At 53.2% G+C, this 69,582-nt stretch overlaps 2 protein-coding genes across 3 annotated transcripts; both read left to right on the forward strand.

Moving 5' to 3' along the window:
- The first annotated feature begins 15,168 nt into the window (after nt 1-15,168).
- LOC119090350 (aldehyde dehydrogenase family 3 member B1) lies at nt 15,169-45,448 on the forward strand. 2 transcript variants are annotated; one of them, XM_037213146.1, is made up of 11 exons: nt 15,169-15,302; nt 15,881-15,942; nt 34,555-34,698; nt 35,353-35,448; nt 36,108-36,493; nt 36,824-37,054; nt 37,523-37,723; nt 38,682-38,797; nt 43,053-43,188; nt 44,143-44,293; nt 44,790-45,448. In XM_037213146.1, exons 1-11 carry the CDS (start codon nt 15,251-15,253, stop codon nt 44,829-44,831), a joined length of 1,617 nt encoding a protein of 538 aa, XP_037069041.1. In that variant the 5' UTR covers nt 15,169-15,250; the 3' UTR covers nt 44,832-45,448. The 2 variants fall into 2 exon arrangements, with proteins under 2 accessions (XP_037069041.1, XP_037069042.1); XM_037213147.1 differs by lacking the exons at nt 15,169-15,302; nt 15,881-15,942 and adding an exon at nt 21,232-21,342.
- Nucleotides 45,449-47,325: 1,877 nt separating this feature from the next.
- Nucleotides 47,326-55,273, forward strand: LOC119090351 (protein unc-119 homolog B). The gene is made up of 7 exons (XM_037213148.1): nt 47,326-47,547; nt 49,127-49,231; nt 49,990-50,070; nt 50,322-50,432; nt 51,143-51,254; nt 52,393-52,565; nt 53,553-55,273. The coding sequence occupies exons 2-7, from the start codon at nt 49,144-49,146 to the stop codon at nt 53,657-53,659; spliced, it is 672 nt and encodes a 223-aa protein (XP_037069043.1). The 5' UTR covers nt 47,326-47,547; nt 49,127-49,143; the 3' UTR covers nt 53,660-55,273.
- Nucleotides 55,274-69,582: the final 14,309 nt, after the last annotated feature.

Here is a 69,582-nt window from a genome sequence, read left to right on the forward strand (position 1 = left end):
CGACGGTCGCATCGAGCGCGTGCGGGAAAGAACCGTCGATATCCTGGTGCAGCTTTGGGCCACACCTGACTTCTGTGAATGGCTGAATGCAATGTGTCTTTTTTGCGTCCGGCAGCACCTGCACACAGGAAAACCGACTCAGTATAGTTTCCTGCGGTTTGATAGGGATTCACGAGAGTTGCGTCTGGTTAGGCATTCAGATCACACACTCTTATGCTGGGTATCCAAACATTAGATAGTATCAGCGGTAGGAAACTGAAATCGCAAAGCCATCACCGATCACACTTTTGATCTTACTTTTTACATACTTTTACCTGGCTTCTTTGTCACAACCTAACAGCTTGCAGTGACTGCAGGTGTGTAATTTTTAACGTAAGTTTGTTTCGATTCACGACCTATTTGATGGTTCTGAAATTCACGATCTAAACTGGTTAATGCGGCTCATAGCATATATCAGGGGATTAAATATCATGCCACGACCCAATCTGAGAAATGTCCAGCCCTAGACCGGCCTTAATCCTGGCAGAGTTGACTCCCGTCCTATACGATATGTAAAGGTAGGTGACAACACTTCCCTGTGTAAATCTGACATGAGCCCGATGGGAGGTCAGGTAAGTAAATAATTTCAAAAAAGGTTAGCTACACTTTTCCTAGTGTTACCCGTAAGTCCCCGGTTTCGAAGGTAGCCGCTTAGATTACAATTTGCTATAGGAAATAATCTATACGCGCTTTCATAGGCTGTCTGTCCTTAGAAAAAACGACGTTAATAAACAACTGACTCCATTTAGTTACCGACACCTGTGTTGATTGCTGTGAATCTATGTTTTTTTCCACATAAGATGACGTTAGCCAATGTACGTGTGTCATACGCAACTTCATTTGCATACCAATGACTGCGTGTTGTAACGCGTGAATTATATGTGAAGGTGTAGCGGCGGATGCAGAGGTCGGGGACAGTGAACCCGTGCTCTCCCTTACCAAAAAGTATATATATATATATATATATATATATATATATATATATATATATATATGTGTGTGTGTGTGTGTGTGTGTGTGTGTTTGTATATATATATATATATATATATATATATATATATATATACATATATATATGTATATACAACACGAGATGAGGTAAGTACACTTGAAGCGCACCTGATTTCACGTTGCTCATTACAGCACATTTAGAGGAGTATCCCACATTCATGCTCGTTTGCACTTATTGTTGCATCAGACGCCTACCATTTTATCAGTAATACCGGTTTTGTCGAAATATTTCCGCATAGTTCAGAATTTTTATTCGAAGTAGCCAACCCTGCCGGAGAAACTTAATTTGGCTCCCTGCTCATCACTATCAAAGCAAGATATTGCATTGCCTTGCTTTTTCCAACGTGTGGATTCTGTGATGTTTGCAGCACACTAATGTGTCAAAATGTTTGCGCAGTGAATGCTACGAAAGACTGAAACGCTCCGTAAAAAGATATGCAAACATTAAGCTTTTATCTCGCGAATTCAATGAAACGGTATGTTATGGCTTCGATTCCTCCTCTATGACGTTAACCGCAGTGGCTCCTTTCGATGTTCACTTTAGCTTTGGCTGTGGGAGTATCACATGATCCATGCGACGCACTGGTTCAGACTTCAACCAGTGCGCTCCTCGGTAACGGCCTTTGCTCGCTGGATCAATCACAAACTTTCCCGCATTCACACCAGTAAAGATGCGCTAGGGGTTGTCATGACGACGGTGGTCGCGACTGAATGGAAAAAGTGAAGTGTTGTTACAGAGCGTCGGCAGTGTCATTAGGAGCTGAAAATAATTAAAACTGATGTCCCTATTATGTATTAACGGTGCTACGGTGGCACCACCCAGAGTCATAATTAGACCACCTAGTCCTAAGGTTTCACTTACGTATGTTTCTGAATTATGTCCCGCAGGTGGGACGCTCCGTTATGACGTGACATCATGTGATGTCAAGACGAAATACACATTATGATGTACCTACGCAGAGGGGTGTACTTCTGTATTCAGTTGGGGTATCTTTTTCCACCTAGGCGTCTTCCGCATGCACTAGCAACCAGTTTAGTCCATGTAGCCTAAAACTACATTTATTATATATATATATATATATATATATATATATATATATATATATATGTAGAAAGAGAGAGAGAGAGAGAGAGAGAGAGAGAGAGAGAGAGAGAGAGAGAGAGAGAGAGAGAGAGAGAGAGAGAGAGAGAGAGAGAGAGGGAGAGAGAGAGAGAGAGCTTTACCCCCTCCTTCCAACTTTGAGAAGAAGGTGGACTACACCCGGGGTGAAATCCGTTTGTTGGCTTCTTTTTTTTTGGGGGGGGGGTCGGTTGTCATCTTTCATTGCCCACTGCTCAGCTCCCCTCTCCCCTCCCCCCTCCAATCGAGCCTCTTACGTACCATGGTAAAATGCATTGCGAGGGCCTGTAGCTGCTGTTCCCTAGAGGACCCAGTGAGACCTACCGTCGTGGGCCTCTTGAAGTCCAGAAGTCGAAAACCTGGCGTGCGGCTGCATACGCTTATAGTGTTTAAATTTTACTCAAACTCACAAAGCTCAGAGTTTTCCGAAGCACCGAATTTACGTGGTTGGAAAAGACGAGCTGCATCCAGACTCATAGTCTATAGCATTATTATTATTATTATTATTTCTATTATTATCATTATATGTATATATATATATATATATATATATATATATATATATATATATATATTATAGTTATTAGCCTTAGCCGTAGAAAGACCAGGAGAATGGAGATACAGATGTGGTTCTTCAACCTTTCTTTTTTATTTAGACCTTTGCTATGCGTTTCGATAAAGGCATGTGGCCGAAATATCAACGCATCTACATTTCCATACTCCTGGTTTCTCTACGAAGATTAAGGCTATAACTGCGGTCTTATCTATGTGCATAATGTTCCTCGCAAATACACTTAATAGCTTACTGAAACCAGACCCTTTCTTTGCTTATGTCTCGATGTCATCCGGGATGGGGCCTAGCTCCATCAGCAGATGACGTATAATCAAGCATGGAGCGGGGAGAGATAACAGAGCTGTGGCCCCACAAACAGCGACAGAACAATTGTCAGCGTTATTAGGCTTCTATTTCCAGTAATAGACACACGTAACAAAAGTCCACTTTGAGACATTAAGACTTATAACGGGCGGTTGCCGGCTACTAGCTCCCCCCCCCCCCCCTCCCTCCTCCCTGCCGCTGGTCGCCGTCACTGTCACGCCAGTCAAGGGAGAAGCGCCGCATTATACGGCCACGCCAAATTTAAAACAGCTGCTCAAAGACGCCTGAAATCACTCGGCTCAATCAAAGGCGTCTGTCGTATCGGAACTCCTGAATCCAAGCGCCAATGAGTGTCGCGCGGCGTTAGCATAAAGGCGTCTCAGTTCCATGAATGGGCTGCTATCAGTAATGGGATTCAATACTTTCGTCGGAGAAGTCGTTCCCAGCGCCTGAACAATGCGGCCCTTCTGGAGATCATCAGCGTCAGCCAGTTCCGGAGATCATGCCGGAATGGATTAGCTTATTAGTCTCGCCCCTCGCACCATGTCGTGTGCGTCTCTTATTCGTTGACTTTCCATTTGAAAGCATATCTGAAGTGAGCTTTCTATTAGCGAGGAGATTCAGAGAGCTTCAAGACCCACAGGCCAGCTTGGCTGCTGCTGGTTCCAGGACTCGCGGGGCAGCTAGGCTGCTGCTGGTTCCAGGGCTCGCAAGGCAGTTACGTTGCTGCTGGTTCCAGGACTCGCAGGGTAGTTACGTTGCTGCTGGTCCCGGGACTCGCAGGGCAGCTAGGCTGCTGCTGGTTCCAGGACTCGCAGGGCAGTTACGTTGCTGCTGGTCCCAACACTCGCAGGGCAGTTACGTTGCTGCTGGTCCGAGGACTCGCAGGGCAGCTAGGCTGCTGTTCGTTGTGCGTGTAGACGTTGCTGTGTTGAGTGAGTATCGGTGAGAGTAATCGAGCGAGGAGCTGTCAAAAATCATTTATTTTCGAAACTTGAAGCTATATCTTTGACTCGCGAGTCATGACAACAATAGCACCGTTTCCATGGTCGCTCGCTCCAAATCCCCGCCAAAGACATTTTAGTTAATATCTGCCGCGATAGCCCTCCCCCAAACCTAGTTCTGAACCCAAGCAAATCTTCATTATTCAGTCCGTAAGCTGAACGACCAGCGATGCCAAAGCCCACGGCTCATTCCAGAAGACAGACATTTGCTCACGGCTGGGACCGACCAGGCGCAGCAAGTCCGTGCAGAACTGCCCGTCCACGGCCTTCGTTACACCCCCAGCTGGCGTGTCCGGCGTTACAGGTACGTAGCGGCGAGCGCTATGGCCATCGATCGGCTAGCTAGGGCACTTTCGCGCCGGAGGGTCGAACAGAAGGCACGCCGTCGCGCCGCGGCAGCGGCGAGATGACGGAGCGCGCGGCGCCGACTCAGCGTAACTCGAGCGGCGTCGACTCGGGGCGACTCGAGCCGCGAGTCCGGGCTGTCCCGCGCGGGCCGACGCCGCACCCGGGCCGCGACGGTGCGGCTAGCCGCGAATGGCGGCCACCTCGCATCGCGGGGTGCCAGGTCGCTTCGCACGCCTGGCGCTGGCGCCGCTGCTTCCCGCCGCGCCGGAGCCAGAGCGCTGCGGGGTCCTGTACGGCGGGGCTCTCGCCTCGCGCGACCTTTGGCGCCGCCTGCCCAGCTGGTGGAGGATCAGGTCCGAAATAGCCGGCGGCCGGTGGCGCGGGCGGTCGATGCCTTGGATGTGCTGACAGTGGCTGTGGCCCGTACAGACTGCATTGAGACGGCCTTTGTTGTCTGTGCTTTACCTACGCACATAGGCTGACGGACACGCTTTCAATGTCAAGTTATGTCAGCAAACTCATCAAGTTATTGAGTTTGGTGTGTTACTCAAGGGCACCTGGATCTCATTAAAAATGTTTCGCAGTGCTATTCCAATTACAATAATCACGAATTTGCAATCTAGTTATTCAAAGGTTGAACCGCGTGACTTGAAGGTTCCAAATGCATATAAAAAGCGCAATATGCACAGCAATACACTAAAAAACTGCCGAAAAAGGCAATGATTTTAAATGTTGTTTGAACCAAGCCAACACCTGCGAAAATTGCCAACCCTTCTTAGGACACTTTCGGCCGAGAAAAAATAATTTAAAGGATAATTATCTCTCCGATAATCACCCAGGAGATTCCCCATTTATCTTTCCTCCTCCTTCTTCCTTAATCTTTCAGATCCAGCTGAATGTCGAACTTGGTGGAACGCTAGAACTAAATAGCTGGCAACTCGGAAGCATTACAATGTGATCCTAGATAATACGCGTCAAAATGAAGTGTAAATCTGGGAATATTGCCAACTTGGAATGATTTATTCAGTGTTTATAGATAAAACGGACTAATAGCCTTGTTCCTCGTAGAAAAAAAAAACAGGAGAATGGAGATATAGAGGCGTTTACATTTTGGCAACACGCATTTATCGAAACGGATCGCAGAAGTGAATATTCAGTGTCTAATTTGAGGTCAAACAGAGGTAGATGCTTCCAATGAAACCCAAACTTTAGCGCCATCATAATCATGCCATGGGATGTCCCGTATCAAATTCTACTTTGAATCAGGAAAACCCCAACTTCAGTGATCTTCAAGGCTCAATTCACGGTGAAAGGATGGAAAGGCTAGGGCTACAAAAGCTAGCTAGCTTAGCTTAGCAAAGCTAGCTGTCATGCTTTTAAGCTTAGCTAGCTCAGAAGCATCACACTAGTTTTTCATACCAGCATTATGAGAACTGCTGAAAGCTAGGATAAACAGGAGTGAAACTTATCATTTGCCGTCAGGTCTATCAACATAGAGGATCGATGATAACAGGGCGGTCCGACTGTTCAATGAATTTAAACTGTCTATCTGCAATTTACGTTAGTATTGGGTGCGCTTTACGCCTTGACCGCACGCTAGCGCACACAATTCACACTTGAGCAAAACCGGGAAATGAGGCGCTGTTTAATGTCTTTTCGACATGTGATCGTTCGATGGCCACGATCATGCTAATCGGCATGGTTTTTCGATGTGATGTGCTGGTTGTGAGCATTGTTATTGCAGTTAATATTTAACGGGCGGAACACTTAAATGTTAATTCCAAACAGACAGGTCATGGAATGGCTTTAAGGCTTTCAAATCTCACTGAGCCCTGAATTTTGTATTTTCCACCTTCATCGGACGGGGCGGGGCTGCGCGACACCCAAACCTCCAAATTGGGGTCACCCGACAGGGGTGCAGATCTGGAAATACATTTAGGAAATACATTTAGACATAACAGGCTATTCGTCTGAAAAACTGGATCACGCAGCAAATTCCTGGGCACGAGCCGACTAAGTGTGACGAATCATGAACGATGGACATCGAAATGAATTAAAAATGAGAACGACCACTATAAACAGCACTCGGCATCGCCTTAGGCAACAAGGTGGCACCTCCCGTTCCAACAATCTTCATGCACAAATTGAATAAGCTTTCATTAACAACGCGAGCCTATGAAATTCATCAGATACCGTAATTCGATTCATAACAGCATCAAGTGTGCATCAGAAGACGCCCATACGTCTGAGTAGCTTACATTCCTGGGAACACTCGTGACGGTACATACAAACTTCAAAATTTCAACAAAATTCTTCACCAAACCGAGTCATTTCGCGATCATCATCCATGACACATCCCCCAATCCATTTCGACAAAAAGACCGCAGTCCGTCCAGAATTTCCACGTGCCATGAGCATATCCTAAAATGTTGCTGCAAATGATCGCTCATGTTGAAAAATCCAAAACCTGTTTGAAGCAAACGGCTACTCCAGATAACTTATACCGCCGCCTTCATCAAGCGACCACGCAAACAGCGGCTGGGAAAACAGCGCCGAAAAAAACAACAGCGGTAGGAAGACCAACGTCATCAATCGGAACATCAACGTCAAACATCAGCAGGAGCACCATTAACACTAACGAGGTCAAGATCTGGACAGTTATCTTAGGTTACCTTATGTGGATGAAACTTTGTGTGTGAAGACAAAATAAGCTATGCGAAAGTATTATCCTAATGGTCGTATAGCATGGAGAAACCAGAATACCTTGAAACACAATCTAGTTCGGTCGACTTTCTCACAACCTGCATGTCCATCTGGGGGGCGAATGTGTGATGCGTGCATGTAGGGTTTGAGAGGTAAATGCCTGACGCCTGGTGATGCGTTGTGTAACATGTTCGATTTGAGACCGTATGGCTGGATGTTTATTGCATGTTGGCGAGTTAAAAAGACCCATTCGGCTACGGCTACACGAGCATGTCTGTGACGAAAATACAGCTCCTGAAGCTCCCACTGGGGATCGCTTTCTTTCTGCACACCGAAGCTCTGAAATGAGGCGCAGTGTGTGCCCTTTGGCTATTACCATTTTGCCAAAAACGACTACATTAAGACTTCATTGTTCCTGGAGAATAATGTAGTCTTAATATGTACAAAGCCAGCGTATTTTATCGCGTGTGATTTATTGTCATTTGTTCGGTGAAAATGTGGGAAATGTGTGTTATTCGACCCCGTGTGGGCTGGCGCAAACAAAAGTGCTGTCAACACTGGCTAGCATCTGTTGTCCCTTCTATGTGTGACTTTTTATTTTGTGATCAAGGGGTGTGATCAAATTTATTTTTCTTTAAAAAATGCAACTTACCTTACTAATATCACGTGTGTAGTTATGGTAAGGAAGTCATCTTAATTCACTTTAATGCTTATCATGCCGTACATCTCACCAGTATTGTTCCATACTCTGTCAAAATTTGAGTTTCCTTGGTCATGGCCTTTGGGTCAAATAAGGTCAAACAAGGTTAAACTCCAGACTGGTGTCCTGAGTGCCCCCAGACTTTCTTATACCACCGCCATGAGGCTAGATACCTATTCTAAGCAAAAGGTCAATGGTGCTCATTTAAGGTCAGTTACCTTGTATGAACTTAAGAAAACCATGCGACTAAAGTCATCCAATACTCTTTTGATTTTTTACATTTTGGTGTCAAGGAATGCGCTAGGTGGTATGTTCCAAAAAACCAGAATGTTCACGTAGGCCATTTTAGGGCAGCGACCTGTTCCAACTCTTAAGAAGCCTATGAAAGATGTGTGATGCGGTTACTTTCATTAATAAATTCAAAATGAGCACTAGAAACTGCTCCTTGCAGTAAGCTCTCGAGAAAAAGGACAGACTGCTTTTGAACTTGGTCTGACCTTCATAACTGACCGCAGGTCAATAAAATTTGTTTATCTAAGCGATGTGTTGCCTGAAAAAACATCTCAGATGCATGGCTTCGCCCAACACTACTGTGGTGCATCAGATTGAACGGTTCCCTGGAAATTGCCTTCGCTGAAATCATAACCTGACTTTGACCTATCACAGGTCAGCGACCTCACAAGGTATAATTTGTTTTTGGGTACGAAAAGATCCGCTTTGAATTATCCATAGGTATAAAAATGTTGGCGCGGTTACGCCACGCAATTCGGAAATCATTACGGAAAAACCATTGGGGGGAATTGATCCCTACATGAGCGCGTGCTAAACCACAGCTAACGTTGTATGTCATCGGAGTTCCGTCAATGAGGAAATCAGGCTTTAGACATAAAGCTATCCTCAGGACTTCACTCTAAATGCTCATACCTCAGCTACCATCGTTACCCACCATAGTCGGCCATGAAGCACGGACATCTGCGGTTGCTGAAGAGTTACCGAAAGAAGATCCCTTTAAGTCACTCATCACCTGTGTCAGCAAGCTGGCAAGCCATGTAACTCAGCCATGGCGTGTCGAATGGTATATTTTTCCTGCGATCGTTGCAGGACAGGCGGTAAGACGAAATTATCAGCAGCCTAACGTACCGCTTCCATTGATGCCACGGGTGACGATCTGGATTATTTTGTGAAGACCGTGCCGTCCCCCTCCCCCTGGTCACCATAGGTCTTCCGAAAATTGGCACATAGACTCCAATTCGATTCAACGGGCCCATGCTGGAATTGAGTTGGGGGCCCATCATTCGGTTCTGGAGGTCATGACTGGCGTAGGACCTTTCCAGTGTCTTAATGTCAACGATCATCATAAGCTCTCATGTTTCCTTTCCATTGTTAGAAGGCCCCGACCAACGCGAGGTGTCATCTGTCATTCGCGGACCTGTCCCTGTCCCTGTTGAACAAATCTTCCCCTGACCGACCCGAGGCCCTTCGTTGGCATAGAATACCTTGTTAGGCGCTGCGGGCCCCTGAGCGATACAGGAGCCCCGTATTGTTGCAGGTCCCGGACCAATGTAAATCGGGGACCCGGTCGTGTCCCTGCTTGGGAAATGGACCCCAGAGCTCAGACCGACACGGAGCCTCCTGTTCGGTGTTGGTAATATCTGGCTGAAACAAAGAAATGCTCTGTCTAAGGGGTCCCCAATCTGTGCAAGAAGCTATCTAACTGACATTTGAGATCACGGCCCGTGGGGCCGTCAACTACGGGCCTCCTTTATGTGACCGGCAACAAGCCCCTTGGGCCGTTCAGTCTTCCAACCGGGCTCCTGACGTTTCTTTCGAGAGACCTGTCGGCCTTTCTTCGGGCCCCCTCAAACACGACTTCTGGCCAACTCGGGCCACTTGCCGCCACACCACCCCTGTTAGGCACCGTGGCCCCTGGCCGACACACGAGCCCCTTATTGTGTCAGAAACTGTGCACATTGCAAATCGCTGGCCTCGACCTCGTTTCTACTTCAGAAATCGGTCTCGAGGGCTGAGACGGACATGGTGCGATTATTTGGATCCGTGTCGAGGCCTTATATAGTAGGAATAAAGGGCCCAATAAGAGGGCCCTAACAGAAGCCCTCTGGCTGACATTTCAGGGGACGGTACTACAGGTAGGGGCGGGTCCCGAGTCTATCGGGCCCTTGATATTTGGTCTCTTCGGACCTCCTGAAACAAAGCCCGTGACCGACCTGGGACCACTAGCCGAGACATGGCCCCCTGTATGCACTGTGGGCCCCTGACCGACACAGCGGCCCCAACCACTGTTTCAGGGAGTCACGCCAATGCAAATCGTGGCCCCCGGTCTTGCTCCTGCTTGGGAAATGGGCCCCAGGGTTCAGACTGACAGGCAGTCAGCTGTTCGGTATTCGTAGTTTCTGACCAACTAAGACACCCACATTGTCTTAGGGGGGAGGGAGTCCTCCAACGGTCCAAGAGGACCTCTAACTGATTTTTCAGGTCACGTCTCTACGGACCGCGATTCTTTGTATGGCCTTGCAACTAGGCCTTCAGGCCCTTATGCCCTACAGCGGGGCCTTTGATAGCCGGTTCCGTTGGGCCACCCGGGTCCCTCTTCGGGCCTCATTAAACACTACCCTTGGTCGGCTCGAGCCCCTCATAAGCAAAGCAGGACCCTCTATTAGACGCTGTAGGCTTTTGACAGGAACAGAGGCCCCGACCATCGTATAAATCACTGGTCCCGGTTTTGTAGCTGATTGGGAAGTGAACCCTCAAGCCCATACCGATACTGAGCGGACTGTGCGGTACTGGTGGTGCCTGACCGTAATGTCGACCCATATCGACTCGGGGTGTCCCTGATCGGCGCAACGGGCTTTCTCACTGTCATTGTCTGACATCCAATTTGCGAGGCGTTTGTCATTTGAGGGTCCGTTCCCGCATGCCGGGGTCATTAAATAAGACTCCGACCAACTCTTCGTGCCCTGAAACCCCGCAACTGAGCCCTTGATCGCCGGACACAGAGGGCCCTCCAGGAACTCCGGGCTCCTCGAACACCTGTCTCTGGCTGACTTGGGGCCACTTGCCAGCACAGGGCACCCGTTAGGTGCTCTGGGGCCCTGATGGACGCTGGGGCCTGACCAATGTATATCGCTGTCTTCGACTTTGTTCCTTCTTGGGAAATGTGCCCGCAGGCCCATGCCGTCATGGAGCCGGCTTCACGTTATTGGTGGCGTCTGACCGATATATAGGCCCTTATCGACTCAGGGGCCCCTGATCAGCAGGCAATACCCTCTGGCTGGCATTGGAGTGCCTGTCCCTACCAGCCGGGCCCCAGAATTCGACATCCGGTCGACCTTTTGAGCCTCTCGGGCGCTTACATCGGACCTTTAATCGTAGACTCGGAACCTAAGCAGGGGGGAGGGGATACCTGTCCCTGCCCCCCCCCCCCCCACCGTGGAGCAATCCCTTTAAATCGTATTCCTCGCTGTTGCCAGGTGCGCGTGCGCGTGTTCTGGCAAGGCGATTAAAAGCGTAAAATCTCACACAGAACACTAAATTAACACGATTATGACAATGCCTTAGTAATAACGAAGCGAACACACTCCGTATAAATCCTCCCAATAGGAAGGTCCCCGCAATGTGCACGCCAGAGCCCCCGATCGCCACTTCACGGTCACGGTTGGGAGGGGTGACGACCAGAGGCTCACCAACATAATCGTCACGTTCAACCGACCAGATCTATCCTCAAACATCCGTGTTGGCTACGCCATCGTCAAAGTTCGAGTGTAGCTTTCCGACCTCATGCGCTGTTTCCAGTGCCAGCGTATCGGTGGCACGAAACCGCACAGCCGAAACAGACCTGTCTTGCGGCGAGTGCGCGTCGGCTGAGCATGGAGGGTTGTCGAGCCCTTAACTGCCGCTGTCCCCGGCGATCATTTACAAAAATCGACGCTCCTGAGTGATGACTTCTGAGTCGCACGTAAGATTCTATCTTACGACAACCTGAGTAAATAAATAATCGCGGATGAAAAGCACACTTCTTTAACAAGCGGTGCGCGGAGAACTGCAAGAAAAACCTGTCTGTTGACGCCTTAATGCCGTATGGCTTAAGGACAAACATAATTCAAATAGCATTAACTTTAATTTTTCGAGAGGGCCAATGCAAGGTCTCTTTTTCCCTCGACGGACCTCACGTCACTTCCGAGGGGGTAAATTTCCCCCGAGCGCGGAAATTTATTTCCGGCCTGAGGCCATGCAACGATTACGTTTAGCTGGCTTATGCTGTCCGGCGCCAAGCAGGGGAGGGAGTATTTTGAAGTGACATTACGTTAATCTGACTCATTTTTGTCCGCCATGATTACAGCAAGTAAAGCAGACCGCAGCAATACATTTATTTCATCACGACACAACCCGCATTCAGTATGTTTGAACGACAAGTGAGCCTCCCCACCGGCCCTTCCACCAGACTTCTAGGATGTCGTGAGTCCTGGGTGTGGTGTCCGTGTCAGTGATGGCCTTGGCTCAGCTGACTTGTGGGCGACCTGTGCGATGGATGGATGCCGGGCCGCTTCATAGCAGCAACGAGGAGATCAGTCCCGGGGTCCGCTGCCCGGCACGACCTTGTAGTGTCGTGTGATGTTATTGAGTCATGGAAGGTCCTAACTAAGAAAAACCAGGACTCTTAGCCAAGAGAAAACAACCCGCAATATTTGCCAAATTATGCAGGCAAAACCCTTTATTCAAAAATACATAATCCTGCACTGTGTAAAAACTTAAAGAGGAGAACGAGCAAATCAGGATAAGAATCGCCGACGAGAGAATGAAGGATGAACAGAAGCCGATAAGCGTTGGTGTAATTGATGAGCGGTTGTCTTGATCGTTGATATACCGGACACACGAGGAGGAAGTGATTTATTGTGAATGGGATGTCGCAGCGATGACACAGCGGAGGACGAGTGCGCTCGCAAAGGTGGTAGTGGGTGATTTTGGTGTGACTGATACGGAGTCTGGCAAGCAACACTCCCTTGAGGCGATTATCTTGATTAATTGTCGGCCAGTGCTGAGTTATGGATTTGGTTGGATGCAGGTGGCGATGAGCGCGTTGATCCCACTCGGACTGCAGAAAGAGACAAAAATGGAAATTGATGACTGTAAGAATATCAGAAACGGGACAAATAGCATTAACCTTGCAGCAGCTTTATTTTGTCCCGTGTGCGCCGAGATGCAGCGAACGCGCTGCGTTGTGTGGGCTGATCATTGTTGGTATTTCGGTTGGTGTGTGCATTTTACTGAGCCATAAAATATAGGTAGGTTGACGTGCCTTATGGGTGATAAGTTATGATTTCTTGAAAACAGCCTTTTAAGCTGTTTCCAGGTAGGTGGGTATTCATGAACGTCGTCACACTCAGCATAAATTCCGGTTAGTTGTTTTTGGAGGTGTGTGTTTGGATTATCTTTAAAAAAATGAGCGCGCACACCCAGACTTGTGCTTCACATGAGAGTAATTCTGTCTTAAACACCTCTTACCATCGCCTCACCTGGGCACTTACGGGTATAGTGCCAATTTTTTTGCATGCACAGCATATATTTTAAAAGTAATTTTGTGAGCCTTTAGCAAACCCTGCTATAAAACATATTATGCAGATCATGCCTGGTGACTGGCATCTTGCATAGTAGCAACAGTGTGATAAAAACTTTATTAATGCTGTAAATCTGACAGCTCTGAGTTCAGTGCAGGGCTGCCACTTATTTCAGCATGCAATGAGCCAGTGTTTCAAGGAATTGTAATGTTTTAAAGGTAAAACCAATGAAAAATAACCTTAAATTTGTTATGCATATTCATTTTAAAATTCAGCACAGATTGGTTTGCACTGAACTTGGTGCAATGAGGCATGAAGTCCAGTATGCACATGTTATGTAGACTTCCTTTGCAGTGGATGGATTTTTGTAGATTGGCCTTTAAACATTGAGCAATATCTTCACATTCTAGGCTCAGACCTAGGAAATATGATGGTACCTGTGATAAATACTAAGAACATGGACTGTACACTTTGCTACTCACTGTGTCTAACATCCATCAAACAATGACTCAATATTTGTGAAGTTGGTTCAGTTTTTGCTATAAGTCTGACATGAAATTTTGTAACTTTTTATCAAGTCAAAAAGAAAATACTTTTGGGTGTTTGAAAGCAAACTTTCCAGTGTCTCCAAACATGTTTGGTACCCAAATTTCTGACCCCTTCTGTTAGTGGTGAAATACAAAATGAGGCAGCATGTAGTAAGGAACAGAAGTTTGTTAGCATCCTGTGCATTCAATGCAATAGATACTTGGGTATTTGGTGGTGTGTGCCTGGATGGATGCAACTTTCCTCTTCTGCTGCAATGACTGATGAGAAGATCATAATCATGCCTCTGGCGTGATAGCAGGTATTATTTTTATACCCCGTCCTATACATGCTGGAGTGACTGATTCAGTGAATAAGAAATACGTATTTTCTGTGTTGCAAAGAACTAGACCTACCAAAAATGTTTTTTTTCTGAGTTAGAGAGGTGAATCAAAAATGGCCCCTAAGTTAGGTAAATGAAAGTTGTGGCATATTATTTGTGTTCATTTGGTGTCTTCAGGAAGAGTTCAAGATTGTTATAGTATGATTGTTTCTGGCATGTTGTGGCTAAGAAAGCATTATATGATTAACATCTTCTGTGCATTTGAGAACAAATAAATAAACTTTGATAGGTTTAGTTATTTACAACTGGTGGGTAAGGATACATGCATGTGAATACAAATGAAGGTGTATGAGAGCTTACACTTAAACATGCATTGCCTGATTTTGCTGTTTTTTAACATTAGATTCATTGATTTAGGGTAAGTGAATCCCTTGAAATGATTGTTTCAATGCTTTTTGCTCTTATTAACAATGCAGTTTAGGTTATCTGGTTCCATTAATTCTAAAAAATAGCATAATACCCAGTTCATACCTACCAAGCATAGCAATTTGTGCTAGTCACCAGGTGCTGGTCTGCCTGTATGTATAGTTCCCCAAAATTTCATTTTGTGGGTGCTTAAGAATACAGATAACTCAACCTAGAAGAGGTGATAATTTAAATTGATGCTTAGCAGCTACATTATGCTAGAAAATCACTAGTGGATTTTCTGTCAGTGGGCATGGAAGAAAACATCAAAATGCTATATAACATACCATCCTGCCAGGGGCCGGGAAGTTTGCAATTACGTGAGGAGAAATTAAGATGTTTCTGTCTTGGGTATGGAGCCACTTAATACTGCCTGTCACCATCTCCTCCCAGACATGTGTGTTGGCTCAGCCTCACCAGCACCACAACCCTGCTGCAGGTGCAGGATCACCACTGACTCGGACCAGTCCGACTTCAGCCTGCAGCCGACCCGCGGCCTCCGCCGCGCCGCCGCCGCCGCCACGGCCCGCGTGACGCCCGCCATGACGTCGGAGACGGACCCCCTGGTGACCGAGCCCACCGGCGACGGGCCTGGTGAGTGAGCCGCGCCATCCTGACTTCGGCGCGGGCCCACTCGCTGTGGCTGATGCTCCTGAAGGAAGGGGTGCGCGCGTTGGTGCTGGTGGGTGTAGTGCCGTGGTGATCAGGACTGTGCTGGTTTGTGTGGTCCTCTGGTGGTCAAGATGGTGCTGGTGGGTGTAGTGCTCTGGTGATCAGGGTGGTGCTGGTGGATGTGGGTGTGGTGCTCTGGTGATCTGGATGGTGCTGGTGTGTATGGTGCTCTGGTGTTCGGGATGGTGCTGGCAGGTGATGAACTGTGGTGACTGGCAGAGTCCCATTGCCCAGCTCTGCCACTGAATTTCGTACTGTCATACCTCATATGACATTTATTGGAATGGTTGTCACCACCATTGCTGCCTGATGACTTTGCTTCGCCTTATGAGGGTGCTGTGCCCCATACCGTGGGGCATAATGCCCTTCGACGCCGTTCGTCCAGGATCATAATGCTCCCAGCGTGGGCTAAGCGCTGTCTGGTTTAGCTGCGTCGTGTGTCAGCTATGCCCTCTGCAACACCGCCATATCACCTCTGACCCGTGATCTGTGGCCTCTAGGTGAGAGACCTGGCACTGGCAGCAGCTCCGGCGGCTCATCCAAGATGGTCCCGATCCCAGTGGTAAGTCTTCTGACCAATCACGTCGTAGGTACGTGCCGCAGCTTCGCAAACGGGCAGGCTCCGTTCCGATTCCGTGTTGGTGGTCCACGGTTGTGGTGGCGTCAATGTCAGCGGATACCCGACCGGGTGATCAGCCGCTGGCTTATCGCGAGCAGACCCTTGCGTTAGGATGTCATTCACCCGCGCTCGGGAGCTTATACTGGTCACTTCAGTACAGCTGCTGCGGTCAGCTCTTGCGACGCGTGCACCCCTGGAGTACTGGGCCAAAGATGCGGAAAGCCGTCGGTGGCGACCACTGGCGGAGACAGGTTGACGTCGACGACCGGACACTGATGTAGAGGTGGTTGGGATGCCGCCTCGGTTGCGAGCGCTGGCGCGACCTCTTGCTGCTGTGTGGTGGAAGGCGCGGTTGGAGGCGGTGGGGAGGGAACAAGCTGACCGTCTCAACAGCCGACGGCTGCCCCCCCCCCCCCCCGCACTCGGCTGGGCAAAAGCGCACGAATCACCGGCCGATGGTCATATCGCCTGTTCTGTTGTGCGCCGCATGTGTGCCCGGTGCGCGGTTGTCTATACGGCAGCGTATCCTGCCGGTTATGGCGGTGTGGCGTTCCGGCGGTGTGGCGGTGCGGCGGTCCGGCGGTGTGGCGGCCCGGCAGTGCAGTGGTCCGGCGGCGGCCGGGCTCGAGCTGTCGATGCGGTGGCGGTCACGGCCGGCCGAGCGAGCTCGAGGCGGGTGGGCCGGCGCCGTCCCGGGCGGAGGCGGTGCGGCGGTCCGGCGGCGGCAGGGCTCGAGCTGTCGATGCGGTGACGGTCACGGCTGGCCGAGCGAGTTCGAGGCGGGTCGGCCGGCGCCGTCCAGCGGGCGCGCCGTCCCGGGCGGGGGCGACAGGCCGGTCCAGCCGCGGCCTGGAAATCCCGCTCACCGCGTCGGGTTTAGGCCCGTACCGGTGTTGTTTTGGAAACGCTGTGACGTAAGACCGGGCTGGGGCTGGACCGCTGTCGTTTTCTCGCGCTTGCTGAGGCGGGTTCATGAATGACCACGGTTGAAGGTGTGGGAATACGCGCTCGGATGAGCGTAGACTCGGCATTCGTGTCGAAACCACATGAAGGATTGCTGTCATTAATGACGTCCTGCCGGTGTTGTACGGCAGGAGGTCTTCTGTATCACTATCATAAGCCTGCATGGTGTTGCAAAATCCGGATACTGTCCCCGTAGCTTTTCCTTATCCACATCGTTTCGAACGGGATGACCAGGCTCACTTTACATGGGTGCCATCTAGGTATAACAAATAATGTACAGCCATGTAAATATTTGAGTGTCCCAACTAAACGCAATGTGAGCAGACATGACAGTGATAGTATCCGTAACCCGGAAGTATGTTTCAATTCTTCATTCCCATTGGGTAGTTTAATTATTTTTATGCTAGGTCCCTTAGAACTGAGACCCTTGACCCCAGCCCTAAGTGTAGTAGAATTTCCGTGCCCCGTTGTGCCCCACAGGAGCGACGAAGGGATCAAGGGGGCTGAGGTGGCCGTCTTTCGGGACCGAGGTGGCCGTCTTGGCGTCCACCACATTCACCTTTTCCGTGTTTTTACTAGCCTGTGGACGCCTTGTGGCATTGCTGCACACGGGTCGCGGGTCGACTCCGGGCTAAATATTTGGTGCCACAATACAGGCAAAAGGCCATAATTTTCCTCAGACGGGAGGTGCGAAGCCAATGTTTCCCGAACCCTTGCGAGTTTGGACCAAATTCCTACGTAATCCGTTTGGCTCCTGTGCGGGGGCGGCGACACCTTGGGGGGGGGGGGGGGGAAGGGGCATGAGCGACTCGTCACTCTGAAGTGACTTCTGTCTGCTCTTTTGTTTCTTGTTTTGGGAGAGATACCTAGATGTAAGTCTTTGGCTTATGCATCAATCCTTGGTTTATGCTTATTATAACGTTTATCACATGTTGAAATCAAATAATTCAAAAGCAAACAGGTCATGCTGCCAAACGTTGAGGACTTTCCTTCACAACCTTAGAGACTCAAAATCGTCAAACGCATACACACGTTCCGGCAAAGCGGGTTAAAAGTGCAAAATTTCGCACAGAAGGCCACTTCCTTACTTCCTGTACTTCCCACGACGACGGGCACTGGGGGTTCTCCCAAGTTGCGTGCCAGTGTCCATTGTTGCATGATTTTTTTCAGTCCCCACCCTTAGCGCTATTCGCAACTTTTCAGAAAGTTGGAGACCCAGCCCCTCTCCACCTGGCCCCCCTGTTCCCTGATTCCCGCGCTTCTTTCATCAGTGCGTTTTTTTGGAACGTATGTTCTCCATATTGCTCGTAAAATTCCGTGGAAAGACAGCACCAAACACGCTATGTGTGAGCCCCTTCAGTTTGAAGCTCCTCACACTGCAAACATCAGAATGCGCGTTCGCCTCTTCGATTGTCCAACGCTTTTCTCGCACCTCTCAGCTGTTATTCTGCTGGGTTGGAACTTTGCATCTCTTGTGGCCAGCTGTGCCCCCCCCCCCCCCCGCCCCCATGTTGAGGTGACCGCCCCAGATTTTGTGCCGGGTCTTCGTGGATTTAGCCCAGATTATCGAATTTGTTCTTTGAAACCATAACAGCTGAAAACGTTGAAAAATGAACTTACCTTTCAGACAAATTACCTTTACTAGCATCTCTGAAGGTGTCGTCGGCCCTTCCCTAGTTTGATGGGATTGGCCGGTAACAGTCTAGTTGGCCGACCTCTGTTTTGGCTTTGGCCAGGCTGGACGCTGTGCTGGCTGTGGTAAGACTATCGTGCACCGGTGCGCTAGTGCGATCGCCCGCTACAAAGGGTGTTGCTCAACTATTTTTTATCAGAAATAATTTTATACGACGTGTCCCGTAGGTACTTAATACGACTCCTTCACACAATGTCATTCATATATTAGGTCAGTCTACAAATATTGGCAGGTTTTTCACAAGGTGCTTTAAGCTTGGATAGGGTTTAAGTATTCACTAGCCGGCTCTAAACTATGTGGCCGATTAGGTACCGAGTACAAGGTTGGATCATTATTTGCGACCATCACACTTCCATAACAAAGCACTGTGTGGTTTCTAGAAAGTACCGTTTCGTTTCAAATCAGTTGTGTAATTGTAAGCTTGTTTGCAAAATATTGGCTCTTTTATTGTCTGGAATATTGGAAAAGGGCTGGCTGAAACGTATCAGACAATGCACTTCCCATTCTTATGACGCTGCTCGTTTTAGTTATATGAGGTTATTTGCACACCAAATGTTCAGCACTAACTGGAAATCTTGCTTACCTTGCACGCACAGCCTTTTTCTAGTTAAATACTGGAGTCTCTTTGTACTAAACTTTGTTCTGCCCGGTTTCTAATGCCGTCGGTGAAAACAGCTCAAAAGTCGCACCTCTAACCCGTAACATCTGACAACGGCTCTCAGCAGGTTCTATCGTCGTGATGACGGCCGTTGTCATGGCGACTGGGACAACGGCAGTTGTCGCGGACTCAAGATACACTCCGGGGCAACCAAGAAAGGAAGAAGTGTAGTGCTGTTCCAAAGCGTTGCCAGGTTAATTTTAACTCCAAAATAATAAAAATTCATGACTCCAATTCATGACATGACTCCATCATGAGAAACAACGGATTCTTTTATCCAACCAAATGATCCTCAGGTTTCACCAGTATGCTTCTGAAATAAGGCAAAAAGGTCGGACACTCAATTAAGTAGGCATGTGGAAAACAAGCGTCACCTTTACCGTGGACGTTTTACCATCTGTTTTCTCGGCCATTTCCACGTGGTGGAGGACGCGGCCATAATAGTGCTGCGTGGTTCATTTCGCCTGAGACGAAGCCGTGGCCGACTGGGATAAGCCGGGTGACTTGGTACCTCATCGTCTGAAAAACGTCCGCACGCAAACAATGCGGCCGCACTGTACGCAAAACTTGACTTTCTTGATAAGACCACGCCAAGTTTCGAATACTCCATCGCGTGGAGTGATGCAATGAGCTCACGTCAATGAAGCGCCGCGCGTCGCTCGCGAACAATGAGGACCCGTCATGCTGTGACTGGCGTATTCGGCTGTGTCCTCGAGCGCCGGGCAGGCACCGTTGGCGGCCCCCGTGACGGGCGGTTCTCTTGACGCTGCGCCGCGTCGTGGGGCGCTGTGACACGACCCTGAGCGGTGAGCCCGGCTGGTCAGGCCAGCGTGGCTGTCGCCGGCCGGTGTGTGCCGCCGATGGGCGCAGACCGGCAGTGCGGGGCTTTGTGCAGGCCTGACCCAGGCGGAGCTGAGCTGAGCTGAGCTGGCGGACCTGACGGGACACGACCTGATCTGATCTGACCCGACTTGGAATGGCCTGACAGGGCCGCCTCCTCTCTTTTGGGCCGCCCATCCCAGCCTGGACCGGAGCGAACGGGGAACACTCCTCAGCGCCGGACGGCGGGCAGGTCTGGAAGGTCCGGTGCTTGTCTCAGGAGCCGGAGTGGCCTGTCTGACCCGTACCAGACCCGTGTCTGCTGTGTGCGGCGGCGCGGCTCCGTCGGCGACCCCGGCCGGCCGGCGGCCACGAACTGGCGGGAACCCGTCCGACCGCACGAGCCGTCCAGTTGCGCGGCTCCATGTCGCTCGCACGATGAGGAAGGGAGAACGCGGCGCCGGCGACGCTGAGTCGACGACACGCCGACGCGACGGCAGTGTTGCGCATGGGTTTGCGTAGGAGCGGACTGGGCGGGTAGTGGGCTAGTCCCGGAGGTCACGGACGGGGTCTGTAGCGGTGCTCCAGTCGAGATCGCGCACTACCGCCCGCTTGCCAGCCGTTCGATCAGATGCGCTGTTTGATATTCCTGTGGCGCCATCCGAGTCGATTTGCGGCGTATGAGATGTGCCGCTCGAGGTATTATCCGGAAATCTGCAGCATGTTGGAGAGCGGCGTAGCCAGATCGGCTGTGCGCAGCAGCTGTGGATCATTACCTATCGCAATCATACAGCATTCCTTCGGTCGATAACTTCCTGTCGATACCCCGCACCACACGGCGAACTGCGCCGCCCGCCCACCTCGCGCTCGCGCTGCGCCGTGCCTTTGTCTCCTCTCGTTAGACCAGGTCTGGCTGTCCTCCCCCTGCCCATGGCGTGTTGGTGCAGTTGGTGCGTGCGTCGACACCGTGCGGCTCCCGCCGGCGGGGCAGGGGGGGGGGGGTGGTTCGACCTTGGCAGCTGACGTCATCCGGTGCGAAGGGCGGGCCCGGCCGGGGTCCGTACGGTCCGGCCGCGGCGGCGGGCGAGTCGGGCTGGGAGACGCGCCGCGGACGGTAGCGGTGTGGGGAGTGAGCCGCGTGAGGCCGCTGAACTGCCGGAGCCGCGTGCCGCACCGCACCATGACCGCCCCGACGTACGACATACCCGCGGTAAGCCGGCGAAGACGAGGCGCCGGCCCTCTGCCGGGCGATGCTGTGGAGCTGTCGGCGGCTTTGTGAGGGGCGCGTTTTTGTGCGGCGCCGTGGAGCGGTGGTAAACCCCGCGAATGCTGGGAGAGCCTCGCTCGTCTCTGCCGTCGCCTCCGCTGTGGCGCAGCACACACAGCCGGTCGGCCGGCGGGCGCAGGGGCGTTCGCAGGGCCGGGGCGCCGCCATGGGGAGCGGAGGGATGCTCCTGCGTGGCGCAGGGGAGGACTGAAGTTTTGATTGGCGGTGGAGTGGGGTGCTTTATTAGATGTGATGTTAGATCGCATTTAAGTCCTGGCATGACATAATTAGGCCAACCTTGATGGGTGACTGTGAAATATCCGTTATCCGTTATGTTTAATATCCGTTGTTTTTTGTTATCAAGCAAATGGTCGAGACGACCAAATGCGACCCCACCAGCTGCCACTACCGCTTCGTTATTCAACACTCACCGACGGATTGGCGGCTGTGGTCGGCATCCTGGCATGCATAGATCACTTACATGAATGATGCCACGCAGTTCCAACCATGTGATTGGACACTACGTGGTAGATGCTTTACACTTTGCTTGTTGTGGCCGTTGACTGTGCTTAACTTGTACTTTTTGGGCACGATTCGGATGACCTACAAAACGACTTGATATATATATATATATATATATATATATATATATATATATATATATATATATATATGTATATATATCACACACACACACACACATATATATATATATATATATATATATATAATATATATATATATATATATATATATATATATATATATATATATATGATACAACGTAGTTTACACAACCGTAGTTCGGGCTCATAATGACCGCTGCTGCCGATGCGCCTCTAAGCCCTAATAGCAACATCTTCGATAAACGACATGTGCTTAAACAAGCTTCATCGCTACACGCGCAGGCGGAGCGAGCTCTGCGATTCGCGGTACTCCCCGTCCTCTTTGAACGGCGCAGGTGAGGAGCGTGCGCCGGCGATTCGCGGTACTCCCCGTCCTCTTTGAACGGCGCAAATGAGGAGCGTGCGCCGGCGCCGTGACGCGCCGGCCGCCGCCGGCGTGGGGCGGCCTCGGTCGCTCGTTACGGCTGTCTGCCGCGCGAGGACATCGCTGTTTGGCGGCAGCCGCGTGGCTGCGATCGGGGAGAAGTCGGGGAATCCGGGACCTGCTGGGATCGTAGCAAAGCTTGCACGAAAGAAAAGGATTTTAGGCTTTAACACGGGGCTTTGGTGGGTACCGCCAGTCAGAAGATTTTGGGTCAGGCGAGCAGGCGTGCCGAACGGTGAGCGGCAGAAGACAGTGAGGTCCGGTGTCTGTCGCGCGGTGATGGAGCACACAGCGCGGCTGGGTGGTGGGGTCGAGGGAGCAGGCTACGACGAGACGGCTATCACAATCTCTTAATCTCAAAAGGCACACTCGAATTGCCAGTGACACTGCGATGTGGTCCGTGACCTCCCACGTTATCTGGGTGCTGACAGCGGCAGTCGTTGGGTGCACCTCGGAGTCAAGGCAACCCCGGTCACTCAAAGTCCATCCTCTTTTTGAACTTATACATATATATATATATATATATATATATATATATGTGTGTGTGTATTCAATTTATATATATATATATATATATATATATATATATATAACTTGTACCGTTGAAATAGTATCCTTGAGGAGCGCGTTGGAATGTGATGTACTGTCAGCGCTCACCGTTGGAATATTTCAGAAGCGTTTTGGGGACAGCTTATCTGTTCTACTAACGCCATGTTAGATAAGTCCGCGGACTGTTCGCAGTGGGTGTGTCCCCATGTCCAGTCCTCTTGCTCGCCAGCGTCGGTGTTCGAAGAGACAGCGCTTGGTCGTGCAGAGCCGGTCCGGGCCGCCAGGGCCTGGGGTCATTTGCTGCAGAGCTGCTGTTAGCATGCGGCATGTCGGGCAGACGGGTACAGCACACTATCCCTGGTCATTTTTCCACTTTGATCAAGGCTTCCAGCTCCAAACGCTGTCTGTGAAACTCGGCAAGCAACTTCTGTGACCTTTTCCACCATCATGAACAGCTGACACTGCGAAATCATGAACCGCCAATACGGTGTGTAGTGTGGCGCCGATCCATGTCTCCCGACACGGCCGGTGCGCGGCGTGAGCACGGCGGCTGCGGTCGGCGCCTTCCAGCCCGCGCCGCCCAGCCTGCACCGAGAGACGCCCCTCGGTGGACTCAGCCGCCACCGTGCGCGCGTCTCAGCAGCTGCGGTCTGCGCCTCCCAGCCTGCACCGTCCAGCCCGTCCGGAGAGGCCCCCTCGGTAGACGCGGCTGTCGCTGCGTGCACGTCTCATCAGCTGCGGTCTGCGCCTCCCAGCCTGCCCCGCCCAGCCTGCCCTGGGAGGCCCCCTTGGTAGACGCGGCTGTCGCTGCGCGCGCGTCTCAGCAGCTGCGGTCTGCGCCTCCCAGCCTGCCCCGCCCAGCCTGCCGTGGGAGGCCCCCTCGGTAGACGCGGCTGTCGCTGCGCGCGCGTCTCAGCGGCTGCGGTCTACGCCTCCCAGCCTGCCCCGCCCAGCCTGCCGTGGGAGGCCCACTCGGTAGACGCGGCAGTCGCTGCGCGCGCCTCTCAGCGGCTGAGCCGTCGTCATGGCCGCCCGGCGTTCTGCGTAAACAACGTGGGCCAGGGACGCAAGACGGCCGTCGTCCGTAAAAATACCCTGTCTCGCAGGCCGTCCGCCAAACAGCTCGCGCTCCGTCAACTTGCGGCCAACATGGGGCGGGGGTTTATCTGAGGTGTCTTGACGTCTTCGGCAGGGTTAAAGGGAATGCTCCACAATTGAAGATATTGAAGCAGTCATCAGATGTGATAAAATAAACTCTATAACTCTGGGTATAGTTTTAAGTGATGAAGCTGCTCTAGACGACACAATTTCTTTGTGTAGTAAATATGCTCCTCAATACGTCATCGTAGCGTGCACAGCATTGATTGAGAGTCAGTGGAAGACCGTTATGTCTAAAAATCCTTTTCACAAACGCCAAATATGAACGACTTCAACAACTATATTTTCTTGGCCTTGATCACCGCATGGCCAACCTTAGTGACCTTGAAATAGTCTTCGTAATCTGCACATCTTCGTCGGCGTGTGGCTCAGAAACTAGAAGAGGTTAGGTCTGAAAAATGACAGGGCTGTGAACTGCACAGCCCTGTCGTGTTTTGATGAAAATATGGCTATTTTAGTTAAGTTCCATACAAATGTGGAACATTCCCTTTAAGCACAGCACAATGCATGCAACAATCATGGTCAAGGAAAATAAAATTGTGGAGTCGTTTATATTTGTCATTCGGAAGTACGATTTCCGGACGTAACGGTCTTGAATTGGTTCCCAATCAAGGTGGTGCAGGGTACGATGACGCAATCAGGCAAGGCCGTATTGAGGAGCATATTTATTTAGCAGAGTAATTGTGTTTTCTAGAGCAGCCTTTTCTATTTTGAAGTATATCAATAGTTGCAAGTGAACTTTTTCATCGCCTTGATGCTTGCTTTTACTTATTCAAATATGGGAAATATAATATCCCTTTAAGCCCATGGTTCATTTCGCCTGTGACAAAAGCTCCATGCATGATGCCTACAACGCAGAATTCCTGGTATGGGCGGTTCGTGCACGTCAGGACCTTGAGTCGGCCTACTGAAAGGAGACGGCTGGCCGGTCGGTTTAGGCTCAAGGCGGAATGTCATTACAACATTACTTGTCTTAAATGGATGAGACGCCTTCAAAACAGACGAAACCGTACGGCCAGATCTCAAGAGATCGATTTCGTGATTTTCTATCTCTTTACCTGGTAGGATTTATCCTGCAGGTATGCACTCTGCATAGAAATGCCGTTTGTACGCTCTGTATAGAGGGTGTGGAAGGTATAACACCCTCTGTATAGAAACAATGAAGGATATTTTTCGCGAGATCAGCGTAGTCAATTCATGGCGACAGCTGATACCATTATGGCGAAGCGGCGCTGTACGGCACGCTGCTAGTCGAGATGCCAACCTTGCCAGCGACGCCTTGTAAGCGGACGCTGAAGCTGAAGCGGACGCTGAAGCGGACGCTTCTCGATGCGAGTGGCTAAGGCTGATTCTCTTGTTTTTCTATGGGTTGTGATTTTTTGTGAGCGTGTTATTGTCATTTACCATGTTTTATCGTACCCCGTGACACTGGCGTGGTATTGCCTCTTATACAGTGAGCTAGAATCGCATTTGAACTAGGGTGGGAGTTAAAAATTCCATTGCAAAAAGATCGTGGGGGAGTAAAAAAATAAATTCATAAAAGATGGAAGTTATGTGCTAGTGACTGATGCTTCAGCAAACAAAGGCGTCTATTTAAAGTTGGCATGGACGTAGTATCATCAACCTGACAGAACTGTTTTGTTTTTAAACATATTAGGCCATTACAGTGAAACAGAGTGCATTAAAGCATAGTGATGTCATGACAGTGTAACAAGCATAAAAATTACGTAACATTTATAATTTGATGCTGCACTTTGCACTTCCCTTCCACAGCATTTTTTAATGCAAAACAAAACAAAGGAATTCAACAACAAAATGATAACAAAAAATCCAACAAGCATGAAGCACAAAAAAACAAAAACAAAAACAACAACCTTGGACTCCTACACATCAGCCCATTACCAAATCAAACACAACAGACGTACCTATGGCTCCTGTTAAGATGGGATCAGGGAAAAGAAACATTTTGTCACTGCTTCTGACAAAATACCAATGCTTATTTCCATGAAAGTAGCCCAACTATGCCTAACCTAAAGAGGCCTCACTTCATGTCATCCTGTCTAATCCGTTTGTATCAAAGCAGCAGTTGTAAGTTACTGATTCTTGCACAATTCCTATTGCCACTTGCCATGCACTTACCTAACTTAACCTAACTTAGCGTAGCCCATAAGTTGAACATGATCTCAACTCACGTATCTGTTGACAGTAGCACTTGTGATAGAAACACGATAAAGCTCATTTTGGCTGATTTCAACTTGCATTTTTGTTAAGTTCATTTGCGTATTCTTGTTAACATCAGACAAAGTTGACAACATACAAATCAAAACGCTTTAATTCTTTTTGGACAACTTATTCTGATTGCCATGGTTAACCTCTGTCAAGGGCAATAATGGGTATGCTACATGAAACAGTCCCTTCCCCAAAAGTAACAACTTTTAGATGGCCATGCCAGTTTTGCTGCTTGCCTTTTCAGCCACAGCAAAGGCATCTATTTAGGCGTGTTTATTCCCATTTAATGACAAAGTTTGAGATGTTTGATTCACATTTTAAATGGGATGGCTTGACTATTTGGTACATACTGATATTTACCTCATATTATAATCGCTATGCAGCTCAGAGTATGCCTATATTAAAAATATAATGCATATATACAGTACAGCCCTTTGCCAGTCAGCAAACCATGACAACTATGGAAAACATCTGGTTGAAGCAACCATGAGGGACCACTTCAAGAAATTTGGGGCAAATGATCGATATAGGACAAAATAAGCCCATTGCGTGCCTTGTAGCATCGTAATTTGCCCTATGGCAAAACTCGATGGATTAAAACAGAAAATGGCTAACTCTGGTTGCAAATCATGTGCTGAAAGCAGATAAGGTGAGCACTTGGTCCACAGAAGACCTACTGGCTCTTTCAGGGCACACTTCTTCCTGCTCCTCAAAAGAAAAAGTCAGTACCTTTCGCATGGTTTGCTGACAGACAGTCATCCCACTTCCCCCCCCCCCCCTCCCAACATTAAAAATAAATAATGTCCGCCAACCTACGAGATTAAAATGCGAAACAAGTAAGAGGTGTGCCTGATAAACATTTCCAGAGGGCAGGATTTCGCCATCAAGTACTTATGTATTAGCTGTGTCAAGTCTGTCCCAAAGCTCTCTATGACAGCATAGGGATAGCCTCGTCAGGTAGCCTGGTGAGTTAGACGCTCAAAAGGTTTAGATTTATCGGTATTATACTCCGCTTTACAAAACAGCTAACCGACGGTTTTAACAGGGTAAAATGGCGTTAAAGATAAGTTCCGTGCTTCGAATTGTCTCCTTCATTCCCTGTGAATTGTCCACTCTTGGGTGCATATTAAAACATGTTTGGGCTTCTGGCGAATTGATCCAATTTACGTATAAAATACGTGCAAGGTTGCAGCTGGAGCTTGTTACAGAGAAATTGGTCAGCGTTTTAAGCAACAGCTGGTACCTTTAAAGGCGATTGGAAAGGAAGGAAGAATAAAGTGGTATCACAGTCTTAGGTACCAAGAAAAACGAAAGTAGTTAAATAGGTATAAAGACTGATACTTTTTGGAAAAGTTTTGTAATCAACTGATTTGACTTAAAATATGTTAACACATATTTTAAGTGCTCAAATGGTGATATTCGTCTTGTAAATTTCATTTAGAAGACACTTCTTGAATTTTGCACTCCTGCGTTTCGGGAGTGATGCAATTTAGTGGTCAAGTTTCTTAGGGTAAAGAAATACGTTGAGTTAAACTCTCTTCCAGGCCTTGCTGTGTTTGCACCAGGCTCTGCTTTCGTGGTGTGGTGGTGAGACCAAAACATTGGGGATGCGTTAAAACCTTGTATTTGGCACACAGCTGCCGATTGTGATATATGTTGTAAACAAGCCAAACTTGATGCGTGCAAGCGGCTGGAGTCGCTGGGGTTCTTAGGCTTGAGGTGCCTGGCGCCCTTGTTCTGTGCATCCACAGGCATAATTAAGATGTAGGTGAGGCAGGACATGGCCATAGGTGTCCAGGTTCTGTCGAGCCTGTTTATGCGTGGTGGTTTCAAGTGAGCTCGGTTTTGGATGACATCTGAAAACCTCAGAAACGGAAATATGGGTTTGGCATGTGCGATTAGACGATATTAGGCAGGAGTGAAAAATTCACATAAAATATGAGGAAAAGGAGTGAAAAATTCCTCCCTGTAGGGTGTTGCTTTACACCCAAAGTTAGCGATTCCAGGACACTGCACTTATAAGTGGGCGTGGCGAAAGGTGTGGTGTATGGTGTACAAGATGGAAAGATAATGCATAGATTTATAGCGCAGACGAACGCAGAACAGCAGACGCTGGCCAATCTGAACGGCCGGACTTGAGCTCCCAACAGCAGGCACTGGCGAGTCTGGACGGCCAGGGTTAAGGTCCCAACAGCAGACGCTGACGAGTCTGAAGAACCGGGCTTGAGCTCCCAACAGCAGGCACTGGCGAGTCTGGACGGCCAGGGTTAAGGTCCCAACAGCAGAGCTGACCAATCTGACCGATCGCCACAGTCGCTGGCGATGTCACTTCCTGCAGCGCTCTCGCCGAGTTAGCGCACGTGCGGCCGACGACGCCCCCTCCCCCCTCCCGCCCGACACGGCCGCACCGCTGAATGTTCACGAATGCGCCCGCTGTGCGCCCCGGCCGTCCAACGCCGGCAGCGCGGCGGCCGACCAAGGAGCCCGGCCCCCGGCCAGAGCGACGAGCCGGTGTGATACAGCGGTTGCGATTCGGCGTCACTCGAGGACGCCCGCTCCGAGGCTCTGATTACGCGGTGCACGCTTTCGTGCCCAGTCAAGTGTCGCTGATATTGACACGTGAGGTGCTCGATGCCCGCACGGCGACACCAGCGGTCTGCGCCGGCACCATCGTTCTTTTTTGCCTTGGTACATTCAGCAAGTATTTGGCCTCGTCAGCGCACACGCAAGGTCAAGCGGAGCATTGCTGGTGGCTTGAGGTTCCGGCTCGTGGTCGGTCCTCGCCGCCCGGGTCATACCGTTGCGACATGTAGCCCCCCCCCCCCTGACATCGGGTAGGGTTTGCACTCAGCTCTGCTAGACGTCGCGCCGCTCGAGAGCAGCACAGTGAGCGCTGATGTGCCCATGATTTGCCGCGTGGTCATGATGACGATGGTGATGTCACGTGATGGCTGGTAAGGGTGCAGTTCGGCAGGAGGCCGCTGGCCCAAGCACTTAGTCGTGAGTGTACCCTGTGCATGACATGGGACATGAAAGTTTCATGACTGACTGAAATCTGACACTTGCCTATCCCCGCTTAAAACGAATAGCAGAATCGTGGTAAGCGCACTGTTACCTGTTCCATGGCATCGCTCACCATGCACCGAGGGGTGCCGCGTGGGGTCCCGGGGCACTGGCCCGGCTCGTCGCCGGACGCCGTCCAGCCCGTCGGCGTGGCCCGCGTGGCCTCCCCATCGGCCGACACGGAGCGGCGGGCATCGGCGCGCGGCCGCCGGCCCGCGTCCGCTGCCCTGCGGCTATGAAGCGGCCGGCCCGGCTGCCACGCGAGTTATGTGCGGCTGGTGTGCCGTTCGGTCCGGTGGGGACGGGTGGGAGCGATGGGCCGCTCCTCGGGCTTCCTCGTCTCCTCCGGCCGGGCGGGCTCACCTGACGAGCCAGGCGGGGCGCGCGGCCGCCCGGCGCTGGTCAGTGGGGCAGCGCGCTCCGCCGTCGGCCGGCTGAGCATGCTCGGAGAACATGTTTCGATGTTTTAAAGGGAATGAATGCCTCAATTTGAAGATATTGAAGCAGGCTTCAGGTATGATCAAGTAGACTCATTTATAACTGTTGTCTTTTTTAATTTCTACGTTTAGTAAATATGTTCTTCAATACGTCATTATTTGATTGCGTCATGGATCGTTTGCATTACGTTGATGTACTGCCAAACCGGCCGTGCGAAATTGCCACTGACTTGCAGTATAAACATCGTTACGTGCGTGTGTTTTGGGCTCTTTCTCGTGGCGTTCTTGCATATTTATCCGTTACTTTAAGAAATGTACTAGCATTCACATACTGGGTTATGGCGTTTTTCTTTACTTATTCGATGACAAGTCTTTTTCCGAAATAACTAGCAAGTGAAGAAACCACGTCCAAGTTTACGCGGTTCGTGTTTAAGGTTTGCGCAGGCTGTTCTACATGGTTTGCGAGATAAGTCACATTCATTTCACGTGGTAATCGGGCGCGCGGACCCAGGTCCAATCAGCTGGGCAATAATGTTCTTCCTGGGTTGTGACGTGGCAGGCATTGCATAGCGTTGCTATGGCGCTATGCATGCTTGAATTGCCCTGAAAAAGACTGCATGAGCAAGTATGGACATATTCGCGGGCATTTTGCGGGGAAACTGAGACGTTTTAGGTCTTGAGAAGGGCGGGGTTGTGAATTACACCGAGTGATGTTCAGAATGGCTATTTCAGTTCAAAGCCTCGTTCGAATGTGGAACACTCCCTTTAAAGGGGGCTCACTTAGCGGCGCGTGGTAGGGATGCCGGATGACCTGCACGCCACGGGCATGTGGTGCGACCCCATCGTTTTAGGAATGGACAAGAATCGCAGTCCCCGTTCCGTGCCGGAAGTGGTATTAGGTCTCTTCGGAATGGTATGCGGGGGAGAAAGATACTCGCGTTCTGCAAAATAGTGCAGATAATGATGAAGGCAACGGTTTTTCGTAATAGGTATGGGCCGCAGTATAAGCTGGCACGATGCACACACGCACATGCCATATATATATATATATATATATATATATATATATATATATATATATATTTGGGTGTGTATGTATATGAAACAATCATTCATGGCATGTCATCGGACGAAAAAGGGATTGTGGTGACAGTGGGGAACCGTATGATCTTGAGAAGCAAGTCTTCCAGCGATTTGCTTGTGTTGAGACACTAAACTCACATGACGTGCTCGGTCCCAGCACTTTTAACTGATTGTGAGCTCAAACGCCTTGAGATTTGCTTAAAACCTGTTTTTATCTAGGTTGGTGGTTGCAGATTTGTTTAACGGGTTCTGAGCGTGGGTGCCAAGGCTGGTGAAAGAGAGAGCCGTCCGGGCTTTAAAAGGTTACATGATGAACACAGACACGTTTGGGAAGGAGTTGGACAGAGCGCGTCAGGTCCCTGATGCGGCCTGAGGCTTTTGATTTCTCCTGAAAGACCACGAAAACTTCGAGAAGGGCCGTATTCAGCTGACTGTTTCGGATAAGCATGGTAGCGGTGTCGGATAAGCACGGTGTTTCGGATAAGCGCGGGCGCAGCAGTACGGCTAGCATTCACGTTGCCCTGTCCACCAGCGGCATTAACGTCAGGGGGTACAGAGGCCGGTCCAGATGGCGTGCCCACAAACCAATCAACAACACCATCTCCGTGTGCACCCAGGGGTTTGATACTCAAGGTCCGGAACGGGACGCTGCGAGAGATCGGCAAGCCCCGGCGCGGCAGCACGCCAATCTCGGAGCGGGCCGGATAGTGGACGCGGTGGAAGACGGTTGTGGACCAGACAGTGGACGCGGTGGAAGGACGATTGCGGACCGGACAGTGGGCATGGTGGAAGACAATTGTGGACCGGACAGTGGACGCGGTGGAAGACGATTGTGGACCGGACAGTGGACGCGGTGGAAGACGATTGTGGACCGGACAGTGGACGCGGTGGAAGACGATCGTGGACCGGACAGTGGGCATGGTGGAAGACGACTGTGGACCGGACAGTGGACGCAGTGGAAGACGATTGTGGACCGGACAGTGGACATGGTGGAAGACGCACGGCGGCCGCTGACGGGCGACGACGCCGGAGAGCCGGCGCCGCACGCGTGGGGATGGCGTTTAGTGTGGCGGGCGCATCTTTCGGAACATCACTATGGTGTTCAAAAGGGAGGAAAATTTACCCAGAAGTACTGCATCTTGATTTCATAGTTCTTGTGTTGAACCGACGACCTTCAACATGCCAGAAAATAGTTGTCAAACGATGGGATTGTGCTGAATAACAATTACATTGACGACACTCATGCAATGCTTATTTAGCACCGCAACGTCGCTTTCCCAGTACCTCCTGTTATATTGGAAGGCCGTGAATTCAGCGCAAGGGTTTTGGTCGTAAAATGTTGAAAAACCAGTGGCTGTAGGACTCTCTTCCATGCATCATCTGGAAGTACTGCGCAGACGGATGCTGTTGAAATTGTCCCTGAACGCGTCTGAGACGTGAGCGGGCCCTTTCAATGCTTTCCAGCCCGGCTTCGGCAGCGGTCTGCCATACCGATGGCGATGAAAGCTGGCGGGCCGGGTCTCGCTGACCTGTTTCTGTTGGAGCGCTTGTCTCCTGCGTCGCATCGTGCGCAGCCAGTACAGCTGATGTTTGACAGGCACTGCCTTGCTTTTTAGACCGCAATTCCAGGAGAATGTGTGACCGGTGCCAACGGCGCTGTCTTTTCGCGGCGAAGCAATTAGGTGCCGCTTGTTGCAGCTAATTTGATGTTCTGCAATCAAAGTTATGGCAGAATTGTCAGCACCAGATTTGTTTTCCGCCGCGTTTTCCTCCGGTTTTTACCCTTCGTTTAAGACTTTCGCTAGACATTTTGCTTTATATTTTTTGTTTTGTCATCGTTTTGACATGGCGGCCGCTCCTGCTGGACGCTGACGTTCGGGCCCAAGCGCTGCGCACACACGTCTGCCGTCCGCCAGCGCGTGGGGCTCGGTCGCCCGCGTCGCCTGCGCTATTGACGGCGTCGGCGCAAGCTCACGTTCGCGTCGCCCCGGCGTCTCTCGGATCCGGGGCATCGATAACGGCTGTCGATGGCCGGCCCTGCCTCCGAGGTCATGAGCCGTACTGCCCTTTGCCCCCGGCCGGCGACCGCCTCGAGAAGACGTGTCCCGACGTCGGGGCGCGGACAACAGGTGACGCGTGTTAGCTAGCCTGAGCTGGGCTCGGCATGTGTGATGGGCGGTCAGGGCCTGTGGCCGTCTCGGCCCAGTCAACTACCAGGCGTATCCGCTGTAAAGGACGGCGTCCGTCTCGTTTGGCCTAAGCCTTTCCAGCAGGGCTCCCTTTCCGCTCGCCGCCGGGAGGGTGCGTGTGGCTTCCACCCCATGGGCGCCACTGCACGTACGTGGTGCTGCCACTGCACGTACTTCTGCCGGACGAACTGAATGGATCTGGGGTCTGAGTTCAGTCAGTCGACAGACTGCTGGTTGTAAGGACCGGGGGACTAAGTTTAGACTGTCGACAGGTGGTGCTGGTTATAGGGATCTGGGGGGACTGAGTTCAGTCGACAGATTGTGCTGGTTGACTGCCGTAACGGAGGGCAGGCGGCTTCCATTCGGGTCCTGGCGTACGCTCGCGGCTTGTGGAGCCTGCTATGGCCACGGGGAACTTCGCCGTAATCTTCTGCGTGAAGCGTAATCAATCTGTTCTGTGACGCATGCGGGAGATTTTGTGGGATAGGTTCAGTTGGCGCCGCGCGTATGGGTAGGCTTCGCGGCATTGGACAGGCTTCTGGTGGGCCGCGACTGTGCAGGGTTTTACAGTCGACTCAGCGCAGTTTTAAGTCACGTGTTAACCTTACCTTGCCTTTTTTGTGGACGCACATAAAATGCAAGGTTCATGATTACAATTTGGTGTACTCGTTTGCTCGATTTGGTTTACTATCGCTTCGCGTGGGTCAGGCCCGTGCCACAGCGGCGTCTCTGTGCCACTCCGTGTGTGTCAGCTCCGTGTCACAGCGGCGTCCCTGTGTCACTCCGTGTGTGTCAGCTCCGTGCCACAGCGGCGTCCCTGTGCCACTCCGTGTGTGTCAGCTCCGTGCCACAGCGGCGTCCCTGTGCCACTCCGTGGTGTCAGCTCCGTGTCACAGCGGCGTCCCCTGTGTCACTCCGTGTGTGTCAGCTCCGTGTCACGCGGCGTCCCTGTGCCACTCCGTGTGTGTCAGCTCCGTGTCACAGCGGCGTCCCTGTGCCACTCGTGTATGTCAGCTCCGTGCCACAGCGGCGTCCCTGTGTCACTCCGTGTCGGTCAGCTCCGTGTCACAGCGGCGTCCCTGTGCCACTCCGTCTCGGTCAGCTCCGTGTCCACGGCGCGTCCCTGTGCCACTCCGTGTATGTCAGCTCCGTGTCACAGCGGCGTCCCTGTGCCACCCGTGTGTGTCAGCTCCGTGTCACAGCGGCGTCCCTGTGCCACTCCGTGTGTGTCAGCTCCGTGCCACAGCGGCGTCCCTGTGTCCACTCCGTGTCGGTCAGCTCCGTGTCACAGCGGCGTCCCTGTGCCACTCCTTGCGGATCAGGCCTCGTGTCACAGTGGCGTCCCTGTGTCACTCCGTGGGGTCCATACCCATCTCACAGCGCCGTCCCTGTCGCAGCTGGTGCGTGAGACCCGCGAGGCCTACAGCTCGGGGCTGACGCGGGACGTGGAGTTCCGCAAGCAGAACCTGCGCGGCCTGCTGCGCTTCTACGACGAGAACAAGGAGCAGCTCATCGAAGTGCTCCACAAGGACCTCAGGAAGGTGGGGAGGGGACCGCCGACGCCCGGTGTGCGCGTGACCGGGGCAGCTGTGGTCAGATGCCGCCGACATTTGGCCAGCGGTTGTGGTTGTACGGATCGTGGGGGTGCTATCGGGTGTAGAGCGAGCCCTGGTGCAAGCCGTTTTTGCCTGAGGATCAAAACGGGGGACGATGTCCATGCTGTCGGGTGTCTAAGCTGCGAAGAGAAGGGGAGGGAGGACACTTTGGCTCTTATGGTTTGCGAGATCGCTTTGGTGTTACTGGCCCTTCAGAAGAAATTTGCAATCCATTTGTAGAAGCTAAATGAAAATTACATCGATATTGTTACCCTTGTTGCAGCTGGCGGCGTTCTGTAGTCGAAATTGTCCACACAGACGCATGCTGGGCCGGCGTCGTTCGTTGTAACCAGCACGTTGCTGCATATTTCGCCAGCAGCTAGTTCTGCCTTCTACTCCCTGGTGTCTCACGGGCTCTGGAATATGCAGGAACACGTGCTCAACATTTGGGCGCATTTCTGCGACTTGCGCTTGCGCTTTTGCCTTACATGCGCCCGCGTTTGTGCAATACTCGTGTGGGATTCGTACAACGGCCTTGTGGGATGTGTTCTGATCCGCTATGGTATCGCGAACGTGCTGACGCCGGCGGTTTTTGCACAGCATGCATTCGAGGCGATGCTCACAGAAGTCAACTACCTCGTCAATGATGTCAAGACGATGCTCAACAACGTGGACGAGTGGTCAAAACCGAAAGCCGTGAGTTGGCCATTGTGTATGTTTCCTACCGCACAGTTTTGTTGTGATACGTTGTCGGGGCCCAAGAGTCGGCTGGCTTTGCTACTGCCTGTAGGATATCGCGCAGTATTTGGTCGCGCGACGCGTCTTAGCAGACTTCACGCGCTGCAGCGAACTAAGCCGTGATTGTTGCATGGACTTCCCATCCGTCGTAAAGGACGTTTAAAGGACGCCGATTAAAGTATACGCTTGAGTTGAAATGACACCTAATGTTTCAGAAAGCATCATTCTTGTGTAGGCTGGTAATTCTTGCAGAATTGTCTCAACTGCCGTGTTTTGTTGATGGGGTCAGCCTTCTCGATGTCACATTTCGCTGCGGGGCCAGTCACGAGTAAGGCCTCAGGCCGAGCCGGTCTTTATATTAACTAACCAGACATCGGGGGGGTTTAGCGACCCGGCTGGGCACTGCCTGACCTGTCGTTCCGTTAGCCGGCTCAGCAATCCGTCTCGGCATTCGCTGATGATAGTGATTGACTGATGACTCCCTCCTGGCCGTGGCACGATGTTCTTGCCGCCGCGCCAGCCGTCCGCACGGGTGACGCGCCGGCGCCCGTCCGTTCCGACGGTGGCGGGCGCCACTAACGCCGCGCCGCTGACGCCGCGCTGTCCGCCGTCGTCAGGTGCAGCGCAGCCTGGCCACCATGCTGGACCGGCCGTACGTGCTGCCCGAGCCGTACGGCGTGGTGCTGGTGATGGGCGCCTGGAATTACCCGCTGCAGCTGTCCCTGGTGCCGGTCAGCGGCGCAATCGCCGCCGGCAACTGCGTGGTCATCAAGCCGTCCGACCTGTCGCCGGCCACGTCCGCCTTCCTGGCCGAGGCGCTGCCGCGCTACCTGGACCGCCGCTGCTTCCCGGTGGTGTGCGGCGGCATCCCAGAGAGCCAGCAGCTGCTGCAGGAGCGCTTTGACTACATCTTCTACACGGGCAGCTCGGCCGTGGGCAAGATCGTGCGCGAGGCGTCCAACCGGCACCTGACGCCCGTCACGCTGGAGCTGGGCGGCAAGAGGTAGGCATGGCGCGGGGAGCTCCGGCAGGTGGGGGGGGGGGGGGGGGGGGAGGGTCGTCTCGATGTGCTGGTGACGCCTGGGCGTGGCCTCTCTTGTCGCCACCTACCCGCCACGCCACGCCACGCTCCGGCAGTTGTAATGCCTGCTTCGACCGCGCTCTCCACGTCTAGGGGCGCTTCGCTTGGTCCTCGTAGCGGTGGTTACGAGTTACGACTGTGGCCATCCATGTGCTGGCGACTGGTTCTCCCCGGTGCCAGCGCTGGCCTGACCTGATCGGACCCGGCTGGACCCGGCCAGGCCTGACCTTACCTGATGGTCTGCCTCCGCAGCCCGGTGTATCTGGACGACTCGGTCAACATGGACTACGCGGTGCGGCGCATCCTCTGGGGCAAGGTGATCAACCTGGGCCAGACATGCATCGCGCCCGACTACCTGCTCTGTAACAAGGCGACCGAGGCGCGCTTCCTGCGCCAGGCCAAGCAGGTGCTTCACGAGTGGTTCGGCGGCAAGCCCGAGGACGCCTCGGAGCTCGGCCGCATCGTCAACAAACGACACTTCGAGTGAGAGGCGACGCTTGGGCGGACAAGGGGGGTGGGGGTGGGGGGTGATGGTTAATTACGGAATATGGGACGTGAGCCCACCCATAAGCGGAAGGAGCAGGAGAGGGGGTTAGAGGGCAGCGTGCGCTGGTTGGCTATGGTCATGACTGCCCATCTTGGTTTGGTGGAGGGAGGTATTTGTCGTGTTCGGGACGGATGACGATGGTCTTCACAGAGGGTCTTCGTGGCTGCTGCTGTCTCGGAGTGGCCGGCTTTGTCACCGTCACCGTCGGCTGGTGGTTGTTGGTTATCCATCGCCACGCGGCGGGCATGAGGCAGGGGTTCTGCCCCGTTTTGCGCCCAGCGCTGGTTTGGGCTGGTCGTGACAACGTGCAGGGCGACGCGCACTCGGGCGGCGCGCGCAGGACCGCTCTCGGTGGCCGCGTGTCTCCGTGTGGGGCGGTGACCGGACCCGGCCCGGGACGGCAGGCGGATCAAGAAGCTGATGGAGAGCAGCGGCACGGTGGCGCTGGGCGGCCGCTGCTTCGCCGGCGACAACTTCATCGAGCCGACGGTGCTGACGGACGTAAAGGCCGACGAGCCGGTGATGCAGGAGGAGATCTTCGGCCCGCTGCTGCCCATCGTCACCGTGCAGACGCCTGCAGAGGCCATCGACTTCATCAACAGTCGGTGGGTAGACTCGGCGGGGGAGGGTGTCACCACCGCTGCCGTCGCCGGCCTCTGGACCCCAGTTCCTGTTTGGCGGATTAGACTTTTCGTGTTTTGGGCGTGTAAAATGGCGCCGAACAGAAGTGTGTCGCAGTAAAATTTAAGGCGTGGTTACGTCCATGGGCGGGATGGGGCGGGGGCGGGGATGTTGGAGGAGCATTACGTGTGAGAGGGGACCGACTGTGCTTTGGTGTCCCCGCTGTGGTCGGTCATACGTGTGCGATGCTGAGGGCCCCAGCGGTCACGTGCGTTGTGAAATTACCCCAACGATGTCGTGGTTGGGAAGGATGCTGGGACGACCTAGCGCTCCAAGCGCTGGCGTGTGTGGGTGGTGGGAGCGTAGTGTTTGTATCAGAACAGTGCCAGAGTCATGCGACGGCTGGGAGGATGAGGGTGTGTTCGGCAGTGTAGGGAGAGGGAGAGACCAAGGGTGGATGGTTCGGGGTATACATGATGTATTTAGTCAGGCGCTAAGCACGACTGGTTATGTGGCTTGGCGGCACTCTGACTTTGCTGAATGTCGTATCCATAGTTTTTCCTATTTTGCGTGCTCTTACGCTCAGTTCACGTGCTGATGTCCATTGAGACGTTTTGTTTGAATGAATGTTATGACGTCATGCCTGTGAGAGTCGCTCACTAGACAGCGTCGCACGCAGCGTTCCTCTTTACTCCTCTCAGCGTCATCCCAACACCAGCACCATCGCCTTGACGCCCTCGGGAACCGTCCCTGGTGTTGGCTTCCCCCGCTTTGACCTCTCAACAGCCCCACAATACTTCTGACCGCTCAAAACAAGGTGACGGCCTTCCGCCCGGGCTCTGAGCATTCGTAGCATCGGTGGCAGACATCTCTCGCTCCCCGGACCGCCGGCCGTCCGTGACCCGCCGCCCGCCCGCTCACATCCGCCGCGTAACCTTGCAGAGAAAAGCCCCTAGCATTCTACATTTTCACGCGCCAAAAGGCCACGGAAACCTTCCTGCTCGAGAACACCACCGCCGGCGGCGTCACCGTCAACGATACCCTGTTCCACATCGGAGGTATGTGCGCCGCCCGGCCCGCCGCTTGCCTCGCACGCGCGCCGCTCGCACTGCACTCTGCATGCTGCGCACTTCTCCGTCCGCCTCGCAGCACTCAATGCGCCGCAGCTCCGCCCGCCTGCCTGCCCGCCTGCTTCCCTGCCTGCCTGCCTGCTGCCTGTCTGCCTGCCTGCTTGCCTGCGCGTCCGTCCCTGCGTCCATCAGTGTGTCCGGGACCCGCAGGGGCTGGGGTGGTGCCGCTGCCCGGCTGGCGTCGGGGAAGCGACGTCCGCGCTCCAAGCGAGGTCGGCCGTCACTGGGGCGGGGCAGATCACCCCGAGCCGCAGAGGTCACGGCCGTCGGGCACGCGTACACCCGGCGGAGGGGTCAGAGGTCGCACGTGCAGCTGAGCAGCTGCACTGCCTTCGGCGACGGCCTGGGTTGGTTGGCGCGCCGTCGTGATGCCGATAAATTTTGAGGCAAGATAGCTCGTGATGGTCACTGTCTGTGGCGGTCTGCTGACGCCGTCACGCATTGTTGTGGACTGTAATATCGTTCCCCTGAGCAGAACGTGGGTGAACGGTCACATCGAAATGTAACCTCCGCCCGAGTAGCACGGCGTGTACAAACGCGCCTCTAATGGATCGGTGTCGCTGCACGGCGTCACTCGGACTCTGCCGGGGGAGGCGAAGCTCGCGCGGTCACCGGCGGCCGGTAGACCTGGCCCGGTGTCGTGATCACCGGCGGCCGGTAGACATGGCCCGGTGTCGCGGCCACCGGCGGCCGGCAGACTGGCCGGCGTCGCGGCCACCTGCTGCCGACAGACCTGGCTCGGTGTCGCGACCACCTGCTGCCGGCAGACCTGGCTCGGTGCCGCGGACGTCGCCCGCCTGGTGTGACCGCGGCCTGAGGGCGTGGGTATGACCCCGGCGCGATCCGCCGGTGTGGGGCGCCCGGCCCAGGCGTGTGGGTGTGCCTATGGTGCGGCGGTCCCCGGCGACGAGGAGGAGGGGCGGTGGGGTCTACCCGGCTCGGGCCGGGCTGATGGGGCCGCCGCGTGCCTGCAGAGAGCGGCCTCTGGCGGCGTACTTTTTCACCAGCGACGTGCCGACGCAGCAGCAGTTCCTGCAGCGCACCTCCACGGGCAGCGTCTCCTTCAATGAGACGCTCATCCACTACGGAGGTAACATCCCGCCCTCCGTGGGGGGGGGGGGGGGTCTCAGTCGTGAGAGGCCTTGCACTTCTTCTGAGGAGGTGCGGCCCGCGAGCATGCAGTCAGCAGCGGGAAGTCGGAGCAGGAGGAGGAGCTGGTAGCAGGCAGACGTTAGAACGGCGGCGGCGTCCCTGAACAAAGACGTGATGGTGTATACCGCGTCAGGTGTAGCCCATACCGTAGAACAGAAGAGCGGCAGTGTAGGTTTCTCACCAACTACGCTCACTGTGAGAAGCCTGGACCAGAAATTACGCTCGCTGTGAGAGGCGTGGTCAAGAAAGTACGTCCGCTGCGAGAAGCTTGGTCAAGAAGTCTTCCGAGGAACCGCTCAGATGCAGGACATCCTCATTCGCCCACTGTCGCTTACCATACCCCGCGCCTGAGAGTGCGCCTGGTGGATGGTGATTACAGCTGCCACACGTTCACATGCCTTATCACTCGCTGTGCCAAAGCTTGGCTCAGCGCGGCAGGTGGAGGCTGACACTACGACCGTCCATCCTCTCCTTCTGCGCCACGGTTCGGGTCTGGGGAAGGTGGCTGATACACTCACGTAGTCCACCTCGCACACCCTACACTTTACATATGCTTCACCGGGCAGGCCGTCGAACTAGCCCCACTCGAGGGAGCCCGTTGGGTTGGCTCCACTCGAGGGAGCCCGCCGGGCAGGCTCCACTCGAGAGCCCACGGGGCTGGCTCCACTCGAGGGAGCCCGCTCGACGGGGATGCCGCGATGTCGCGGCTCTGGTGGCCGACGCTGCGGTGACGGCGGTGTCGGGCGTGCGGGAAAGGTGCGGCGTCAGGCGGCCGGGCCTGGCCGGTGTCTGGTCAGCTAGCGGCCCATCGAGCAGACTCACCCAGCCCCCCTGACATCCGCCGCCCCGCCCGGACCTGTTCCAGACGCGCGGCTCCAAACCCGGGAGTCGCACTGATGGACCAACCTGTCAAATCCACCGCTTACCTGTACAACACGATGCAATCACCTTCGTTTTAACGGTCTTCTATGTCAATGGCTTGGGTTGTTAGCTGCAAGCCTCTCTTCCAGCTGCGTGAAACTCATCTCGACACCCAGACCTTTAAAAGCGCTTAAATCCGCGTCAACTGGGCTACTAGTACCGCCTATCATCCTACGCGTTCGACATACATCTTCTACCTTTCCTCATTGCATACACGAGGCCTGAATTTCCGTGTCAGTCATTCCTCTGCCTCTCCGCATTGAGTCCTCTCAGTCGTTTGTTTCGCATGGCTCGTCCTGATTCCTTCCTGGTGCTTCCTCACTGTGTTTAAGCCAGCCCTCCCTCCCCCCTCCCCCCCCCCCCCCACGTCCTGCTGCCTGCCGCCCCGCGCCCTCCACCTCCACCTTCCTCTCCTTTGTGACCCACCCAGTCACATGGCTCCGCAGCCGCACTCCGGTCCAGAAGATGGCACGCCTCCGCCGTCCGCCTCCACGTCCCGCGACAGGGTCTATCCCTGCGAGGATCCCCGCGCGGGCGTGTCGGGCTGCTGGCCAGCGGGCGGTGACGGACGCGCGGCGCCGGCCGGCGGTCTGTTCTAGGCCGGCGCCGCTGGCGCTGTACGTGTTCACGCGCGACGCGGCTGTGACGGACCAGTTCATCCGCCAGACGTCATCCGGCGGCGTCACCACCAATGACGTGCTCGTGCACATGGCAGGTACGGCGGCCGGCGGTGGCGCCAGCGCTCGCCGGTGCCGGCCCGACGCGGCTTCGCTCAGCTGGCGGAGCGTTCGCCTGCGGCCGCGCGTGGAAAGGCGGGCGCTCGAGGCTCTGCCAGCCGATCGTTTCATTTAAAGTTTCGCTGCCCTGCCTCAAGCCACATGGCGTCGCGGTGCAAGTTTGAAGAATGTTTCTTTTGAGTTCTGGATCGTAATTGCTATTGTTGTGTCGGGCTGGGGGCCGATATTAAAGTTAGTGGACACTGACGTTCTTCTGCGTTGCATTTAAAGTTCAAATTTCACTATTTACACCCGAAATGATACCGGCGAGCACCGATACACTGAGCGATCGAGCGCTCTGGAATGCACGTCCGTCAGTCCCATGAGGGGCGTCGCTTCCGGTCGACCTCGGCCTTGGAGATAAGAAGAGGCGGCCACTGCTGGCTGCGGTGTCATCCCGCAGTTTGTGGGGATGCATATGAACAGTGTGAACTTGGGTGATTGCTGGATGGTAGCGTCCTCATGGGATCTGTGACGTCATTCGTGTGACGTTATGGCATCTGTGACGTCACGGGGCTTTGTGCAACGGAGGATTCTCGTGGACGTCCGCTTTGACGTGCACGGGAAGGTAGTCAACACGGCAGAGGTGGGAAACGGGTAGCAAGTCGCACTAGATGCTGTAAGGTATCGCGGTAGTTGCTTTAGCCGCGTGTCCGCATATGTGTACCTAGCACTGGCTTCAACGCGAGAGGTAAGTGCTCACCTTCACGGCAGGTAATGGGTTGTACCCGGCAAGCTTGCGTGTGGCCTCCAGTGGCGCTTCGTGTCCCATGAAACTAGCACTGCATTTCAATTCAAAGATACTCTGTCTTTGAATGGAATGGATGCGTATGTGTATGTGAGACATTTTTAGTAATAATGTACCATCATACAGACGCATTGACGGTGGCTTCAGTGGACCAGATGGTGCTGGTAGACATGCAATGTACAAAAAGTTCAAATCCTCGAAGTTTCCACGCGTGGCCCCCGGTGATAATCTCCGATTTGAATGTATATTTTTACCGTGATGCTTTGTATATCTGGCAGATTAACTAGTAGCTCACCCCCGCCCCTCGGCCGCGCTGCGTCTCCATAGATCATACGTGTTATTGAAAATGCTGAGAACTGGTGGCTTAAGGGTGCTTGTGTATTTTGATTGGCATCTCATGCTTTTTGGTCCCACATTTTGTCTAGTCCTGTTTGCCTCAACCTGCCGTCAACCGTCTGTGTGTTGTTCCCCGACGTGGCGAGCAGTTGAGCTGCTGTTAACCGTTTGTGTTCCATTCCATAACGTACTGAGCAGTCGAGGAGCTGCCGTTAACCGTCTGTGTGTTCTCCCCTGCCGTGTCGAGCAGTTGAGGAGCTGCCGTTCGGCGGTGTAGGGACAAGCGGCATGGGCGCCTACCACGGCAAGTTCTCGTTCGACACCTTCACCCACTACAAGCCGGTGCTGGAGCGCAACTACAACCCGCTGGTGGAGAAGCTGTGCTCGTGAGTTGATACCGTGCGCCGTATGGGCCGAAAACAGGCACCCTTCTGTTCAGGATCCAAATACGCAGGAATGGATTGTGCGGGGTATGGAAGGGGTGCAATTTGGCGGAAGGGAGATGCTTTCTCATAGTGCAAGTACAATGTACATACCCAGCATAGCGTTATATAAGAAAGAAAGGCTTACAGATACTATTTTTTGGCATTACGAGTTAAAAGTTCTTGTGTAAAGGTAACGACCTTCAACGGCCTTGGAAGTGCTGGTTAGACGACGCTGTAGTGCTAAATAGCGATAATATCGACGGTACTCAATGTTTCGAGCTGCGCTCGTCCTCGAAGAGTCAACAGTCCGTCTGGAAGATAAGCACAGCACGAAGCGTTGAACACCGTCAATGTAAACGTTATTAAGCACTACGTCACTAAATCGGCACCTCCTGGTGTACTAAGGACGTGAACTCTATATAAGGACTCAGAACTCGTAATCCAGCATAACTGCTACCACAGCTGGTTTGAGCAACGCCTCGTTTCGACCGCGTTTCCACCGGTTCCTGCAACGCCTTGTTTCCACATTTCTGCACGTACGAGATGCCATAAAGTGGAATCCTCTACGTTTCATCTCAAACTTGCCCCCCGAGTACCCATGCTATGCGTGAAATGATGTAGTTTTATGGGTCGTTGCTCTCCTACCAGGCAATATCTGGGATGATTCCGAGCATCGCTCGCCCGAACGGCCTGTGGGTTTAACCCATGTTAACAAATGCCAACGGTTACACACCCCTCTGCAGAACTCTCCACCACCGTCGCTTGCTCGGTGCCTTTCAGTTCAGTATTCCTGACCTGCTTGCAGGTGTAACCCACTGCATAACAAAGCCCTGCGCCTATCTCGCGTGGCCTCGACGTGTTCCGCCCGGGCACCTGGCATCCTCACTCTTCTTCCTCCGATGCTGCTGCCGGCAGGGTGCGCTACCCGCCGTACACCAAGGCCAAGATGCAGCGGGCCAAGCAGCTGCTGAAGAACCCCAAGATGCCCAGCCTGACGCCGCTCAAGTACCTGCTGACGTTCAGCTTCGGCGTCGCCTCCGTGTTTGCTCTCAAGGCTGCCGCCAAGGTACGCCGTGCCGTCGCGCTGCGTCGCACAGGGCACTGTGACGTCATACAACGTGCGTGACGTCACGCGGAACCCGAGGCTGGTGTTGTGAGACGATCAGGTCTGATGTGTGACAAGTCTGGTTGGGGCTGGAGGGGAGGGGGAGGGGGAGAAGCAGCTGGAAGGCGACGGTGGGGCTGCGGTCGATGTTTGAGCGTCTGTTCGGGGTGGGCGCTCACGCTGCTAGGTGGATACTCGTGTCGGTGTTTTGTTCGCGGTGCACGTGCCGTGATGTCGCGGTGTTGTACAACAGAGACGATCGTTTCTCTGGGTGTGCGGTGTCGATGTCGCGATCCTCGCATGTTTATAAAGGTCGGGGTTAATGCTACGTTTGTGGAGTGGGGAAGGGGGAGAAGAGACACGAGGACCCATTGCAGAAATTTAGTTTCGCGCTCCTGCTTTTTCTTGAAAATGTTGTGTCTTACGCGCGGTTAACACAGCCTGTCTATATTTGCAGAGATTTGGGTTCGACGAGGACCTTCCGGCCGTTCTCCAGTGATCGGCAGAGCCGGCATCAGCACTGGCCCGCTCCACAGACCCCCGAGTCATCGTTCGAATCGCCGTACGCCGGGGCCGAACGCTGCGCAGAGACCGCTCCCACACTGCCGATGTTTCATCTATTTGTGGCTCGGACTCTTCCCCAGGCGCTCCGTGAGTTAGTCATTAGCCATTGTCGCTGCCCCTGCGTGTTGGAATTATATTTTCCTGTGGGTGCTGAAAACCAAGACCAGTGCTGTACGTGAGACCAGTGCTGTCTGAGTAAACATGCACTCTTATAGCGTGACTTCTGGTCGCCTATATTGTGCAGCCGGTAGCCAGGCGAACACATTTCTAGATACCTCAGTGAGGTATTGCCAACTCGAAACGAAATACAGTGAAAACAGACTTCACGCGATGGCGAGGATCGGATGGTTCGTGTTTAAACCGTATTTGAACCACCAGTGCATCGGTGTAGCGCTACCAGCAACCGCTTGCGGGGATCAAGCAAGCCGTAGGTACTGATGCAGGTCCAAAGGTTTTTTTTTCGCTGTGATTGGTTGGAATTGTCAAGGGGCGCTCTTGTAAGCGTACGGGAATTACGTTATGTCGTTTGTGTAAATACAGTGACCGACTGGATGCTTTCGTTTTCCTTGCGGTATGTTTCGGATTTGTACGGCTGGATTCACTTGCGAGCAGTCATTTGTCGACTACTGGCGGATCCGGGGCAGGCCGATGAGGGTACGGCCGTTTCCAAGACCGTGGACCGCGGATACTGAGTACTGACGCCCAACGACCGGTGCGGCGCTGACGCGTGCTCATCTAGAACTGACAGATCCGTGTTCGCCGTCGACAGCCAATGCGCATTTGGTTGCGCACGTCCGATGTCCGGGACAGCGTTGTGTCGTTTTCCGTGCATTTTGCGAGGCGGGGTATTGGTCATGTGCGCAAATCCAACCTCCCCGAAATTGTTGCCCAGTGTATGTAGCCCACCCAATGCCCATGCTCATATTCTTAACCTTTATTTTATGTATTATTCATAACACATCCCTGTATTTCATCAGCATAGAATAATCTGTATCGAATAATGCCAGGAGACAGCCAGTTACTTCGGTTCATGGCCGCTGGCACACACGTCTGGACGAGAGAGGCTTCCTAGCCCGTCTTTTGATAGACTGATAGACAACGCTGTGAGAAAGTATGGCGGCCCGAGACGCCTTCGTACCCGCGGTGGGTAAAATGATGGTCTAGTTGGCGTGGAAAACCGCCTACACGAATGCTCGCAATCATACAGCAAGCTCGCTTGTGCTTACTCTTGGAAATGAAACGTTCAGCTGGGATCTGCTTTGGAAACATCTGCGACTCAGGTTAAAGCTCGGTTCAAAACGTGATTGATTAGGGCAACTCTGTCCAGTTTCTGACATAACGTGGGACACGACTTAACGGCACGGTTGTCTGCTGAAACTGGCTGGGAATTTGGCCCCGGCCTTTGCTATTAGCGCTGCAAGTCCGTCAGTAAGTAAGCCATGACGTCAACCACCACGGTGGCCCCCCGTCCTAGATGCGCGCGTAACGAGCAATGTAAGTCTTCCAGTACAGTTGGTTGGGGGGGGGGGGGGGGGCAGGCAGACCAGGACATAACGAGTTTGGTTGATTTTTTATCAGTCAACAACCGCAGCAGCAATGTTAATTTCCCGAAAGTTGAGGACCTAGCTAAGAGAACTCAGCTCAACATCCCCCTTAGTTCCCGCAGTTCCCCAGTTGTGCTCTGAACACGTATTGCAGACGTACAATTGCCGGAGATTCGTCCTCGTAGCCGCGTAAGGCTATGGGTGTAACTTACTGTTAAAGGGAGCGCTCCACATTTGTGTGGGGGTGTTGAACTGCAATAGCCATCTTGAACATCATTTGGTGCAGTTTACAGCCCCGCACGGTTTTCAGATTTTACGGTCGTCAGGGGGGCTCTCAATCAGTGCTGTGCAATATATCTTGCCTGGAACAACATTTTTCACTTCCCACTTTTTGACTAAAAGTATACCAATGTTATAAGTTAGCTTATTTAGTCATATTTGATGCTTGTTTCAATGCCTTTAAATGTGCAACATGCCCTTCAAATGCCCTACTATATAAATAGCAAGCCAGCATCACCGTCAGACAGAAAGATCCTCGTATGCACTGTCAGGGGTGTAGTTCACGAAAAGGGTCGGGAGTCGGGGATGGGGGGGGGGTGCAGTAAAAATGACCCAACCTCGCCCCCAAATCTGTCAACAACAACTTTCAACAACAAATCTGTCAACTTCTTCCCGGGTTTTGCCCACTTCCATTCCAAAGTTGGAGCGCTGAAGCCCAAGCTGGGGGCTGCGGTGCCCAAATGAGAAGGAAGAACCCCTGATCACCAAACCAAACCAAACCAAACCACCAAACCCCTGATCACCGGCGCTTACGAGCCTCCTAAATATTTTGGAAGAACGGGACGACTCTCCGCCAGTGTGAAGCCTTCAGATTTCGAACCGGGCCCGAGCATCGTTTTATGACGTCAAGCGGTTGCGTGGGAACGCAGTTATGTTGTTTTGATCAAGCGCGGCGTTTATTGCTCTACGCGACAGTTGCGATACGTAGGTGGTGCTCGTGCATAGGGATCAATATTACCCTGCACGATCAATGCGCTAGCATAACCATGCGTGTGTGAGGGCGTACGCAAGCACCCAAGAGGCGTCTTGGTACTTATCGGCTATTCGGTAAGGATTGCTTCGGAGTCTTTTCCCCACGGTTCTAGATTACAATGGATGGACGTAGTCTGGTGGACCCGTACTCGTACAAACAAGCTTTGTTATATTTATATGATGAGAAATCAGGTCATATATATATGTATATATATATATATATATATATATATATATACACACTTATAAGCTAGGTAGGTGGTTTCGTGTATGATCAGTGAGGTATGAAGTATGTGTGGATATCTGTTTTACTTCTATGTATGGATACCTGTTTTCAAATGAAACAAGTTGAATACATATTTAATTTCAATGTAGTTCATGTGTAATTGCTGCTATGTATCTATGAACACTAGTTCTTTGTGCCCTTAGTCGCCAATGTTAAGCATTGTAGATGTTTCCTCCTAATAGTTGTATAGGCTATGTATATCTGGCACCACAAAATAATATGTGTGCCAACCAAATGATAAAAATCCTGAAAACAAATGATTCATGTAACCCAAAGTTAAGGCACCTGAAAACACAGCACATATATTTGTTGAGCTGTCTTTATGTATTGAACTGTTGATTCTGGGCCAAAAATAGACAAAACCCTGTTGTCAAAAATATTCTGATTTGTGGGACATTTTGCTTAATGATATGTTCCAAATCTCCATGAGGTGCTATTAGGTCTCCCTTGGGTCAGAGGATTTTGGGTAAAAAGCTCTGGCAGTCCTTACAATCCAGGGGTCTTTGCAGGGGTGTATAGTTTCGTATTGAGTTACGAGCATTCCCCCCACTCTCCTCCCCCCCCCAGCCTTGGGAAGAAAGTAGGCAGAATCTGGGGATAAACACTATTTATTGCTCCAACTCATTTTGTAAAACTACACCCCCAAATCCTTAAATTCACTGGACTTCAGTGAAGTAATGTTTACTTCTTAAGTAGGAGGTGGTAAGAGGCTACAAGTCCCAATTTTGAAGAGAAAGTGAGCCAAGTATTAGGAGAAACCATTTTGAGAGGTAAATTGGGGAGAAAGTTTAGATATTTTCCCTGTCTTGCTGCTTCCCCTATGTTGCATGCAAGTGTGGGCATTACTCTCTGCTTATCCCCTTCCTCTCTCCCCCCCCCCCCCTCCCCCCACATATCCAGCTGGGTTCAAGAAGGTCAAATGACACAGTACGGTGAACATGTCTTCTTTTTTTGAATTTAGCTCAAGTGGCATGTATAGATAGCTTTGGGCTCAGAGCAGAGCATTTATTTAGCAAAGCATAGTGCATATGCACTGAACAGACTGATCCAGTTGCTCATTTATTGAGTCATTCTAACCATTTTTTGAATAGCGCCAGCTGACAGGTTTACATGCCATGATGTGTCTGCCCCAGGCCGGGCATATTAGGTTGCGTTGGGGATCAATACTCCATGTCTAGTTGCCAGCTAACATTTCCTTGTCAGCTGAACTAAGCAATGTAGCTGCTCTGGCGATCACATGCATGCTGTTGCAATGATAGGAACATATTTACCTAAGACCTTGGGGCCAGCAAAGTTAGGCTTACTTTTTGAGCTTGTGGGGCATTGACATTGGTATTTCCATAGGCATTGACAGTGTGGTTTCCACAGGTTTACCAGGGATCAGCATGAGTGTTAAGAGTGGAGCCACAAAAGAAAAAGGAACTGGAATACTTTCAGGTGCTGGCAAAACCACTTCATCAAAGCTTTCTCAAGGTAAGGATGCAAAATAGCTGCAATATTTTATATCAGACTGAGCAGACAGCTGATCTCTGGAGAAGTGTTACATACTGAAGTGAGAGACAGTTCACTCATTCATGCTGCATTTGTCTTGGTAGGTTCAACAACTTCAGCAATAGCATACTTTATGTTCCTTCAAACAGAAGCATTGAGTAAAGATGTGTGCACCAGTGAAATGCCAAAGGGAAAAACTTTGGCATTGTGAGTAATAAAAGGCTATTTTTGTTGACATATAGTTAACATAAAATGATATTGTAAATGCTTAGCCACATGACACTAGGTATGTTTGGCTGTACAAATGTGACGGGGTCCTCTTCAAACACTACTTGCTGATATCATTTGTGTATGAGATGTGGTGTCAGTCAGAGTATTACCATAAAATTGTGTCACTCTCTGAAGTTTCTGTTGTCATTGGAACATGTCTAATTCACCAAATAAGTTTTCCATGCCTCATATTGCATGCAGTCCAGTCAGATATGTGCTTTGCTGCCTGTGAATTTTAACATGTCCCGAGCAAGGCAATATGAGACTCATGAAAATAAGCCTCAGCTGACTTCTGACTTCAGAGTAAGCTGTGGACAGCAGCTGTCCAAAGCTGACTGGCCAATTATGCCACACACACAGCTGGCATAATTGTACTAAACATTCTAGGTTTGTTGGCCCACTGCTATGCTCAGAGTCAACTGAGATTCTCTGCTGAACTTTGCTTCCAACTTGTTCTTCCCCATGTTCAGATGCGGTGAGCGAGGACTCTCTGCTGGGCAAGCCGATCATCACCCCGGAGGATGTCCTTTGCCTGGAGAAGGCAACAAAAAGTGAGCCCACCCATCCCCAGACTTTTTGCATCCACATTTGGAACAGGAGGGTGTCTGGACTGACGACTCTTCATCTAAAATAGTCCAGGGCATAGACAGATGTGGTTAAATTTTATGCACATTTGCGACATGCAGAATCACTGCCTGATGTTTTGACCGCATTCTAGCACAGGTCTGATGCAAGAATCACGGTGTGCCGTTCAGCCCGGCTTCATTTTCTGCTCGCTTTCAATGCTACATCTGATTTCCAGATTACCTGTGCAGTCCGGAGGCAAATGTGTACAACATCGACTTCACCCGGTTCAAGATCCGCGACCTGGAATCTGGCGCCGTGCTGTTCGAGATCGTGAAGCCGGCAGGAGGTGGGTGGCGAGTTTGACCACGTGTGACCAGCCAGTAACCAATCCTGCGTCAGGGTCCGCGGGTACCATACCTGGGATTCCGTGACGCCCCCCCCCCCCCCCTCCGTGTTGTTCCCGCTGCGTGAGTGCGAGGACAAACTGCTGAACGACATGACGTACCCTGGTGTTGATTTAAAGTTGCGATCAACCTGGCTAAAAGAAACGGAATAATATCGCGCCCGCGAAGTGATGATTTCAGTCGTACATACCATGTGGAAGCGATATACGCCCTTTAGTATTTGATTAGTTATCTGAAAGAGCAGGTTTCGTCGACGATACCGCAACAAATGTGTTAGCATTCAAGATTGGGGGTGTTGCTGTTATGCGGCCCGTGAATATGGTGCTGGCTGCTGTTTGGTGACCATAGAACAGTGTCGCCTTGTTGCAGCATTTGTCGGATGTGAGAGGACGCGACTCATGATGAGCTAGTCATCCCTGGTGGCAAATGATGAGGTGGTGGGGGGAGGGGGAGATGTGCGCGCGGTGCCCGTTCGGATAACATACGATGGCCCATGTGAAGTGATAGGTCGACGATCAGTCGCACTTCACAGAATGTGAGGTGGTGGGTATGTCGTAGAAGTAACATCGCGGTTTTCGTCCGTTGAAGGCAGTTCACAGAGTGTGAGGTGGTGGGTCTGTAGTAGAAGTAACATCGCGGTTCTCGTCCGCAGAGGAGGGACCAGAGGAGACTCCCGAATCGCGGGACCCCGGCCCAAACGCCGGGCGGCTGGTGAGATACCACTTCACGCCCAAGTTCCTCAAGCTGAAGATGGTCGGAGCTACGTAAGTCGGCGTTGGCGTCGCCATTTTTTGGCACCTCTGATTCTGTCCCATCTCGATGGCTTGCTCTTCACTCTCCCCTGCTCTCCCCGCTTGTTTGCCGTCCCCTCACACGCTTTTTACTGCCCTTCATCTTCCCCTTATTTCAATACTCTCGTGGTTTGCAAAAATTCGTCCGCTCTTTTTAGCCGTCTGCCCTCCGCTTCACCGTTGCTATAACCTGTCCACGGAGAACACCCGGCATGTCGTCCGGCCGGTGCGAGGTGTCGCATGCGGCCGCCGGGACGTGTGCCGGTCGGTGCCGCCGTCCCCGGGACGACGTCTTGTCAACACGGCCGCCACCGGCCGCGCCGGCCCGCGCCACCACACAGATCAATGCCGACACTCCGGCGGCTCGGCGGCGTGTTCGGCGCGCGCTCCACGCGGAGGTGTGGGCGTGAGCCCGCCGGCTCCTGAATGGCTGCTATAGGGGGAACCCACGACGATGTTTAGAGCCTTTGGACTGGGTTTATTTTGAGAACTTTGTGACAGCGGTTGCGTTTTGCTCGTGCTCGCCGCCTTCGGGTACAATCGGCAGGTCATCAGTGGGCTTGGGTCTCGACTCCGGCATTGTAGGGACCCGCTGCGCGCATTGTGAGCCGGTGTGGTCGCGTCGTGACACTTTTCCACGTCTGTGACCTTGGGTGACCGCGCTGTGCCCCCGGCGTTCTTGCGCTTAATCCCGCTGGTGCGCCGGGGCACGTTATTGCGGCGGCGTCGCGCCAGGGGGTCACGACGTGATGCATTTGGCGTCGACCGTCGTCGGGGTCTCCCAGGAATTACCGCGGCGTCAGCTGCTTCGAATGGCTGGAGCCGCATCTTGAGCACCGCTATCTGTCGGCTGGGATGTACTGCCCGCCGTCCCACTCACCGGGGATGTGAGACCGGTTTGCGGTGCCAAATACGGCGTAAGTCTGTGGTCATGGTGCTTGAGAGTGGTGTCATGTAGGACACATGGATGTAAAACCTTGACGTTGTCGCCTTACCAACTGCTTTTGGACGACATATGCTGATGTCCGGTATGTACCAGATGTCAGTTGAAGTGCTAGTAACGCCTGCCTGGCATCGTCTATCTGTGAAGTAAATGCCGGTTTCGTTGCAGTGTGGAGTTTACGATCGGACCCGAACCTGTCAACAACTTCCGCATGATCGAGCGCCACTTCTTCCGCAACAAGCTCCTGAAGACGTTCGACTTTGAGTTCGGGTTCTGCATACCCAACTCCAAAAACACTTGCGAACACATCTACGAGTTCCCCAGCATACACCCGGACACAGGTGAGTGAGCATTTTTTTATACCACGTCGCCATAGGACCCTTTGGTTTACGCAGCACGTGTGTGGAGACCGTTGGTGTGTTCTGAACTTCAAAACGTTAAACAAGACATCGTGGGTATCTGAAACCATTGCATTGTCATCTCAGGCTGCGAGGCTGCCTCGCTGCAATGCGATATTGTTCGTCATGTTTTGCCATTATGTGTACGATGTTATGTGTTCACAACACACTGCATTACTGTGGTTTCTTTCCTTTTACCTCTCTGCATGCCATCCACGCGTGGTTCCCATCGCCGGTGGAAGTCGTTAAGCCAGACCCGCCACCTGCAACGAACTGCGGCGCCGCTCTGACACGCCCTCTACATCACCACCGGTCCGCACCGTCCCCGACATGACCCGGTACAGCGACTGACACGTCCTCTGCATCACCAACCGTCCGTACCGCCCCTGACATGACCCGTTACAGCGACTCACGCCCTCTACGCCACCAACCGTCCTTACCGCCCCTGACATGACCCGGTACAGCGACTCACGCCCTCTACGTCACCAACCGTCCTTACCGCCCCTGACATGACCCGGTACAGCGACTCACGCCCTCTACGTCACCAACCGTCCTTACCGCCCCTGACATGACCCAGTACAGCGACTCGCGCCCTCTACGTCACCAACCGTCCTCACCGCCCTTGACATGACCCGGTACAGCGACTCACGCCCTCTACGTCATCACCCGTTCGTACCGCCCATGACATGACCCGGTACAGCGACTCACGCCCTCTACGTCATCACCGGTCCTTACCGCCCCTGACATGACCCGGTACAGGGACTGAAACGCCCTCTCGGTCACCACTCGTCCGCACCGCCCCTGAGATGACCCGGTACGGTGACTGCCACCCCCCCCCCCCCCCCTACGTCACCAACCGTCCGTGCCGCCCCGTACCGCCCGTGAGATGATCCGGTACAGCGGCTGACACGCCCTCTCCCCGTCCGCCAGTGGCCGAGATGGTGCGCTGCCCGTACGAGACGCGTTCCGACAGTTTCTACTTCGTCGACAACACGCTGATCATGCACAACAAGGCCGATTACGCGTACGACGCCTAGTGGGCCGCGACGCGCCAAGTACGCCACGCTGCGAGCGGCCGTCGGACCGGGGCGTCCAGAGCGCGGGACTGCTGCGAGCCGCCTGCTGCCGCGCGCTCACGTCGTGCCGCCCTGGCCGCCGTCGTGCCGTGTCTGTGAGGGGCCACGCACAGCAGCGACCGCAGTACTCGCTCAGTGGAGCTCACGTCTGTCGTCTCAGCACTGCGAGGGTGTCCCGCTGCGGACGGCGGAGCCCGGCCACCGTCGCCGGCGGTGTTGCCGCCGCGGCTTGTGGTGGGTTAGCCTGGTTTTGTTCCGCTCTCTCTCTCTACTTCAGGCGCGCGCGCTGGTGTGGCTGGCTGCCGCGCTAGTGCGGCGCTAGCGCGGTGCTACTCGTGGGTGACCAGAGTTTATCACTGTGTGGACGTTCTTCGATGCACGCGGTAATCGGCTGTTCTATTTGTGGGTCACCCACTACGGTACCCCTGCGTTCTTTACATCGACCGCTGTTGACGGAAGATGGATTTTGTTGAGGAATCGACCACGTACAACGCCCGATCTGTGCTTCGCGTCGCTCTCCAGGGTTTCTAGTCATTCGTCGCCTGACGACCGTTTTGTGTTGTGACCGCCTTGCAGCCCCAGTATGCTGTTCATGCGGCATCTAGTCACTGCGAGCCGCTTTCGAGTGAACTAGTCATGTGTTTTGTGTGCTCGTTGCCTCCCACTGCCAGAGTCTAAGCACACTGGCTTCCGGAGTGCTCTCTGTGACTTTGAGCAATATAGCACGCGTCGTGTTACATTACGCACAGATGTCAAATGTGCTGGATCACGTGGAGGTGGACACTTGTATGTCGTGTTTTGAAGTGTGGAGAAAACCCATTGCGTAGTGAGGCGAATGATTTTATCTATCGATTAGGTAGGCCGTCCTGGAGCTTGGTGAGACAGCACCCCGCACCATCCCCACTAATTGTGTGACATGCCCGATACGGGCACTAGTCGGCTCCATGGCACCAGCGCTCTCTCATTCTTGTTCCGATGTGGCTTGTGGTCGTTTTACACAAGTGTTACGCACAAGGTATGTTTCGCACAGACGGCTGTGGCTGCCGCAGAGTCCTGGCGGGGGTCGCACGATGTCTGTGTGGCCCGCCCGCTCCTGGCGAGCCGACTTGTCCGCCACCTGTCATCGGATCTGGCCCCGGGGTGTATCGCCAGCCTCAGCTTCGCACTCGGCACCTGTAGTGTAAGGCCGTGAGGGGACTGTGAAGGGTGGGAGGCGGCAGCGGTCGGCGCGCTGCGACGCAGTCGACGGCGACCCGCGCTGACCCGGGCAGGCAGGTCACGCTCCAACGCTGACCCGGGCAGTCAGGTCATGCTCCAAAGCTGACCCGGGCAGTCAGGTCACGCTCCAAAGCTGACCCGGGTAGGCAGGTCACGCTCCAACGCTGATCCGGGTAGGCAGGTCACGCTCCAACGCTGACCGGGGTAGACAGGTCACGCTTCAGCGCGCGCCGCCCGGGTGGACAGGTCGCGCTTCAACGCCGCGGGGCGGGCCGGTCAGTGCTTTTTGGTTCATTGTGTTCTGAAGTTACGTTGCGTTGAAAGTGGTCGTGCTGCACAAGATGAAGGACTGGAGTTCGGTTGAATAACAAAAACATTTCCATTTTGCACGTCTTGAGCCGGCGTTGTAATACAATGCTGGGCTTGCAACATTTGTCTTGATGTTGGGCTTGGGTTTGCATGCCTAATGTTCATTCCCACGCACACAAGTGCATACAAGACAGCAGACTGTATGTGCAAAGTGCTGGGAACCGTGTTGCCCCTTTCCTTGATTTTTCACATTTGTTTGGAGCGAATGGTGCCATCCTGCTGAATCTTGACGCCTGTGATGACTGAAGACAGGTACCACTTAATCTGAATCAGATGATTAAATTTGGCCGCGGGGCCACACTAGGTCATGCCAAAATAACAAACGGTCACCTAAGATCTGAGTACCAACTTTACAGGTCATTCGTCTGTCTGGCTAGCCGGTGTAAGTTGACCATACGCAAGGGTTTGATTCATTACAAGAGATATTTAGAGAGCAATTAACCTGTCCGACTTCGTACCACAATTACTCTTGTAGGTCCCCATAGGTCGGTGTTTTGGTTCCGTGTCTTTATCATGCATAATGCCTCACGTTGTCAGACCATCGAAGGGCAGTCACGTGCCGATGTGTCATTGGCGTGTGTTGAAACATACCGGCAGACCGCAATACCCAGCTTAAAGGGTTTGCTGCATGTGGGTAACGTGCGCGGGGTAACATGCTCGTCACATGATCACAGCGCTGGCTTGGTGACACATAGTCGCACCCAAAACATAGTCTTTTATTCGGCATTTAACGCGCACGATCGTGGTCCCGTAATAACTTTTGTCGCTGCGATCTTTGCTCCATACGGTCTTTATCCCGTGCGATCTTTTATAATGATATTTTCGCCCCAGAATATATCTATAACCTGGGATATTTTTCGATCACGACCTTTATCCGGCATGGTTTTTATCCCGTTCGATATTGTAGCACGCAATCTTCATCCCATGCGTTATTTGTCCCTTGCCATCTTTTTCCGTTGCTATCTTTGTCTCTTACGATATCTACCCCACGCGATATGTTGTCACAATATATTTGCCGATGCCATGCTTGAAACAGGCAATCTTACAAATGCATTCTGTTTTCCGCGCGTCATTTTGTCGTGGCCTTTTGCGCAAGATCTTTTGCCTCACGAACATTTTTCAAACGATTTTTGTTCCCGAAATAATAAAACCCATCTATGTGACGGGTTTGTGTTTGTCATGTTATGCATCTCGCAAACCACGCATGTGAGGCAGGGGGCACAACACACCTCCCAGTAACTCAAAGACAGGTGTTACAGCCTTGCCTCAGTTGATATCGTATATTTACGTTGTTGCATGCTGAGCATTACACTAGCATCGTTGCTACCCTTTCGTACGTTGCCGAAGCTCTCTGAGCCATTGCAAGCGTCTGACGAATTAGACGAGAAGCGAAGCTGCCATACTAGTGCTTGTACCCTTAGAAATACTCTGAAGCAGCACCGCATCTTTCCCCGCCGCAAAGCAAGCGACCTGGCCTGACTAGCCACGCTCCAGCCGCCCAAGTCGAGATCCGGCTGCGTGGGTAAGGATCGCCGCCCAGCGACACGGTTGACGGAGCGACGCCCATACTCGACACGCGACCGCCTGCATTTCCTCAAGCCGGACACTGCGCGGCGGAGTATGCATACCCCATCAGCGCGAGGCTCGTACCTTAGTGTCAGGACGCCTGGAACGCTGAGTCAATCCGGCAGGTTTGAGCGTCAGTTTTTAGCATAACCGGTGTAGCAATCAGGTCTTACATCCCATCGTTCAAAGCCCCCAGCCTTACTGAGCAAAACCAGAAGATTTTAAAAATGAGCTCGTTGGCCTCTGGAATCATTCACTGGACGTCACGTGGAGTAAAAGATCATCAAACGCAAGCCACTTTCCACAATCGAGTGGAGACTTCTTTCTTTCCACAGTCTCCACTTTCCGCAGTCGAGACTTCGAATCAAGCATGCCTCTAAAAACAAGAAATTAATGTAGCAGCCTGATTCTTTCACAAACCAGTGAGATGAGTGAATCATACCTACATGAACGGAGGCAGGGAAATCGTGGTTGCAAGAAAGCGACGGAACATCCTTTATTTGGAGCAGGCCGTCCCGCCCCTCCTTAATCCGCCATTGCACCCTGCTGTGCGTGATGCAGAGAAGCAGTTTTCTGCAGTGCGTGGTGCAGTCCTGAACTTGATCTTGAACGTGGTACAGTCCTGAATCTTGAACTTGGACGTGGTGCAGTCTTGAATCTTGAACTTGGACGTTTAACTGCATATGGCAGCCGTCGCAGCGCGAAGTATTTACGATGTTAATTTATGCTGCAGATTACCTGTTGATAGTTTATAACAAATATATTCTAAAGGCTCGTGCGCGCGTTGTTACTTTTGTCGGCTTCTATTTGCTGTGGACATTCCGTATGCCTTAGCATGAAGGCTTGTGGCAGTAAACTACATGCACGATCACAGACACGCTAATCATCGAAACCTCATATATGTTGCGTGGCTGATGTACATCACACATGATGTGGTGACTTGCATCATCCCGAGCGTGCACTCACCGATGCTTCGGTATGCGATGTACGGATGCACATTCACGGGCACGTACGTCCGTTGTCCCGTCCCACGTGCACCGTCACACGGTTGCGCTGCGCCATGCGCAGGACGACCTACAGTGTGCGGATGAGTCACGTGCGATGTGCCGGCTGGGTCGGGACGGACCGCCGGCACAGCGTCCGCTGTGCGGCAATACACACTGCCCACGGCTCATCCGTCACCAACAGTGCAAACTCGTTATCTGCGTGCCGCATCATTGCGTAAGCCGGCAGGTGTCAACTGCTTCGTGCCAGCAAGAAAGGCCTGTAGCTCCTGCCTTTTTTGTAGCAGTATGGGTTCTTTTGTTGAGAGCAACTGGCATTCATTATACCATGTGGTACCAGATTTAATGAAGATATCGATCAGCCATTGGATTTGCTAAGAAAAGTCGACGTTTTAAGTAGTGCTTATAATCACGAGGACACCGTATGCACCATGCAACTTAGCTAGGGAGTGTAGTGGTTTAGTGGTTGGGACCCCGGCCTCACACATCAACTACCTGGGTTCGAATACTAAAAAAGGAGTTTGTCTAGTCTTTCCGGTTTTAGGTAGTTCAGCGGATATTTGACCCCAGCTATGTTTTTTGACAGCAATGCGAGATCCATTCGGGGCTGGCAACAATAAAAGTTCGCCTTTATCATCTTAAATTCAATCCATGATATAGGTGGCTGTGCCGATATGAGCTCAACTCTAACCGGTAGTAGCACAAGTAACTGGCGGGTCGGAAACGACCAGGACTTGTCACAAAGAATTGCTCACGAGAGAGAGAGACAAAACTAGCTTGGTGATATCACTGATAACTCATGCCCTTCCAGTAGGTTGAGCTCCTGAGTGAGCATTGGTCTGTTAATCTTCCGTTCCAGTAGGCTACTAGCAGTCTGAGAGGCGCGTGTTACGAGACTGTTGATTCCTTCTCGTATCTTCGTACAAGGCGCTGCGTGGCCGGGGCTCCGTGACTCATTTCTTTTGGGCTGAATATTTGATCGCATGTTTTTGCGCCTTACTCAAATAGTCGAGGCCGACTGATGCGTTTTTTAAGGACAACAGACAACAAGAATAAAACAGGCCATTGTTGCACTTACCCAGGAAGTCCTGACCTCCAAATATTCCGGGCAGATTTAGTGCTAGTGCCAGGTGCTCCAATTCTTATCGATGTGTATCGGTCATGGTGTTCTGGCAGCTCAACTAAGCCCATACAGCTTCACATTTGAAAAGTGACCGTGGCCTCTGGATGAAAAGATGTCTTTCGTAGAAGCTGGCGTTTCTTATAAAATGATCAAAACAACGTGCATTGTGCTCCCTCTACTTCAACTAAACCAAAACCGCTGTCAGACCGGTTGGAATGGGCACCCGGTGTTGTCTTCGTGTGGGATCAGTTGCATGGTACAGGTTTTCAGCATTCTCAAAACACAAGCATTACTACCATAAACTCACGAGGCTTCATGTCAATGACAAAACGCCAGCACGTCTGAAAAGTGGGAGCAAGCCACGGAGCGAGAGCCAAGAGCGGAAGGAGTAGAGGAGTGGAAGACCTGGGACCAAAGAGCACTACCAGCATGCAAAACAAGAATATAGGCGCAGACAGGTCAAATGAAGTGACATGCGTAGCAAATCAACATGGGATTTGAAAAGATTGTGTTTGCTCTCGGAAACAAACCATGAGGATTCCCAGGAAAGCCGGAAACTGATCGCTAAGATTGTTCTACATTACTCGAAGATTAGTTGTGCGGGATGCGTGCACTAAAAACGACCTGAACCAGTCATCCAAAGCGACTGGAGCCTTCGTATGGAGGCGACGTAGCCCTCAAGGCGTTCATAACAAAGTATCTAAAACATAACCACTAGGAACCGTGACCAATGTCCGTCATGTGGATGCATTTGCTCTTCGTTGCTTGCACCACAATCAACATCTTGGGATGCGCATCTTCAATTTTGGCCACAAAGCGGGCCTGTGACAGAATCATCGAGAAGTCGGCCAGCTGTCAGATCACCTACGCCGGCTGGCAGCTGCTCAACGACTGCTCCCGCGGCGAAGAGGTCAGTCTCTCGGACATCCAGCGGGCGGTGGACTGTGGGAGAGGCCGCGGCGCCTGTCCCGTGCAGCAGGTGGTGATGGTACCACCCTCCGGACCGGTGGTGGCGCAGGTCTCACCCCCAGGCCGCATCTTCCCCGCCGTCCGAGGGCGAGGCGACCTTTCCTCCTCTGACGTGGGGTACGACGACCACCCGGATGTCGAGCCAGCCGGCCGCGGCCTCAGCACGGACTACGAAGCGCCGGACGGCAGCGTGGCGATGGCGAGCCACGGCGCGGCGCCACCGGGCAGCACCGCGCCCGCGGCCGCCGTCGTGCTCGCTGTGCTCGTGCTTGGACTCCTGGCGGTGGTGTTCTGGATGTGGCGCTCGCGCCGCGCCGCCGCCGCCGAGGGCGAGCAGGAGGAGGAGGCGGGAGCGGAGAACGGAGCGGAGGAGGACGAGGGCGGCGCGACAGAGGGCGGGGAGGAAGCAGCGGAGGACGGGGCGAAACAGGACGAGGCTGAGGCTAAAACTGAGGCTGAAGCTGAATCGCCGGCGAACTGACCCTGGACGGGCGAACCTCCACGCCCTGGGTGCGGAAGAAGGATAGCCTTGGACGGACGAACTCCCGCGTCCTGGATACGGAGGAGAGATGACCAGTTCATCACACTGTCGGAGCTAGCGCCGACTTGCAAACCGCATGGAAGCACAATCGGTGGTGGGGGGCTGCCAAGTTTGCTGGCCGTGCTGGCGCTGGAGATAGACGACCCCGGAGAGTCGTGTTGTGGCCTATCTCCGAACTTTGTTGGACGGCTTGTGTTCAAAGGGATCGGTGTTGGGAGTCAGTGGGTGACGATGACGATTAGTGGCGCCTTTGGATTGCAGCCAGGAACGCTCCGAATGTTGGCGGCTTTGACGGTGCCGAATATTTTATGAGCTTTACAGGCGTGGTATGACAATATCGTCGCGAAATAATTGGCGAAGGAAGTGTGCAACAGATTCCCGCAGCTGCATCTGCAAAGGCCGTAGGCAAATATGTGGGATGCAAGATACCTTCGCACGGCTTCTAAACTGCGGATATTATCCGCAACTAAATCCGGGAAAAAAATACGCCCGTTGTTCCGTAGACATCTATGGCCCTTAGCCAGCCTTTTTACCTCTGTGGAATCCTTTCGCTTAAGCAAGCAAAGCCACGATTCTGTTTTGGAGCGATGTGACGGCAATGATTTCGGGTTGCGCTCTTAGCGTTCCATCTGTCAGTTCCAACGCGCAGTACTTGTATGCACTTGTATTTATGTGGAGTAAACTACTATTTTTCTGCCGATGCCTTTCAAAATAGTTGTGCATATCAGCTATCGTGCCATCAGTCTAATTAAGATAGTCCTGGATTTACTCAAGTTACCCTATCGATGCGACGATTCTTTCGGAAAGGCGAAAATAACTGAAGTCAAGAACCATATGCCCAGGTCCGAAACGCCGTAGCCAATCGTATGGATTGCACACAACACCACCATTCGCAATTGTATCATCGGATATATGGACTGTAGCACCATGCCACGTCTGCCCGCCGCTATCAACTGCGTTTGGCTCTTCGTCACAGCTTGCAAGCCGGTGTAGTTTTCCCCTCGATTTTCTCTGTGTTGGAGGCGGCGCCAGGAGCGCCAGCTCATTCAGCCTCTCCATGCCAGCCGTAACCAGACAATGGCGCCCTCCGGCGACTCTGAGACATCGTTATCTTCATTACCACGTCCCAAGTCACAGTCTGACGGCCTGATCTCACTCGGACAGCCATGTACTCTCCCATCCAGGGAGCGGCCTGCAACGCTTCAATGCACCGACAGACCAGACTTCACCAAGACAGATCCCTGCAGCGTGGTTCCGGTAACGCAAAGGTTCCCCCGGGCGGCCAAGGAAGGTTTAGTGGTGGCGAGCGATGGCCATCACCATGGCAGCTAGTTACCTTCAGCTGACTCGGTCATCACCGCCCCGTTCACCGCCGTGCCCTCCTGGTCATCGTTCTCCGCGGCGTGGCCTGCGTTCTTCTTGGCGTGTCTCTTGCCTTTGCCGCTGCGGCAGCGTCCGCGGCAGTAGCACACCAGACACACGATACACACCAAGATAACGCCAAGCATGGCGAGAAGGACGACGCCGGCGATCAGGGCGCCCGGAACCCGACGTCGCTTCTTGCCCCAGTCGCCGCCATCCATCTGGTCACTGTTGCCACTGTCCTCGGCAGCAGCGGGCGGGGGCTGGACGGTGGCCGGCTCGACGTCTAGGTGGTCATCGTCGCCGACATCAGCGCCGGCATCGGAATCGCTGTCGGCTTCGGCCAGAGAGTGTTCAACCCGCGCCTGGACGACGGGGAAGGTATGGCCCGGGGGTGGGACGGGCGCCACCACCGGTCCGGAGGGCGGCACCACCACCGCCTGTCGCACGGGACAGTCGTGGTGGCTATTCCCGCAGTTCACCGCCCGCTGGATGTCCGAGAGACTGACCTCTTCGCCGCGGGAACAGTCGGTCAGCAGCTGCCAGCCGGCGTAGGTGATCTGACAGCTGGCCGACTTCTCAATGATTTTGGCACAGGCTTCCTTCGAACCAGAGAGCGGGGCAGCATTTAATGGGAGGGAGCTAGCAATACCGACAACCAATAAGACTTCTGTCCACATGGAGCGCATGTTTTTTTGTGTATAGATGTTCAACGCAGAGCAGTAAGGCTCGGATGACACATCGTTAGATTGATTTGGAGGTGCTACATTTTTCCAGAGATCGTCTTTACATTCTTTAAAAGATGTTTATACGCACGTTCAATTTTGTGTTCCTGTTACCGAGCGAAATAAATTTGGTAAATACTCCGATTGGATTACATTTGCGATCGTATTGACAGCCGTTTGGAGCCGAGATACAGACTACGTGCCTATACTATGTGATTTGAAGCCTATTTGGGGACTTTCTTTCCTCTCTTTCTCGTCTTATACTGGCTCGTGAGCTTTTACCGGAAGCACTCGTCACACAAAATTTAAGCAAACATGGATGAGTCAGCGTATATTTTCAATTGTGTCCAGTGAACTTATGTGAGAACACACAGTTGGACAGTGCAAACTACAACCTCGTTCCGCTTAACGGCTCCATCATACTGAGACAGATGGCTGCTTACCGGTATCGTCAGCTACGCCACCAGCTCTTGAGGGGTGGGCAGCCCAACATTCAGTATGGAGGGTCACTGTAAGAGGGCTTCCCCGGGCTACCGGGGACCTCCTAGTGCATGACGGTCTTGGTATTCCTGTAATTGTTTTTGATGACATGCTTGCTAATGCTATATATATATATATATATATATATATATATATATATATATATATATATATATATACATATATATATATATATATATCTATCTATCTATCTATCTATCTATCTATCTATCTATCTATCTATCTATCTATCTATCTATCTATCTATCTATCTATCTATCTATCTATCTATCTATCTATCTATCTATCTATCTATCTATATCTATATCTATATCCTTGGAACGCCTACGATGGGAAAGTTAAGTACGTTTACTCGAATGCAATATACTGTGCTACACTAAACAAACATATGAACGACTTATGTGAAATAAACGTAGAAATAGCGACGTATGCAACAAATCCCGCGATTTTCATGCAATTCCGCTGTCGATATAGTTCCATTCAAGTCAACCAGCACGTCTGCAACATAACCCCTATATTACTGAGGCCTCCTCCCAGCTGCCCATAGGTCTGCTCCTAGTCCCCGAAGGAACGTCCTCTTAGTCTTACCGCACCATGATCACACCTGTCACGGCGAGGACCTTTCACCGACCACAAATCTCCACCATTCAAGCTCTGCAGTCCTGAGCAAGGCCTTCTACGAGTCTTGACAGAGGCTTTCTGTCGCATCTTGGTTTTCCATCACACCAGATCCGTGCGTCGCTGGGACTTCCTCTCGTTCACGACCGGGCCTTCCTTTGGAAGACGGTGAGGCTTCCTCTCAGTCGTACCAGTGGCCTCCTGTCTTGCAGTGACTCGAAACCATCCGACTGATTCGTACGGCAATGCTGTCTACTGTAATGGGTCGGGGCGCCCTCCCGGACCTAGCATGGGCCTCCTGCGCTACTTTGGTTGTCAACCTCAAGATGCTTACCTTTCTGAGGCTTCCTCTCATAAGCAGGGCCTCCTGCAGGACAACCACTCTCGAACTTTCCCCGATCCTTTCGCAGCTGTGGCCTCCTCTCAATCATCGCATGACTTGTTGGCCATGGTCTGGCCATCTAGGGACATCATGGCTGCTGACCATTTGACGACGTCCATCGGGACGTGCTCGACGCATCACCGCCTTCGAGGGACCACCTCAAATTTCCAGGTCTTTTCTCCCGTCGAGCGAAAACCCATCCCATGGCCCTACCGCTGCCCGGCATCACATGGAGCGATAGTTACGCTACTCCGCTTACTGCAAACTGGCCACTTGTACTGTTGCTGTTGTAGCCTTCATTCGCGTGAAACAAGTGCTTTGAGTATTGATATGTTTAAACTGTCTATAGGTTATGCCGTTCAATGCCAAGCGGTATGATCTTAAATGCCCGCTTATGGAAAATGTCGAAGAAAACCGACAATAAAATTGGAGCGAGCGGGCACCGGTTTCCGCCCTTTGGGTCAGTATAGGTGGCACAACGCTTGCAAGAATGGTTTCCGAAAACACCAGTCTTTCAACGCTCAACAAGGTGTGCAATTGCTGTAATCATATCCAACTCTTACACGTCGTCATATATACTTCCTCGGGTATCAGACAAAGCGAAAGAAGCCACGGTCAGCACGTAGCTCTTCTCAGACGCGACGTTTCTTGGTCGTAATCTAAACATTCTGTTCCTGGGTTACACGAACCTCTTGCATTAGTTGAAAGAATACACGGAATATTTCGCTGGAAGGCGGGTGCCTCCAGAGAAACCTGCGGGGTCGTTGCACCCGAGCTGGTAGGGCGTGCCTTAACATGCCGTGTGCACTACCAACGCTGCATATGAACGTTTCAGCCCCTGCACGTGCCACACGTGCGGGACACGACGTCCTATCAGCAGCCGCAAGGTCACTAATGGAATCCTGCGGGTTCATCGAATCACGAGGTCACATTCGTTACGGTCAACCCAGACTTAACTCGACTACAGTGCATTGCAAGCCACCCCGTAGGCCCGATTCGTCTGTTTCTTTGAATGGCCTCACCGAAAATGTTGGTATTAGAGGGTGTAGTCGTGTTCGTCTGTCGCACATTGTTGTATTTGCTGCAAACAGCTACTCGAATTTCCGTGAAGCAAGTAAATGTTTCCTGCACGAAACTGCCGGACACACCTGTTTGATCTATTTCGTTGCCCTCAAGAAACCCCGATCAGGCGGGCTGGCCCGGCCGGGTTACACAGTCAAATATCCAGACTCCACGGATTCTTGATTCAACGGAAAGGAAGATGCAAGGGATTCACACATCGCACGCGAAAAGCCCACGGCTCGCGGCGAACATTTGCGACACCCAGCCTTAACCAGCGCCCCGGACCCACCGCTCTGCGTCAGAGTGACACGACGAGCGTGACCCGCCGCCACGCCTCCGTTCCCATAACAGGTAACGCGACCGGCCGCGCAAGACCGCGCTGCCTGCGGCCGCGGTGCGTCGGTCGTCGCACGCCGGCAGGTGTCGAAGGCTCCTTCGATATCTAGCAGAAACATGAGCGCTGCGGCTGAAAGGGGAACGGCTGCGGTACGGCGCTGTCGACGCCACGGGATCGGGTGACGGGCCTGGTCAAACTCACCGCGCCGCACACGGGCGGGGCCAGCTGACGGCGTCGGACGGAGAGCCCTGAATGAGAGGTCGGGCACGAACTGAGCCTATGACGCACTTCAGAGGTGTCATTTCCGACCTCAAAATCGTCCGTAGTTGTAGTCACTGCTGTCTCCCAGGTCTGCGCGTGCGACTCCTGACCCTTCCGCGACCCCTCGCGCCCCCGCCGTGCCCACCGCTCGCGCGACACGCGGACGCACGCGTGCAGGGCTGGGACCCGCCCCTGGCGCCGCCGAGGGGAGCAGCCGCGGCCGAGTTCCACGCCATATAAACACGGACCGAGTGGCGCCGGGGTGCAGCGACGGCGCTCTGCAACCGTCGGGCCGCAGCGGGTCAGTCGGGGCGGCGCGCGCCGCCGCCGGCCGTCCGACGGCCCGCCTCCTCCGGCGGACGGCGGCCGTCCTCCCGCCCGGGTCCTCCGCGAGCGCCGCTCACCCAATCAGGTGGTGATGTAACCTCAGGCGTCATCACAACCTCCTTGAGTGTGTAACGCTCGCGGCGGCGCTTCAGCCGCGGCCGGTCGTCGCGGCGCTGCACCATTGCGGATGCACGTAAGTCACATTTGGTCGGGCGACGCTGATGGACTGATAGCGGTAGGGCCTCGGTCCGCCACGCGATAAAAACGACGGCGGCCGCACGACACGTCGGTCGCCAGCAGCGCTCCTTCGACGCCCGCGGTCATGAGGTAAACGACACGCCGAGCTCTACGGCGTATCTGTTCTTGCAGTAAGGTGTGCCTTTCGCTTGCAGGTTTGACCAAGTAAAGAGCGCGCTTGGTCATGTCTTTTTTTTAGACCAGTGGATGCAATATGCGATGTACGGTAGGTGCATCAAACCAGGTCATGGGTGCATGAGCAGCGGCTGGATGTCATAGCAATGTGCGAATCCCGCGCCGGCTCAACCCGCGCTTCTTCCTACTCTGGTGACATCCGGTGTCATGCATCATGTGCGGAGCTGGAGCCAGCGATCGGTGCGCAGCCGGACAGACGGGGCGGGCAGCAGGTCACCACGGCTCTGACGATGGGCCTCACCCCAGACTCCAGCGGACTTGTCGAAGAGCCTGCTCGATGCCGCGACCGGTGAGCTGTCAGTGATAGCACACCATTGTCGCTGTCCGATGTGTATCTGATGACCCGCAGTTCGGGGCGGCTCGGCCGTAATGGTCAGGTGTTTCGTCACAACGGAAACACCCGACTGAGGGTCCAGTGTGTGTCCGCTCGTGCCTCCAAAACGGCAGGCGATGGCGTGTGAGCGTGTGCAGCAAGTGCAGCCACACCCAGGCCCAGCCCGTACCCACATGACTGTCTCAGGAGGACTGCAGTGTGGATGGCAAACCAACCGGACTGTGGCGCTTCGTCTTTGTGCGACAGTCGTCAAACGACCAGCGTGACGCCGCGCCTGCAGTGTGAAACGATGCGCGGTTGGACGGCTGAGTGAACGACTGGCCGACTGTGAACGTTTTTAAAGGACTGGCGAGGTGGGCCGGCAGCCCACTGTGTGCCCGCTGATGCCCGACAAGGACAGCGTGCTCAAGCGGTCGATGCTCTCCGGCGCCGTCCGGGCCTGTCGGGCATTAGCTGCGTCCGAGGCCCGCCCAGTGTACCCAACTGTCGTACAACCGTAAGCAAACCTCGCCTCCTCGCCTCGTTGGCCGCCGGGGGCCGCGAGGCCCGGCTGGCAGATGTTTGGTGCCCCCCCCCCCCCCAAACTGACGCCATCGCTTACTGGCGCAGCAGCCAGCGCCGCAAAGCGTGGCCTTGCAGCGGTCTGTCCGGACCGGCCGCTGCGCAGCCCAGGGAGGGCGTAGCCGCTGTGCAGTGCTGCTAGCATTAGTGTGCTACTCTACTTGGCGCGTCACAACAGGATGGCAGCTCTGGCCTATCGCAGCGTGCCGTGGCAAACGTAACAGGTTGCGGTCGCTTCTTACTACCTCACGTAACCATTGCAGAGTGTCGCAATAAGAATGTTTGATTCGCGTATGTTCGGTCTCGACGAACTGTCTGATACGAATTTGGTCAAAATTATGGAAGGTTCCTGTAATATCGGATGGTCCCAATAACTAACAGCTTATTGAACAATGATGTCAAATACTCTCAGTCGCCGGCATCACTGTCAATGCGATTGGGTCCAGGCCATTGACCCCGCCGCTGCAAACATCAATATAGTCATAACCACCGCCGCGTTGCACTCAGCGCGGGTGGGCTGAGGCACATCTGCAGACCTTGGACAGATGGCAGTCCGGTTGAGACGACGGAGCGCACGTTTCTCCGTGACGCTATCCGATTGCAGCCGCCCTGTCACCAAGAGCTCTGCTGTCTCCGCCCTGTCATACGGAGCTCTGCTGTCTCCGCCCTGCCATATGGAGCTCTGCTGTCTCCGCCCTGTCGTACGGAGCTCTGTGTTTCCGCCCTGTCACGGAGCTCTGCTGTCTCCGCCCTGTCATACGGAGCTCTGTTGTTTCCGCCCTGTCACGGAACTCTGCTGTCTCCGCCCTGTCGTACGGAGCTCTGCTGTCTCGCCCTGTCGTACGGAGCTCTGTGTTTCCGCCCTGTCGCACGGAGCTCTGCTGTCTCCGCCCTGTCGTACGGAGCTCTGCGGTCTCCGCCCTGTCATACGGAGCTCTGTTGTCTCCGCCCTGTCGTACGGAGCTCCGCTGTCTCCGCCCTGTCATACGGATCTCTGCTGTCTCCGCCCTGTCGTACGGAGCTCTGCTGTCTCCGCCCTGTCATACGGAGCTCTGCGGTCTCCGTCCTGTCATACGGAGCTGTGCTGTCTCGGCCCTGTCACCCGGGGCTCTGCGTCTCCGCCCTGTCACCCGGGCTCTGCTATCTTCGCCGCCATGTCACCCGGGGCTCTGCTGTCTCCGTGCTGCCAGAAACGAAACAGGACAAGGCAAGCCGCCCAGCCACTGAGCGTCGTAATGTCCCGGGCCCGGTCGGGGTGCGCCGCCGCTGAGTAAATGCCCGCAATGGCCGCAATTGGCTGAGCCCAGTCACGAGCCATCCGCCGCGCCGGCGTGCCCCTGTGACGTCACCACAGCCCCGGAACCGGCAGAATCATCATCAGCATTAGAGCTCCGGCCCACGGTCGGAACGGCGCCAGGGGCGCGCGCAGTACGACGTTTCGGTGGGACGTCTCCGGGTCCGACGTCTGCGATACGAATAAGAGATTAGGATCGCATGATATGCGATCACCGTGCGATATGCATTCAGAATCAGAGATTTGAAATGCATATCGCACGGTGCCGCGAGATCGGGAGTGATGGCTTCCGCTCCCGTCCTCTGGCTATGCCCATGAACAGCTGCATCTGGCCATACGGTGCAGGGTGTTGAAGACGGATGGGTCGGATTCCTGTAACAGACAGGGGCGCACCTAGAGAGCTGCGCCAGTGGGGAACGTCATGAAATTCGAAAGCACTCGAGGCATCCGCATAATTGCGATCACGTTGGTGTGCTTTAAAGACCAAGGCACCTCTGCCCGTTTTCGCAGTGCCCGCGCCGTCTCTGCACTGCCGTCGTCGCTGTCAGCGGGCGAGGTCTGTATGCGCCCTCACGAAAGACCAACGCGAATGTCCTGCCGGCGCGGCGGCGCCTGGGGTCACTGACCCCAGCGGGCGGCGCTGGCTGCAGCAGCCGGCTGGCGGGCGGCAAGCCTTTGAAGGCGCACCCACGGCCAGACACGCAGCGCGAGGGGAGTAGGGCAGGCGCCGTCGCCAGGCGTCGGGCTGCAACTGGCCATCGTGGCGCACCGGGCCTGCGGTGCATGGTGGTGTGTTTCGCGGCTGTTTATGCACGCGGGGCGTCTCGGCCCCATGGCCTGGGCGGGAGGGCGTAACCGTGGGCTTCATGCGTGTATGCCGTCAGGAAGTGGATTATCT

The sequence above is a fragment of the Pollicipes pollicipes genome, unplaced genomic scaffold (assembly GCF_011947565.3).
Source record: "Pollicipes pollicipes isolate AB1234 unplaced genomic scaffold, Ppol_2.1 Scaffold_3087;HRSCAF=3621_pilon_pilon_pilon, whole genome shotgun sequence".
Classification (NCBI taxonomy): domain Eukaryota; kingdom Metazoa; phylum Arthropoda; class Thecostraca; order Pollicipedomorpha; family Pollicipedidae; genus Pollicipes; species Pollicipes pollicipes.

What these genes read in the sequence shown, in the direction of transcription:
- LOC119090350 (XM_037213146.1), top strand. Translation starts at nt 15,251, where the DNA reads ATGACGTCGGAGACGGACCCCCTGGTGACCGAGCCCACCGGCGACGGG. An exon ending in AGTGGTCAAAACCGAAAGCC is followed by an intron (nt 35,449 to 36,107) that starts GTGAGTTGGCCA and finishes CGCCGTCGTCAG; the next exon opens with GTGCAGCGCAGCCTGGCCAC. An exon ending in CTCTCAAGGCTGCCGCCAAG is followed by an intron (nt 44,294 to 44,789) that starts GTACGCCGTGCC and finishes CTATATTTGCAG; the next exon opens with AGATTTGGGTTCGACGAGGA.
- LOC119090351 (XM_037213148.1), top strand. Translation starts at nt 49,144, where the DNA reads ATGAGTGTTAAGAGTGGAGCCACAAAAGAAAAAGGAACTGGAATACTT. An exon ending in CCTGGAGAAGGCAACAAAAA is followed by an intron (nt 50,071 to 50,321) that starts GTGAGCCCACCC and finishes TCTGATTTCCAG; the next exon opens with ATTACCTGTGCAGTCCGGAG. An exon ending in CTGAAGATGGTCGGAGCTAC is followed by an intron (nt 51,255 to 52,392) that starts GTAAGTCGGCGT and finishes GTTTCGTTGCAG; the next exon opens with TGTGGAGTTTACGATCGGAC.